Source organism: Mercenaria mercenaria, chromosome 3 (genome assembly GCF_021730395.1).
Source record: "Mercenaria mercenaria strain notata chromosome 3, MADL_Memer_1, whole genome shotgun sequence".
Classification (NCBI taxonomy): Eukaryota; Metazoa; Mollusca; class Bivalvia; order Venerida; family Veneridae; genus Mercenaria; species Mercenaria mercenaria.
In genome coordinates, this window is record NC_069363.1 from 101,932,400 (window position 1) to 102,004,488 (window position 72,089).

General features: G+C 34.3%; 5 protein-coding genes and 1 long non-coding RNA gene across 7 annotated transcripts; all 6 read left to right on the forward strand.

Annotated features, from left to right (window-relative positions):
- Window positions 1-652: 652 nt before the first annotated feature.
- On the forward strand, window positions 653-5,402 carry LOC128556005 (multiple epidermal growth factor-like domains protein 6). Its single transcript, XM_053539886.1, has 3 exons — window positions 653-686; window positions 3,143-4,402; window positions 5,344-5,402. Exons 1-3 carry the CDS (start codon window positions 653-655, stop codon window positions 5,400-5,402), a joined length of 1,353 nt encoding a protein of 450 aa, XP_053395861.1.
- Window positions 5,403-5,490: 88 nt separating this feature from the next.
- Window positions 5,491-7,002, forward strand: LOC128556006 (uncharacterized). Its single transcript, XM_053539887.1, has 4 exons — window positions 5,491-5,626; window positions 5,796-5,887; window positions 6,251-6,421; window positions 6,761-7,002. The coding sequence occupies exons 1-4, from the start codon at window positions 5,559-5,561 to the stop codon at window positions 7,000-7,002; spliced, it is 573 nt and encodes a 190-aa protein (XP_053395862.1). The 5' UTR covers window positions 5,491-5,558.
- Window positions 7,003-10,366: 3,364 nt separating this feature from the next.
- Window positions 10,367-13,970, forward strand: LOC128555827 (uncharacterized). Its single transcript, XR_008370373.1, has 3 exons — window positions 10,367-10,620; window positions 11,443-11,538; window positions 12,053-13,970. It is a non-coding gene; the product is annotated as an uncharacterized LOC128555827 (long non-coding RNA).
- A 10,093-nt stretch (window positions 13,971-24,063) lies between these two features.
- LOC128555828 (multiple epidermal growth factor-like domains protein 10) lies at window positions 24,064-32,361 on the forward strand. Its single transcript, XM_053539519.1, has 4 exons — window positions 24,064-25,405; window positions 28,490-28,592; window positions 28,715-28,806; window positions 30,977-32,361. Exons 1-4 carry the CDS (start codon window positions 24,214-24,216, stop codon window positions 31,702-31,704), a joined length of 2,115 nt encoding a protein of 704 aa, XP_053395494.1. The 5' UTR covers window positions 24,064-24,213; the 3' UTR covers window positions 31,705-32,361.
- Window positions 32,362-43,992: 11,631 nt separating this feature from the next.
- LOC128555829 (protein draper-like) lies at window positions 43,993-50,464 on the forward strand. The gene is made up of 5 exons (XM_053539520.1): window positions 43,993-44,116; window positions 44,753-46,273; window positions 47,436-47,538; window positions 48,225-48,316; window positions 48,876-50,464. Exons 2-5 carry the CDS (start codon window positions 44,935-44,937, stop codon window positions 49,598-49,600), a joined length of 2,259 nt encoding a protein of 752 aa, XP_053395495.1. The 5' UTR covers window positions 43,993-44,116; window positions 44,753-44,934; the 3' UTR covers window positions 49,601-50,464.
- Window positions 50,465-59,677: 9,213 nt separating this feature from the next.
- Window positions 59,678-69,917, forward strand: LOC128555830 (multiple epidermal growth factor-like domains protein 11). 2 transcript variants are annotated; one of them, XM_053539521.1, is made up of 5 exons: window positions 59,678-59,777; window positions 62,186-64,210; window positions 66,289-66,391; window positions 66,586-66,677; window positions 67,179-69,917. In XM_053539521.1, the coding sequence occupies exons 1-5, from the start codon at window positions 59,726-59,728 to the stop codon at window positions 67,907-67,909; spliced, it is 3,003 nt and encodes a 1,000-aa protein (XP_053395496.1). In that variant the 5' UTR covers window positions 59,678-59,725; the 3' UTR covers window positions 67,910-69,917. The 2 variants fall into 2 exon arrangements, with proteins under 2 accessions (XP_053395496.1, XP_053395497.1); XM_053539522.1 differs by having other exon boundaries at window positions 62,186-62,294.
- The last annotated feature ends 2,172 nt before the right edge of the window (window positions 69,918-72,089 follow it).

The following is a 72,089-nucleotide window of genomic DNA, read 5'->3' on the forward strand; positions in this document are numbered from 1 at the left end:
ACCATTTTAGCTCTATTTTCATCAGTCTTCGCTATCTCATTTACAATTTCAGCTCTATTTCATCAGTCTTCGCTATTCCATTTACCATTTCAGCTCTGTTTTCACCAGTCTTCGCTATATCATTTACAATTTGATCTCTATTTTCATCAGTCTTCGCTATGTCATTTACCATTTCGGCTCTATTTTCATTAGTCTTCGCTATGTCATTCACCACTTCAGCTCTATTTCCATCAGTATTCCCTATATCATTTAGTTATGGAAGTTATGTAAGGATCAGCATAAATCTGATTAAATTGCACGTTTTTAGTTGTACACTCTACCCGCTATTTGTGCTTAAATATTTATGCTAGATTGCCACTTGTCGTACGAAGTTTAAATGCATTATCATTTGTGGTGTTTGGGTTGGTATTTGTGCTATATTATGTAGCCCACCTCATGTGTTTAAGGTCTTTGAGAGTGACTGAGTGAGTTTAGTGCTACTGCGAATCGACACAGAAAGGTCATACATCGTCAAGAAAGAATTCTACGGGAAAAGTTCATTAAAAAGCATTAAAAAACATCGACGTAAACATATTAATAGTATAAGAATATAAGTTGTAAACAAAATAAAATCGCAGTAAGTGTGAATAAAAATATTAATTTGTCAGATATTATGATAGACAAACCATTCTATTTCAAAAAGGGAAGTAAGAGGAGAAAATATTAACGATTGATACGTAAAACAATTTCGGTGTAACAGCTGATTTTGTCCTTTATCGTCATTTAGGAACATAAAAGGCATTTTCACGTAACTACCCTTTGTGTTCTATTTTTAGAATATTTGCAGAAGAATATGAGCTCATACGCTAAATGGTAACCCGCTAATGTAAATGTTCTTGAACAGAGATGTGTGAACTAGAAAAAAATATTCAAATATAGCATTCTGTAAATGTTCTTATTGATAAAAGTTTGTCACTGGATTTTCTCACTTATTATCAACAACACCTATATTTATTGTAGAATTTATCCTAAGTTATTCCAGATAAAATTGTTTTTGCTAAAACTTATGGCAATTTTAAAACAATTAGATGAACAATATGTACAATTTCCTTCCTTCACATTCGTCATGTCCGATCTGTAATTCAAGTTTAAAGGTGGATAATCAGATTTTGGCCATGTAACGGATTTGTTCGAAACTTTAGCATTTGATCATTTACACTCATTTATGTTTACTTAACATTTAATACAAATTAGATTTTCACTGGAGGTATTTTTAAAATTTCATTTTCCTATCCTGGTTGCCCAACCAAGATAGAGTTATTTTATCATAAGTATAAATTTGATAAACATACTTTGCCTAAGGAAATGTATAAATATTAGACATATTGTAATATATCTATAAAATATTTGCATTAAAAATTATGTATTTAGATGGAATTCCTTAGACACGCAAGTTTGAAAAATTATTATTACCTCCCTTTGCCTATCTTGGTTGCGCAACCAAGATAGATTGGAAATAAATGAATTCAGAAGTTACACACAGCTTTTAAACTTGCATTTTGGTTCAGATTGTTCAATAGTTGATATGTCTATCAAATGCAAATGTAAAACTAGACATTGTATCGAAATAAAAAGAAATATCCAGATTTTTATATACTTTCATATTAGAGGGGAGTAATTACAAAATTTTATAAAAATAATAAAATGTACATTTCAAATAGGAATCTAACTCTATGTAATGGGTCTTTTTGTTCTCTACCAGAATATACAAAAAGTAAAAAATGTCATTAAATGTTGTTTAAATGTGATTGACCACCTTTAAGGAAATGACACAGTATTTAATTTCATAAACAAATATGTTTTACAGACATGTTGTTAATGTCGGAATTTAATGAAAATGATAATTTTACTATGCTCTTATCTTTTACTTCAAACTGCTGTTGACGCAGGTAAAATATTTGATGTGTTCAGTACAATGATTTTGAGTAGCGTTTAATATTATTTATAAGACAAAAGGCATTACCTCTTATAACGAATGTGTCATAAAAATAAAAACATATATACAAAAGGTTGTACAACTACGATTATCAATGTTTTATAGTGTTGTTATAGATTTACTGATTCATTGGAAGCATTATGCATTTATATGCGTGGCTAGTGATCCATGGTTTACCGACTGGTTTTACATTTTGTTGTGGACCTATTTTGCGATGCATGGCTCTATGTATGTGTTTGGGGTGCTCTGTGCTTCCGGGAAATCTACCCTTACCTTTTATCTTTTATGACGTTTTACAACATTTTGGGGGGTTTAGAAACACATTGATTCAATTTAGGTTATAAAGCAACTTTTCCACTTTTCCTGTTTTTGATGAGAGGAGAGAGAAGGACCCCAGGTACCCTCTGGGCATTGTTTCAGTCATAGACAGAATACTAGGTTGAACTATTGATATTCCGTAAACTTGCTGGATATGCCTTTATACATATGCATTGCTTGTATGTCAACTTATTTAAAATGCATTGCATGGCGGCTTATTTCCGAGTACATAACGTTAGTGTAAATGCGTGCATACGTCATGTTGTCGTACGAGAGACATGCACTAAAACGGTTCCCAAGAAAAAAGTGCATTTTGAATTGCCGTTAAAATATTTGCTGTTTCCATAAATGACCCTTTTGAGATATATGTAAGCAAAATATCGCGGTCTCAGTAACTTTCCATGTGGAATACATTGCTTGCGCCCCATGTGGTTCTGGGACGATCTGTGTATGAAAAGAATTGGAACCACTGCCTTACCATTGCATTATCTTAAGAGGCGACTAATAGGGTCTTAACACTTGGTTTTACTGTAACTCTGTGATTCCAGCAGATTTTGATTCCATACCTCATGTTTTTATTTCGATGTAAATAAGATGTGAAACCAAAATTTGTAGTCCTCTTTGGCGCCATATAACCTATACTGTGTTGGTGCGGTGTAAAACCCAAATAAATAAATAAATAAATACATTACTTGCGTCTAACGTACGTGACATTATGTTTGACCTCCAAACAATTTAAACACACCAATGTTTTTAATTCACTTTAACTAAGTTTTCACTTTTTAGCACTGATAATATCTAAATTAGTTCCAAGAAACGGAAATAGTTGTATACTTTTCATAGTTTAAGGAGAATGTCCAAAACAGTGTCGTCAATCTACTTCAATCGGAGATTCTTGCTGTGAATGTGAAAGTGGCTTGCTAAGACAGCACTGTAGACTTCCATGTTTGGTAAGTAATGACACTTGTTATATTTGCCTGAACAGTTATAGAGAATCACTTACGTATTTCAAATCAAAGTGTTTTGGATGCCATGAATATGAGCATTTTCCTACCGGAGAGTGTAGGTCATGTCCAAAAGGATGTGTTTCTTGTTTCGACGAAACATTTTGCTTTGAATGTAAAAAAGGTCGGTACGGAAGATCATGCAATAAACGTTGTGCGCATTGTGAACCGGACAGTGAAGGCGTTTTGAAATGTGACATTGACTCTGGGACATGTGCTAATCGATGTGAAGATGGCTATTCTGGTCATCGTTGTGATACTATATGTAGACACTGTAAACCCGATAATCATGGCGTGGTAAGATGCGGCAAGTACGATGGAACATGTGCAAATGAATGTGTAGATGGTTATTTCTATCCAATGTGCGATACTGCATGTGGATATTGTTTACCGAATAATGTCAGTGTAGTGAAGTGCGATCTGTACACAGGATTCTGTGCAAAAGGTTGCGTTGATAGCTGCTTCGGTCGTCGTTGTAAAAAGAAATGCGGACATTGCCTACCAGACGATAACGGGACAGTTGCGTGTGATATAAACACCGGAAATTGTTTGAACCCTTGCATTGCAGGTTACTTTGGTCCATCCTGTTTTGACAAATGTAACAGTAACTGTTTTGATTCAAATACAAATACAAACAGATGTGATAGATTGTCGGGAAATTGCATTTATGGCTGTGTGTCTAGATGGTACGGTGGCATGTGTAATAAAACTTGTAGTAACACATGTCAAAATAGATCGTGTCGTCAAAACTCTGGCAACTGCGAAGGAAGATGTTTGTCTGGTTGGTATGGCGATACGTGTAATATAACTTGCAGCAACATGTGTTCAGAAAGATCTTGCAGTCAAAATTCGGGTTACTGTAAAAATGGATGTGTTTCTGGTTGGTATGGTGATACATGCAACGTTTCATGCAGTAGCAACTGTAATGGTACATCTTGTGACCAGAATTTAGGCCAATGTGATGGTGGTTGTATTCCTGGTTTCTTTTGTCACACGTGTAAATTCAACTGTGTTGACACTTGTAAAAACGGTGTTTGTGACAAGGAAACATCGGAGTGTATTCAGGGATGTGTAACAGGATACAAAGGAGCATTCTGCAATACAAGTATGTACAATCATTTCTTTTATTTATGTTCTAGAAATCTTAGTTTCATGCTTAGAACACATTACCGAAATTAGCTTGATAAATGATTAAACACATTGATCTTACGAATTATAAAGTTTAAGATGTCCTGTTTTTTGAATTTTCTTTCTTTTCAATAATAAGAAACATCTATACATGAAACACTAGTTTAGTTAAAATACATTCTTCTTTTTTAATGATTTATGAATGGAAAGGTCGCCTTGCTTTATAGACATAAATAGATTTTAAAACGCAAAACTCGAGCAATCTATATAAAACCTACTTTCAATATATTGAGAAAACATCGCTTCAAAAACCCATCAAGTTGCAACCGGGCACTAGTCGAAACCAAGCAAATGCATTGTCTGGCTCAATTTTACAGCCCAAAGCTCCACTTGATTCAGAAAATAAATATCTGTATAACAAATCGGCCGTGGTGTTTTTTCTACTGACTGTTCCAAGGCGGTACCCTACTGTGTTTCTTCTTCATGTGTGTTTTGAGTGTGATTGTTACTTATTTGTTATTATTGCATTCGTTTGTATTACTGTGTACATGTGCTCAGCCACTGTTTACGTTTATACAGTTTCACGTACCCATATTTCTATACGGAGCACTGTACGGACGGCTGCGTCTTCATGTTCTTCATATGATAAAAAGTCCATAACGCTTTCGCCAATATAATCATCATGAATAATGCCCCATTCTACTTAGAAGTTCTAATTAATGTTTAGATGCACTGTTATAGCGAATTGGATTTGATTCAAACTTAATATCGTAGTTTTACATTACCTGCTCATCGTATGACACAAAGGTTCGTAACTCTGGCACAAATATTTCATGAGTTAAACCCTCATTTTACTTTATGATTAAAATTAAGGTTAAAGTTTTGAAACACCTTTAAACTGTCTCTTTTGTTCCTTAGTGGATCTGATTGATACTTATTTTATTAATTTCACATCACCAAGCACATCAAGAGAATGAATGAGAATCATGATGCTATGAAAAACGAAAATAATAATAAAAAATCGAAGGGAGGGAAATTAGCTCCTAAACCTATTCTTTGGGAAGGCATTTTTATTCCGATAATATCGTTACATTTCAGCAATAGATAAAGGTCAAGATTCTATTTTAGTTGGCATGACGAGCAGTCTGGCTGGAGTTGTAACATCTCTAGTATTTGTCTTTATTGTTTGGTTCATAAGAAGGTATGTATCTTGCATGTCTATTTGTTTACGAGCTCTTATAAAAACAATTTAAACGACCTACTTTAGTTGTATACGGTAATATATGGAACTGCTTTGTAGTAATGTAGTAAAGTATAACATATCATTGCAGTGAGTGAATCATCACAATAAATTCATTTTCTTATTTTAGAAAAATAATCAAAGGGAAGCGTTATAACTGCTTTCAAATGTCAACAAGAGAGAGCGCAGTGCCATTATATGACGATATATTAGATATAAATGGTATGAAAATGTATACATATTTTTGATACAATGTTTTACTATTCCAGTCAGGCTGTAATGTTACCCGATGTGTTGCCATTATGTCTGGTTCTTTAGGATCGTGGAGTCCATTCAAATTCGAATTGTAACGAGGTCCTCTTAAACCAGTGCTAGGGGCATGAGGGATGTTGCAATTTTCATTATCTCACTTGCATACTTTTATTCGTAATTTACTGCTATGATGCATGTTCGAGTCCCACGCGTTCAAAAATCTTCTAAATATAGATTTGTTTGAAACAAAGGTGACCTAATGTCCTACATATATTATTATACCAAAAGTTACTGAAAGTAATACATGTGCACTTATTTTGTATTGAATTGTAGATACACCGATGAAACATTTTTCTGGTAGCGATTTGTACACGGAAGTTGGTACCACTCACACACCGATGGGTACACATGATTCCAGATCCAGTATGAGTACCAGCTGTGTTAATGAAACTGCTGGCAATTGTGCAAATACGACCTTCGAAGTTGATGCAGATGCGGAAACCAGTAATGACACTCGGTCTCTTTGATTCGGCATTTTACACAAGTCCAGACTGCATTCTGAATTCAATGAACACGGAATTATTTATTTCTTGCATATTTCTTTACATCGCAATGGCCGATTTAATATGACCGACCGTGTCTACTTTTATTAATTTGTAGCTTTGACTGAACATGCAGTATTAAAACAGGAGATATTTAATTACTGTGTAATTGATGCTGAAGTGTAAAGTTCATATAAAATTTAATTTAATATAAGAGCCATAGTTAAATTGTAAGTAATGCATATGGTTAAATATGTAAACTGATACTTCATTAAATACTGGCTTGTTTTGTAAATTGTAGATAAAACAGAGAAACACCGTGTTAGTGAGAGCTATTCATACATAGAAATTGATGCCACCCATTCGAGGAGTACACATGAATCTGGATCCAACACGCGTATTATTTATGATAACGATTTTGCTGGTAATTATGCATCAATACTTGCAGTTGTAGTAGCTATTAAAGACACTCGTGTTTGTGCGAACGCTCTCAGATGTCTGCATTGCACTCGAAGGGCAATAAAAACAATAAAGCGATTGTGATGACACTCAAATATCCAGTTACATGTGTTCTGATAATGCTGAGGTTCACAGAAAAATAAAAAATATCAAACCAATCAAGAAAATATTATGAAATACCTCACAAAAACGTGATTAAAATCATAATATCAAAATAAAAATCAACTTTACCAATGATGGCCATGGTATTCTAATGTTAAGGTAGTTCTGCACGTTTGGATCGAAAATGTTTCTACAATCTAGAATTTGATTAAACTCTGATTTTTCAAAACTTAAGAATATATCTAGAAAATTCAGCAAATAAAAAAGATAGGGTCGTGTGCTAGATTTTTTGCTGGACTGATTTGAAAAATAGGGACCTCACGCAATATTTCATAATGGGAGTCTATGGGAAAATCATAAATTTCATAACATTTTCACGAATAGAATTTTTTTTACAATGTAGATTTTGATGAAACTTCACACAGTTGTAAATAAAGACTTGACCTATAATTTGATGAAATAAAATGTATAGGTGCGTGTGCTTAATTTTAAGATATTTTCCATGATTAAAGTGAACCGGACATTCCACGATAATTTTAAGACATTATTTTGAATTATTTAACGTGTCATATGTTTTAATACCATATTTTGACTTTAGAAATATAGCAAAAGTGCCACTGTAATAAATTTACTCACAGGTTGCGATTAATTCATAAAATGATTTTCATTTCCGTACGCCGAATCCGGGCTTTATTCTACGTTTTCCGGAAAAATGACGTTACGCCATCACTTCTGGTTTATTAAACGTGCAAAACTACCTTAAGTGCAAGACCTTGTGTCAGGAATGCCGACTCTCCTGAAGCTAATCTATCCAGATATTATAACAGAATGGCTGACTTAGCTCTCATTTGGTTTTAAAACACTTCTGGCAGAAGATATGGGAATGTGATTTATAAACTTCGTAAGATCTTGTGTCATGGTTATTTTGGTAAAATCATAAAACGTTTTATTAAAAGAAGTTACAATCCAACCGTTTAAAGTTGGACACTACGCTTCCTTTTTGGATTGTGTCTGGCGGAAGAGGGGGAGGACTCTGTGATAAGTAGTTTTTAAATCTCACCAGGACTGAACCGTTTCGAATTTTCGCTACTGGCCTGTTTCGTCGGATACTTAAAGACGATTCTCTTGATGCTCTGTTTTCTGAAAAGGCGTAAAGTACATAGGTTTTTGGTTCTGAAGGTTTGATTTTTATGTAATTACACAGGAGCATTTTTGTATTTTACAAACCATGTCTTTTTGTTTCCATTGCGTGTATTAGAGATTCACCTGACGGGGATTACTTTTATTTAAACTGTTCCGAGAGTGTGGTTGGGTGCGCACCATAAATCGGTCTAAGCTCCCCAGTGGTGTTTTTGCCATTGACCACTTCAGTGGTGCCCCTCTGTGTTCCTTTATTTGCCCGTTTTGTCCTCGTGATTTTGCTCTCTCTCAATTTCTGTGTGTATGTGCTTTTTATGTGTGTGTGTTGGTAGTGTGCACATCTGCATGCTTTAGGGAGGCTGCGTTTTTGGAACATGCAATTTCCTGTTTCATATGTATTTTTATTTTTATTTTAGCTACAAGAGATTCAAATAGAACACTAAACAAAGATTTGATGTACACAAGAAGTAAGGAAATAGATGCCAATAACATTAACCCAACACCACAAAAGTCTGAAGAAGACAAATGCAACACAAATCCGTCTGGATTAAACATGGAAATGCAGTTTAAATCACAGGCGGATGCAATTGAAGGAGACAATGACAGCTTAAATTATATACATCCTGTGCATTAAATTGAAAATATTATTCAAAACAAGAATTACTTTTCCTTTCGAAATGAGTAAAGGAGAAAGAAGTTTAAACATGCACACTTGCAACATGGTTAATTAGGAAAATTTCAATGGACATAAATTAATTTGTTAAAGAATTTTATATTAATATGTGCATCATTTGTTTTTAATTATTCTAATTTTCAAGTACGTGTTACCTGGCATAAAGAGATGCCTGACTTGAAGACGTAATTTTTATTCTGTTACACAGCGCATGTTCGTCGTACAGTTTTCGTTTTACATTAGAGAGCTACGCTTTTCTATTTGATTGATGCTGAAGACTACATGATGGGCACTTCTAAAAAGCCCACTTTGATTGAGCTGTTTTGATATTATTCTTCTTGCCTGTTTCGTTGGGCCCTTAATGATTATTTTCTTGTTGCTCTACTTCTTTCACAATTTTATTTTGCATATTTATTTACACGTTCATTTTGTGTACAAATCATTTTTAACTGGACCATTGAGAAAACATTAAGGCATCAAATACCTGGATGACGTCCGGTTGATTATTCTCTGATGAACGAGGTTCTGTATAATAATTATCAATGGATATTGATGCCTGGACCAATAAGAGACCATAATGACGTCAATTATCAGCATGAGGTCCGGTTCATTATTATTTGATGAATGAAATTATTAATTAATATTGATGCATGCACCAGTGAGAGAGCATCAAATATCAGCATGACATCCGGTTCATTGTTCTCTGAAGAATAGCATAATAATTATCAATGAACATTGATGCACGCACCGGTGAGAGACTATAATGACGCCAAATATCAGCATGATATCCGGTTCATTATTATTTGATAAATGAAGTTCAGCATGATTCTGATCATCATGTTGTAATAAAAATATATCAAAACAATTCTAAAAGTGCCTTTTTTAGTTTATAAGATGTTCATCGGATATACCGAGACGGCGTTCAGTTCTTGCACATCTGTACTGTGCCCCTTGGTAAATTAGACTATAAACAACGGGAAGGCGTTGATTATGTGTTAAACGAGCTAATACGTCAATATTGTTATGACTAACTGTGAAATCTCATAAATGAGTCAATCACACCTTTTATCATAGAATCATAGATGTAAGTAGACATTTCATAAAAATGTCATTAGTCTTTTAAATTATCTTTTAGCAAAAATAATGAGGATATTAGAACAATTCATTCAATAAAAACTTCGTATAATACAAACCTCACGCTCGGCGTCGCTCGGCGTTGCGCGCCTGAACTTCGGGGTCAGAATATTGTTTTTCATGTTTCTCTGCATGTTATTTATGTCCACAGTTGTTTTATGAAAACATTAATTGGTACGGATCCGTTCTAAATCAAAAGTTCCAGAAAAAGTGAAATTATTCGACTTACTTTCAGAGCAAGACTGACTGAATTACAAAATCACCCCCTCCCCTCGGTTTGCAGGTTTACATATGTGACGCACCATGACATTTTCGGTCCAAATTCGGCGTTACGTCATTTGAGAAAACATCAATTAAAGTTACGTCACAAAAAAATGGTGGACGTTACAACGTGTTCGCGGCAATTAATGCATTTCTTGTTTTCAATAATACTCTACCTTGCCACAAGAAAAAAATGAAGTGACATTTATAAACATTTCCGTGTTTTGCAATTCCGTTTCTTTAAAAAATTTAAATGATTGATAATTTATCGCCCTTTGAATCGACACGCCATTTGTAAACATCGAAGGTCGCGGAGAAAATGAAACTACCAAAAACAATTATTTGATGATTTATTTCGATTGTATAAAGAATGACAGTTAGTGAATCTCAAGGTAAGTAAGTATTTAAGCGATATGTAGTGTTAAAAATATTATTTGAGTTCATATCGACAGTTTTGTCCGATATCTTTTCCAAAAATAGCCCGGATTTGACACTAATGGCAGATTCGAGGTAGATTTAGCGCAGTTCACATTTCATTTACAAGTGTCAATATATTGTAGACTATATTTTATTTACTGAATCTGCCATGAATTCAACTTTTTTTAAATCGGTTTTGACTCTTACTCAGTAGAATCTGTATGCAAGACAATTACAAGAAGTATTCAGTAGAATCAGTTTGCAAGACAATTACATGAAGACCTTGTGACTCTGGTGCCAGACAAAATTACAACAGTCAGTCATAATGTTTAGTTACATATTAAAGTTAAAGCCCTGATCATTTTATAAATATAGCCATGCCATGAAAGTGACTGATAAGAATAGTTGAAACACATCTATTGTCAGCTTCAACCACTAATTTCTTACATGTAATGTCAAATCAGTCCATACATAAAACTTCTACAAGGCATAAATATTGTTTTTACTTGGAAAGAGACAGTTTTTTTCCAAAGCTTTTCATGTTAAATTTGCATACTGTTCACTTGGCCATTATTTCTGGATTCCTCACCATTTTGTACTGTTCTTGGCAAGTGACTAAAAACCACTTAGTAAAATAAATAAACTTCAGATACAGTCTGTTTTGAAAGCCTTGCCAGGAATTCAAACCTATTACTCTTTTTATAGAAGTCTTTGTGCTAAATAAGTACTGAGCTAACTGCCCAGGGCATTTTTATCTCACATTTCAGCCTTTTTCAGTATTTTTTTTCATTTTACAGATCAACCACTGAGGATTGTTTGGCTTGATGCAATGACCTTAAACAGTGAAATGATTTTCCAGGAAGGTCTATACACAACAAGCTGGCTTTATGGGGGTTTGTAAATTTCTTCATACATTTTTACACTTACTATACAGCTATTCTAAGAAAGATAAAGACATTAAAGTAGCATAAACATAAATGATCTATTTCATTCATAACATTTTAAGAGAAATGATTTTGATTATAGACCCATTCAACAAATATGTGTAATATATTAAGAAGTGAATAAGTAACGACATACAATAATTGAATATATCATGTATGTATTTTTTCATATTTTCAAAATTATTTTTACAGTATTTGTGTTTACATTAAGTTTGATTGCATGAATTGTATGTCTAGTCTGTAGGAATCTTAGCTAGTTTATGTATTCTTGAAAAGCTACTTTTTCTGCATGAATACTGTAAGATTCTTAGATGAGTTTATACTTATCAAATCTGCTTTCAGTCAGCTTTTAACAAAAAGACTCTCTTAAGCTTAAAAAGATGCTTTACAGTCTTATATTCTGTAACCTTATACTAATCTTATTGAAATGAAGTTCTAATGTTGATGAGTTTTTGTTTTGCAGAGATGAAAGACTTATGAATATGTAAATGGGAATGAAACAGAAGGAATTAATATGTTCTACTGATCATCCAGCTGAAATCATGCCTGTGGAATAGAGTGCATGTCACAAATACTGATATGAGCAAATAACTCCATATTGCACAAATAATGTCATGTTTTCTGCCCTCATGACCTGAAAAAGTTAAAAATTCTAGTTCAAATTACAAATTTGTTTAAAGAAAAAGTAAAACTTAGTCAGTTGTGAGAAATATTGGGTAAAAGTAGTGTTTTGATGTCATGACAGCTCTGAAGTTGTTTGAGAAGCACTATCTTAATTGTTCTAACAATACAGAATTTAACATAAATTTTCCAAAACTGCATGCATGAAAAACTAAGACATGTCTGTTGAATGAATCCTAGTTGTTTCAAAACTACAACATTTGTGACATTAAAGCACAACCTTTGGAGGAAACATTTTTACAATAAAAACTGCCTTGCCAGTGTGAGTGCAGGAAGGATTTTTCCAGAAATGGCAGAAAACTACCAATATAGCAGAACATATTTGTTACTGGCTGAATATAATATATTTTATTTCAAGAATTAATCATGTTAATCCATGGTTATAATTGTGTTAAAAGATATTTTTACATGACATGACCTTTGCAGAAATAGCTATTTTTTGCAAAACATTGTGTGTTGCCATGGTAACACAAATTTGACTTAAATTTAGATTTGTTTGATTATGTAGACAGCATGTGTCTTCTTTATATTCTGCTAATCGGACTATGTTCTGCAAGAAAATATCTTTTATGTGTATCCATCAACAAAACATGTCATAACACAAATCTGTCATAAAATGGCAGAGCTGTAATGCAGGTAGGCATATCAGGAAAATATGTAGTTCTGAAAGACAAGTTATATTACATAAAATGATGTTTGTTTTTTTATAAATGATCATAATTGACCATTTGTGGTGTAAAACAAATGTATACTGAACAGATGCTAAATGAATGTTCTGATTCTTTCTGGAAAATTTACAAAAAAACTACTATTTTAAGAAAATAGTGTATTGTTGCCATGGTAACATTAATTTAACTTTTGAATTATTTTGGATATCATCATATGTAAACAACATCTTTCTTGTTTATATGTTATATATGTTAAGCTGTATTATGTTAGTGAATATATTTTCATATGTAATAATTGCATCAACAAAGCACTATGTTATTACACAAGCCTGCCTTAAAATGGCAATAGTTGTAACTGAGAGAGATGTTTCTGAAAATTATGTATTTCTCAAACCATATTACATTAATTTTCACGGAATGATGTCTACTCTCTTACTTTTAAATAAGAAAACAGACAGCTTTTGATGTAAATATATGGAAAAACACTTCCAATATTCAATTTATTACAAAGAAATTGCCAAAAATGTTAGTATTTTTGTAAGAAAATACCACATTGTTGCCATGGTAATGTTAGTATTCTTGTAAGAAAATACCACATCGTTGTCATGGTAATGATTCACTGATCAGTAATCTAAGTCTTTTGAAATTTTAGCAAACTCACAGTTGATAATAACAGTCTAATAATTATATTTTCTTGCCTGATATTCTTTCTTACTGTTTAATAGATAAGGTGTCTATAATAATAAGATTAATGTCCTAGTTTTTGGGATGTTGTCTAATTTGATATCAAATAAATTCTGTATCTTGTTCAAAAGAATGTCATAAAACAGTTGTCTGTAAACTGTTAGCACACTAGAAAAAGTTAATTGTGTATTTATTTCACATTCTATGTAATTTATTGCCAGATTCATCAAAAGACTGTTAAAAAAGAGGTTAAACAACAGTGTTGCTATAGAAATGATTTTTAGAACATAAATATTTTTATACTACATGAAAGAAAGAGACAAAAAGAAATACATTCCATTAATTGCATGTTGCTTTTGTTATTTTATCATGTATTTTATCTTGATACTATTTAAATATGGTGTCATTATTAAGATATACTGCCTCAATTTTGATACAGTTAGACAAAAACATGGTGTCCGAAAAGTGGTAATATCGCCATGACAACGACTGATTTTTGTTTTCAAATTGAAGATTTTTACTCAGAACGGGTCAGTCTGTCAGATTAGCCCAAAACCCCATTTTTGACCAAAATTGCATTTGGACCCAAAATCTCATGCTCTGTCACATATGTGTAATTTGCAACTCGCAAAACTCATTTTTGTTTAATTTCGGCTAAAATCATACATAAAATGACAAAAATACACACAAGATTTGACAAGATGCCTGTCCATATCATTCATTTAGAAAGAAGTTCATTTAGTTTTGATATTTCATCCGAATTAGCAGATTGGTGAAATTAGTTCCTTTGAAAACAATTTTGTAATTTCTAGTTTTGACGAACTATAACTTTAAAAAAAGAGAACATTAATATGTTATGATAATTCAAAGTATTTATATTTAGAAATTTGTATGTAGAACTATTGAATATAAAATGCATTTTCGGTGAGTAAACATTTTCTTTACTATTATTTGGCACCGCCGCCTATAAGTACAGACTTTAGCTTCGTTTCCCGTTTCAGACAGGGATACTGTTGGGTAATGTTGAGATGCAATTTGCAGAATTTGAAAAAGTTCTATTATCAAACATTGAAATGATACAGACTGCACTACTAGCAAGTATTAAGACTTTGTTCAATGTCAAATAGAATGTCAAGGCAAGTTTGCGTAAATTATTTCCCTATATATCAGATGCAAAAGTAACTACAAAACTTTCCAGCATATTCTTTCGTTGAAGTGACAGACCACCTCTCGTGCTACAATAATGGGTGTGCGAGAATCAAATCCATTATAAAAGGAGGACAGTATTATTTTGGTTCCTCTCCGATATTGAAAGATACATTAGAATATATGCAATTATATGAGGTATAAAACGATATAAAACTTTGGGATGTCAAACAAAGCTAAAGGTTTAAACAATATGAAATTTTAAAATAGTTCATCATTGAAATCTTTAGTATCGCAAAAGATAAAGAGTGTAAGAAATTTTTACAACAACGAACCAAACTTTTGCGTTCGTCTTTCAACCGTTAGAAGTGACTTTCCTCTATCTTTGTAACACTGCTATTAAAGAGACAATAGACTTATTTCAATTGTGTAATCTTCTAAAATTAAAAACTAATATTAGAATATAACTTTATAATTTAATCACTAAAAATTCCTCTGAAGTCAAAATAAATTTTCTTTTTGACATGAAAGGCAGATTGAAATAAGAACTTCTTTGTTCAAAACTTTTCTCGTGGAAAGGATGATGCATACCTTTGATGTTACATGACTGATGTAGCATTTTGACTTTATTAATTTCCGATATATTCTTAATATTTATTGATTTCCTTTTGTTGACTCTGTATAAAAAGGAAATAAACGAACTAAAGTAATATAATTAAATTCTCAATTGATATAAAGGGGTATAATAATTGCTCAATACATGTTACTTAAAAGCTCTTGAGAAGTGACAAAAATCACCCAGACCTCCAGGGGAATGACTATATTTCAATATTACACTGACATTTGAACAACATTTTATTGTCATGGGCGTCACAGGTCATAAAACGCGGGACTTCCCAACAACCGATTTGCATATGTTATTCCTTATATTGGTATAATTGTTGATTTTTTCTACTTAAAAACGCCTGACAAATAGCAAAAATACACAAATTCCAAAGAATAACAATATACTGAAATCTGAATAATTTCTAACGACGAGGAACGTCATAGGTAATAAAACCACTGGGCTACCTCATACCAGTTTCGCCTATTTTTGGAAGTATATATGAGTGATACATAGGTGACATAATGAAGGTTCTCAAAGGTATTTGACATCACTTTCAGGGGTAGCATAAAACATAGTGCTTTTCCACGTATAAATTGCCTTTTTACAATCTTGCACTCCAGAAAATGAATTATTTTACCGTCAACAGCATTCTTTCGTAATGAGCCCGCGCGCCCATGCTATTAAGAAAAAAGTGCAACGTGTAGGATGCAATAAGAAAATGATGTTTCCTCTAAAATATCGGACAAAATCACCATTATTATAAGTTCCGCATGCTTACACTACATTGTACAGAAGGTAAATTAATAATTATTTACAAGTCTGCGTAACATAATTATACATTATATCTGCATATAATGCGATGTCACAAAGTTACGAGGCTGTAAAAGGTACTAAATTAAACGTACTGTTAAGAATCTTGGGAAAATCTTGGAAAAATAAAACTTAAGCCTATTGAAATACTTGAAGCATGAAACTTGTATAGGTAACAAAAAGATTTAGGTCTAAAACATGTTCTAAACAAAAAGTCATGCGCCTTTTAAAGCAGGAGTTTCGTGATCAATGTTCTAAGTATGTTCTACTTGAAAGTTGCAGGGGCTCCAAGTTAGTTGCAAAAGGATTCCTTTGTGTATTCGCACTTCCATTAGGTCATCTGTTTCTTTTGGCAAAGGTTTGATACGGCGAAAAATTATCCCTTTGGGGAGACCTATTCGCTTTAATAAGCAAGCGCGCTACCATTACGCCACCGAGGCTCACAAAAGTGGTACGTATTTATAAGAGGGTGCGTAATTCGGCCTCAACCGAGCTAGTTTTTAAGATGCGTTGTTATGCCATCACAATTCGAATAATAGAGTGTCTTAAGGTGGCTTGCCAGACTTCTTTGACATCGGTCGACGTAATAATGGATGAAAAGTAAAGATACCGTATTGCCCTGATATTTGGTATTGATATACAAGGAGAACTCTCCTTCATATTGTACGATTCAGATCTTTTATATTCCTTTTTTTGTTTAGCAAAGGGCTGCTTCGTACAATTAATGAAACATTGAAGTATCTGGAGTATAAATGGCTTATGTTTTTCGTTGGATTAATTTCAAAAACAACGTTCGGATGCTCTTGACAAGGGAAACAGAATGATATGTCAGTGTTGTCAATCGGAAATTTCATAAAATGTCACTATGATGGGCGTTAAATGTTCTTAAAAATGTACGATTCTTTTGATCTTAGAGTAGCAACATACGAGCTTCGGTGGACGATTTGGTCGACAGAAAACGATTCAATTTACTAATGATTTTCGCAGTCTTTTTGCTATGAAAATTCCAAACTAGTTTATGAAATAAAAAAGGAGCTCTTTCCGTGAAATATTTCACAAAATGCGGTAGAAGCATATATTTGCATCGCGTGTATCACTGAAGTAGACTAAACATCATCCGAGGTAACACAAGTTTCAACGTTACAACATCTTAATGTTATTGCTGTTTGTGAAAAAAATCACGGTAACACCCTTATTTTCTATTTCATAAATTTGTTTATATCCATATTATTCATATTCAGTTTAACGCCCTCTTTTAGATAGCCAGAACTGGCTAGTTTTACGGCGGCTTGGATTTTTTAGTATTGTAAATTTTCCCCATTTGGATGGGGATGTACCTCAGGCTACATCTTATGGGGTATATATTTCTCAATTAATTCGGTTTGCCAGAGCGTGTAGTCATGTCAAGCATTTCAATGAACGTAATCAATATATTACAAGTAAACTTCTTCAGCAAGGCTACCGTTATTACAAATTGCGTAAATATTTTACTAAATTTTATTATCGTAATTCTGATTTAATTTTAAAATTCAATAGTAATTTAAAGACACTTCTGCGAGAAGGTATTTCTAAACCCGTTTTTTATGGGGATGTTGTTTACAAACTTCGTAAGATCTTGGGTCATGGTAATTTTCCAAATGTATTTGAAAAGATTATCAAACGTTTTATTAAAAGAGGTTACGACCCAACTGTTTTGAGACATACCGCATGTTTAGTGTTCAACCCGTTTACAGTTGGACACTACGCTTCCCTCTTTGATTGCGTCTGACGGAAGAGGGGGAGGACTCTATGATGAGCAGTTTTTATATCCTACCAGGACTGAACTGTTTTGATATTTGTCTTCTGGCCTGTTTCGTCGGGCCCTTAAGGGTGTTTCTCTTGTTGCTCTGTCTTCTGAAAAGGCATTGAGTACATACGTTTTTGGTTCTTAAGGTTTGCTTTTTATATATTTATACACGAGCATTTTTGTGTTTTACATGCCATGTTTTTTGTTTCCATTACGTGTGTTAGAGATTCACCTGGAGGGGATTACTTTTATTTACACTGTCCCATGTCTTTGGAACATGGTGGGGGTAAGAGTGAGGTTGGGTGCGCACCATAAACCGGTTTAAGCTCCCCAGTGGTGTTTTTGCCACTGACCGTTCGTCTTGTCCTTATGTGTTGGCTTTGAGTGTGTGTGTGTGTGTGTTGTTCGTTTTGTCCTGATGTGTAAGCTTTGAGTGTGTGTGTGTGGTGCACGCGTTTGCGTGCTGGGGGTTCGTTTTGAGGAGGCTGCGCTTTTGGTGCGTGGCATTCCCTGTTTGATATTTTTCTTTGTTTGGTTGCCTGGGTTTTAATCCAGTAACGCTGGGTTGCTTACCAGAACTCCTCTAGTTGAGTGGGAAACATGTGTTTCATAATTTCCAGCTTTTACCGCCCGGGAATAAAACCCGGGCCGCTGGATTAGGAGTCACCGACCTTAACCACTCGGCACCTCTAACCAAATACTTAAGCAAAATCATTGTAAGTAACAAGTGGTTTGAATTAGTTTCCGTAGGCCAAATCTCTCATTAAAGTTTGTATGGTGAGGATTTTGCTTTATTTCTTAAGGATGATCTCAATTGCTATCAAGAAAACATGACCCGAATCATTTCAGATGACTAATAAAAGATGATAATACACTGTTTGTAAACAAAACCAAATTATCCTCCAGCCTTAACATCGATTCTCTCTATTTCTATAGTAACCTTACAAATGATTTTGGTATATCTTCTATTATTGTAATATTTCTCTTTATGTACAACAATGATAATTCAAATGAAAACCCTTTTAAATTTCATTTTTCAATATTTCTTAGCGGGGCCTCTAAGATATTCTGCTGTTGTGTCAGCAGTAGACGCAGAAGCAGCAGCAGAAACAACAACAACAACAAATATAAGCAATAGAAATACGACAGTGACTTAAAATGATAAAGAGTATGTCAGTAATAGGCTAGGTGGTGGTGGTGGGGGGGGGGGGGTCAATATTTTATAAGGGGAGTCAGTATTTTATAGAAAAGGGGTCATTATTCTATATAAAATAATGACCGGAGGGTCATTATTCTATGGGGGTCAGTTTACAACGTTACACCGGCTACAATGTATCTCCATTTTTTATGTATTCCGCGAATTAAAAGGATAATACCGTTGCCAATAAAGAGGAAGAGTGTTGCCAAACCGAAGAAAAATGTATCCAAATTCACTGGTAAATCACTGGTTAAAGTACAATTTGGAGTATTCATTTATTAAGTCCCTTGTACACATTTAACAAAGAAATTCCGATCCCATATATGATATGGGAATCAACTCCTAAAATTAGTGTCATTATGACTATGTAACAAAAATGGAATTTTGGTGTTTCATTTTGTACGACAAAATCACGCTTTAAAACTCTTACAACTGTCAATGCAGAAATATAAAAAAACTAATGTGTGAGAGAAACACATATATTTTGCAGCCATATTATTCATGCTCGTACCTTTTAGATCTAGACCGAAAACATGAAATGCATGCTATAATTGAATAGAAAAGAATACTACTTGGCACGCATGAGTTTTTGTATATTTAATAATCTTAGCAACAGACACGTAACCTTTACTGAAAGGGACTATTTGAATCTGATTGCAACATTACTGCGGAAACAAATTCTGATATCCGGTGGAATAAAAGATGACAAGAAATAAAATGTATAAGATGACCTTAGGAAGCATAGAAGGCAAAGCAAACTCGATTTGATAAGAGATAATGAAATATTCAATATACTCCACAGATCCCAGTAAGTCAAATTATCATTGATTTAAAAGTTTTTTTTTTATTATTTTAAAAGCTAACCATTTTGACGCCGCCTTGTTCACATGTATACCCCGGAATCCTTTTCTACAAAACTATATTATAAGCACCGAACAGGTAAGCTATCAGAAACCATTTTTGAAATAGCTTGCAGTTCACCAACCGGTAATTTCAGAACAACTATTCTTACAATCGGAACTCAGCAAAGATCCAGTTGATGAAACGTTTCAATTGCACTCCAAAAGGTTATACCACAGTTTCATTGCTGAACGACTAAAACTAGTGTCTGTTAATGAGTAAGATATTTTCGCAGCCATATGTCAGATATATATTTTATTTTATCTAATACAGACTTGACTCAATTAAAGTGACTCAGGAGGAGAAATATATGTATATGTAATACAATATAAATATCTATGCCTTTCAAAGATATTTCGTTTTATTTTCCTGTCCGATTAGCAAGCCATTGTAATTAAGTTCTAAAGAAATGACAAAACATTGTATACTTATACCAGAAGTTATACCAGAAGTGACCAATTAGTGTGACATCAATTGTAAGATAAAGTGAAGATGATTATCATATTTAGTTCATGGTTCTTAATGCAGGTAAAATAATTATATTTGTTTTGCACATTTTTTAAAGGTTTAGCTGGTGCTTTTGTTAAAGATAAAAAGTGGGGGTAGATTTCCCGGAAGCACAGAGAACCCCAAACACAGCCATAGAGCCATGCATCGCAAAGTAGGCTTAAAGTCATAAAGTAATTTCACTTTTATTTTTGAGAGAATCTAAAAAACAGCTGTACAGGGTCCACATTTATTAGTATTATATCTATATATATATATATATATATATATATATATATATATATATATATTGCTCCTACTAGTCTGCACGGATGTTATGATTTCAAAGTTTTAACACCGCTTGCATATCGACTGTGAAGTAGTTTTTGTGTCCATCGGGCAGCTATTTTTATCTTCACAATAGAGCAATGTAATTGATTAGAATAAATATTAAAAAGACGACCGTATTAAAAAGAATCAAACATTAATTTTTTAAACTCCTCTGGTACATAAAATATGGATTACAAAGGATTTTAACAGATTTTAATGACTATCATAATAGAGTTTTTAAGTGCCTGTGGCGGCTGTAAAAAGACTCACAGTATTTGGATTCAGTTTAATTATATCTTCTGGTACTTTGGGATCATAGAGAACATTCTATTACATAGTAGTAAAATCCCGATTAAGCCGGGGCTAGCGGGCGTGAAGGGGTTGCACATTTAATTTAATTAACTACCTCTCATGAACAGATTCAATCAAACCGAGTCTGCTATTATGTTGCTTGGTTGCATTCTTTGCTTCCAAAGTATCTTTTCACAGATTTTATTCTAATATGACTTCACACATTTCTGTCTTAATATAAGTCTCGGTAATTGAGAATAGAAACTTTACTGCATATAAGATGAATAATGAACAAATCAAATAAACAAGAAGATACTTTGGAAACATGGAACAATAGCTGACTCAGTTTTATGCACTCTTTTCATAAAAAGTAACGGCCATCACACTTCACACAAAAACAAGGACAGAAGTCCAACAGAAAAATTCACATTCAAAGAGCGTAGTCGCTCATACAACACTTCACATAGAAATATAAGTATGTGAAACTGTAAACACGTACACAGTGGTTCAGCATATGTATATGGTAACACAAATGAATACAGTAATAACAAAGACGTAACAAACATTTACAAAAGATAATAGGTAAGGGTAGATTTTCTCGAAAGCACAAAGCACCAAAAAAAAACAGCCCCAGAGCCACACATTTACATAGTAGGCCCAAAACAAAAAGAAGCTGTAATGGAAAGATATTTCAGACGGGTTGCTTCAAACATCCAACAAGTACATATTAATATAAGCTAAATATTGATAAAGGGGAAGGAATTGGTAATAGGCGATCTGGGGTCGGGGTGGGAGATGAAGGGGAAAGTTGAACAAAGGCGAATATACAAAGGAATGCCATGTTCTTTAAAAATAAGTCGCACTACAACGTAAACCGCAATAGCGCAGACACTCGTGTACCAAAGATAAACACACAACGACGATCAACTGAATAACAGAAAAACGAACAAGCAACACATAAGAAAACAGTAGGGCACGGTTATAGATTAGGAGGCTTACAAACGCACCCACGCAAGTAGGGAAAAACAATCAAGTACCGTCAAAACATGCATAAAGAAGGAACACAGTTGAGTATCGCCTTGGAACGGTGGCAAAAATATCACTGAGGAGTTTAAATAAGTTTACTGGCGCCAAATCTTACTCAAGATTGCCGTTATGACAGTTCATCAGATCCATTAGATGATACATTGGGAGCATAGAACGCTGTTGTTATGGACATCTCTTCAGATCTAGATCATTCTATACATTCTATAGAAATGGTGTCACACTGGTCGGTGCATGGAAGTTTCAGAATCATCGGATCATAACAATGTGCTCACCTATCTTCAGCGCGAAATAACAGACGATGTATCTTAAGGCCAAAGACAGACATTTGACCGTAGTAAAAACCGTTTATATGTATATATGTATGTCAAGTTTAATTGCATGCCTAACGTCATTGTCTGTTAATACCAACCGGATGTAAGACATATAAATGTTTTTTGTTTTAACGGAATGCATACTTATTCAGTGAAAAGAATATGATAAAACCGATATAAAATAATATCAATTAGAAATATTTAGTTTATTCTTTTCCAGTCCGATTTGCAAGTCATTATGATTAAGTTATATGGAAATGACTAATAATTGTATTTTAAATAACAGAAGTGACCTACAAAAATGTGTCATTAATCGTTAGATAACGTAAAGATGGCTATCCTGTTATTTTCTTGTTTTTTAGTTCAAAATGCTCTTACTGTAGGTAAAGTCATTTTATATGTTTTATACATTTATGTTAACACAACAAATGCTTTACGAAACATAAAATCGTTTTATTTTTTATTTTGAATTAATTTTAAAAAGTACTTGTATGTTAACGTCAGTTTCTGTAGGTTCATTAAATTAATGAAATTTTATTTTTAGTCTGTATTTTCAATTAATTATATCACAAACAGATGTGATAAGCAAAATGTAGTTTGATTCTAGATATGGCTTATTCGGGATGTCACGATTTCAAAGTTTTAACACCAGTGGCTTCCGGCCGCGGAGAAGGGCAACAGACTTGAAGATGTCCACAATAAAGCTAAGAACATAATCAGAATAAATAAGACGTCATTTAAAAAGAATACAATTCATTTAAACTCTTCTAAAGGAAATAATTCTACGGCTTAACACGACATCACACATTTCTGTTTGGTTTGCTTATTTCCAAATAATTTTCTCACTACCGGCAGTGTTACTAATAGTGATTACTCAAACAGAATTATAAAACAAATCAGATCCATAAAAAGATATTTTGGAAGCATAAAGCTGACTCACTGTTATTCACTCATATTGACGAAAAGTAGTAAAGTTATCGCCATCATACGAAACACAAGACTGTCTTAATGCAACAAAATCATTTGTATGTTACAGTTATGACGCCACAGCATCAAACGTCAAAGCAGCGAGATAAAAAAGTAATATATTTGGTGGGCATTTTCAAGGATGTAGATAATATACCTGATCACGTGGTAGAATCGAAATGATAAGTGATTTGATCTTGAATGAAGTGATTATTCGTGGTCCAGATGTGCATTATTATATTACTCGGGCTGCGCCCACGTAATATACTTCTTTCGCGTGTGAACTATAAACAACGATTTTATTCAACGACAAATCTCAAGTTTAGAATATAATATTCTTTTTAAGTCTCACGTCTGATTTGATTCTGTTATGTTCTTGACTAGAACGGTTTAAGTTGTTTTAATTTCTATCTTGAGAAGTGGGAAGACATATTCAAAACTTAGTTTAAAAAAAGACGATAAGTGTATCAGATATAATAAACTTTTCAGTCTTTGCGTTAAAACAATTATAGCACTTAAAATTTGTTTTCATAATATTGAAATATGTACGCATTTTACTTACTTTAGGAGACTGCCGAAACCACTGCCATATCGCTACGACCATTAAATCTACCTGTTGCACGTGCGAATCTGACTTGCTGCCAACTGAATGTGTACGCAAATGTATAGAAGAGGGAAAATATGATTGTAATAGCTGCGTTTTGTACGATGATATGAAATACCTCTGTTCTGGATGCAATGAATATGTTAATCAAACTACTGGTGAATGTAAATCTTGTCCTGATGGATGTGTTTCTTGTTTCGACGATACATTTTGTTACGTCTGTATAAACGGCTTGTATGGTAAAATCTGTAATAAAAAATGTGGTAACTGTGTAACTGATTCGCGAGGCAATATGGATTGTGAAGTGACCGGCATATGTACTCGTGGGTGTGCAGATGGTTATTACGGTCTCCATTGCGATCGTGTATGTGGACATTGTTTACCGGACGATTTCAATGTAGTAAAATGTCTTCTTTACACTGGATACTGTGCTAAAGGTTGCGTTGATGGCTATTACGGTCGACGCTGTGACAAGAAATGTGGAAAGTGCCTACCTGATGATAATGGGGCAGTTAAATGTGACATAGACACAGGAATTTGTTTCAATGGTTGCATCGCAGGTTACTTTGGAAAGACCTGTGATCGAAAATGTAACAGTAACTGTCTTCATTCAGCCACAAATATAAATGTATGCAACGTGTTATCGGGAAAATGCATTTATGGTTGTGTGTCAGGCTGGTATGGTGATGTGTGCAATAAAACTGCAATATGCAGCGGGACGTGTTCTAAAAGATCCTGCAGTCGAACATCGGGTTTCTGTGACAAAGGATGTGTTCAAGGTTGGTATGGTAACACATGCAATAAAACTTGCAGCGACATCTGTCTTCTAAGCTCCTGCAATCAACATTCGGGCTTATGTGAAAAAGGATGCGTTTCTGGTTGGTATGGTGATACATGCAATAAAACGTGCAGCGATACATGTACTTCTAGCTTATGCAATCAAAAATCGGGCTTTTGTGAAAAAGGATGTGTTTCTGGTTGGTATGGTGACAAGTGCAATGAAACGTGCAGCGATACATGTTTATTTAGCTCCTGCAATCAAAAATCGGGCTTCTGTGAAAAAGGATGTGTTTCTGGTTGGTATGGGGACTTGTGCAAAGAATCATGCAGTAGCACCTGTTATGACAAGACATGTGACCAATATTCAGGTCACTGTTACAATGGGTGTGCGTCCGCATACTATGGAGACATGTGTGAATTCAACAGCGTTGACACTTGTAAAGAGCGCATTTGCGACAGGGAAACATCACAATGTTTGCGGGGATGTGTAGCAGGATATCAAGGAGCATTCTGTAATATGAGTATGCAATAATGAATTAGTATTCTTTTGTTTCAGTTAAAAATCAGTTTCCCTGTAAAAAATCAGCACTCCTTTCTGTATCGTTAAAGTTCAGTCGATCTTTTGTGTGTTAAAAGGAAGCATTTCTATACTCAATATTGCTTTTGGGATATTTATATAGTTCGTAGGGTTGGCCTATTTTTTTTCTGATGTGAAATTTCACTTGCAATAAAACACGTAAAATGATAAAGTATTTCTGTGTAAAACTCAATTTATGTGTTTAAACAATTTGTGCAGCCGATAATAGGCGGAGTCTATGTAGAAGTTTTGTTTAGTACATGTATTTTGAAGAAGATGAATAAATGTTGCATAGAAATGCTTGATCATTTTGTGGGTAAAGTCTTTAATTCCATTCATTGAACTAAATAATAAGAGACATTTTTTGTTTGACTTATTTAATCTCGAGTGAATCCACTGCATATTATGTTTACTCACAGCTTAACATCATTTAGATCTTTAAATCTAAGCAGCTTAAATATCCGAATTATTCACTAATTTTGAATCTCTTTCGGGGGCATTTTGTATTTCTGAAGATTTACGTATCTTGAATGAGGGGCTCGAAAAGATATATTTGTTAAACGGTAAACTGTACGTCAGGGCATATGTAAATAAATTGTCACCGTACAATGAAGATTGTAGCCATTGTGTAGCAAACTGCTTGTAGATGTAGCGATATGTTGTACAGATCAAAATAGTTGTGTTACTGCTACCTGTGTAATGTCGAATAGTCATACTTTATTGCCGAAATGTTATAAGTTATTTTTTTAGTAAAGAAGTAGACATGATCACCTAACTGAGTGACACAACGGCAAGTCATACACAGATGAATATTTGAAGAGCATTAATAACAGGTGTTTCTTAATTATTAACAGTCGACTGATAAGTTCTGAATTTCGACTTAGTAATTCAAAATTTTGAGATATGCTACAAGAAATTTGGAGCAGATAAAATAGAGAAAAGTTGAAAACTTCACAGGTCGCTCAACACAACAAAAACGAAAATGTTGCAGGCTCGGTTTGATTGAGCCTGTTCATGGACGGTAGTGGAAATGCATGCTACCGTCTACGCCCTCTAGCCCCGGGTTGAGCAGAACTCAACATTTACACATGCTAAAAGTACAAAAAGCAATATAGAGACATCCGCAGATGTAATCAAACGGCGGTGAACATGAAACCTTCAATTATACACGTGTTGAGTCGTGTAATTCCATGAAGAGCGGCGTTTGGTCCCCAGATAAAGGAAAAGGTTTGCCCCAAACGAGTAAACAATGGCCAGAACTAAACCAACTGAAATTTAGAAAGGGGATCTGAGGTTATGGAGCCTGCGTATCACAGCAAGTCAAAAGACAAAATTAAAAAGCAGGCACCATATCCAATGGGGTGATTAAACAATACCCAAGGCTATGAAAGCGGGAGTATTGGAACCACCCAGGCCGAAATGGTCGAAATCCAAGTCGAAAGTTGAAATCCAAGTAACGTAAGTCGGAATTTCGAGATGATAAGTAGGAATTTTGACTTAGTATCTCAGTATCTTCATAATTTGAACGTTTGGAACTTGAATATATACAAGAATACATCAATATATGATCTAACTTAGCCTCTTGAGCAACCCCAAGTTTTAAACTGTACCTATATTTACATGGTGGTAGTGGAGTCGAACCAGAACGAACACCGTCCAAATGGTGCAAATAGTGAAATATTCCGATTAACAACACTACCCGATCACCTACTTTGACCTCTCCTTAAATTTAGATTTACTCATGCACCAGATCTTGGTCTCAAAGGGTAGCCATGACCCATTACTTTACGTTCGTTTCTGTATTTCCTTGACATATGATAGGCTCAAATTAGTTATATTATTACCTTTACCGCGATAAAAATAATGCGTCTAAATCGGTTTTCATTTTCTGTACAATGATAACAGTGCAAGGAAAATGAGTTAATACATGCTTGTAAGTACTTCAAATATAGTTAAAAAGATTTTCGAGGGCTAAGGCAGCATATGTTGTAAATGAAAATGTATTTTGTTTTAAAGTAGAGATGGTACCTAAAAATTCAAATTGCATCTGATACTACTTTCTGTTGAAAAATTAATACCGGAGTGCCTCAATTATATAATGGTTTAACTTTTAGAATTCATTTTTCATGCTTAAAGGCAAAATGTAGTCCGAAAAATTTGGTCCTACTTTAAAAAGTAAAAATAACTCTTCTAGGACTATTAAGTTCTCTGAACAAAGTATACATAGATTCGGATGTGTTCCCCAAAAACATAGTTTTCTTCAAGATCTATGAATAAATTTTCAAACAAAAAAAATGAACATTATCTTTTATTTTCAAACGAATTTATTCAAAGAAAATTTATTTTATTTATTTCTGCCGATATTTTACAGGTATGGTATGATCAAACGAAAGAAAACATTATTCGTGAGAAAAATATAAATAGACATATGGAATTTACGTCATCGAATTCCTCCACAATTTACAAAATTCGTTTGCTAAGAAAAACCAAGGCCTAAAAATGTATGAGTTCAAAAATAGAGCGATATAAAAATGTATATTCTATCTGATGGTCACATCAAAACCATACTAAAAACTGTTCCAAAAGAAGTTATTTCACTTTTATGACACGCACCTTGTGTTTACAAATGTACCTAATTTGCATATTGACCGGGGCGTGCGGAATCACATTTACCTTGCGGAATCTACCGTTATAGAAACTTCTGTTAATATAATGCAGACGTTCTTTAGTATAAATAAAATGGTTGTGTTAGTTCGAAAGAAATGACAATCACCTTTGTTTAGTTAATCCACCAATACAACGAAGCCTATTCGAGGTCAAAAGTTCCCGTAATTACTGCACGGTGCTGTGTTAAAATATTGCTAGCGTGAGATAAGCGATTTGCACTTAAGTTTTGCACTTGATTTGTTGTTGTTGTCGTTGAATACTTTGCCTTAGGTACCATCTCTATTTAAAGTTTATAATTAGTTAATAGGTATTTGACATCTTTAGCACGCATTCTGATACTGACATTATTGTTTAATTTCAGCAATGGAAACTGGAGCTGATTCTGTTTTAGTAAGCATTACGGGCAGTCTGGCTGGAGTTATAATAATACTTGTATTTGGCTTGATTCTTTGGCTGTTAAGAAGGTATGTAGCTGACATGGTTCCATATACTTGCTGAAATGACTTACACGATACGCATATTTCAGTACTGCATAACAACTGTGGAGATGAATAAATGCCATATATATTATTTTTTATAATTATAGAGTAGTCCTCAAAGGCAAGCGTTATGGCAGCCTTCAGATGTTTACCAGTAACACAACTGGGTCAATATATGACGAGATAAGAGATACAAATGGTGGGTATATAATTATTCAGTATATAATATCACTGTCAAGTCAGTCCACAGTTCTACAATATTATTTCTGGTCCTTATTGACCATGTATTCCATTCAGGATTATTTTACTCCAGCCATTCTCGAAGGGTCAGTATTACGATAGTAACAAAAAAGGCCAAAGCCTTTGAATCCCAGGCTTCTTTACCTTGCTTTCTGTGCGAGCAATCGCAAATTGATTGGTAAGCTGAGAACCAGTTTGCAATATAAACCCAATAGACTCTTTCTAAACAAAAGTTTCCTTTTCGCGCAACCGATGACATATCACTATAAGTACGTCACAGTTCTTTAGTCTTGCTCTACATTAGCATAATAAACGGGCATTTTACTTGCTTTTACAAAACGCTAAAATCTTCACTTAAAAACATACCAGAGGGCGTGATCAAAAATAGTTTGCTGGTCCTTTGGGGTCATTCCGCTCACGTCGATGTTTTGGGGGAGAGGGGGCGTGAGAGGTTTTGCGGATTTTATTACCTCTATTGATTAGAGTCAATAAAATCGATACCGCTAATATAATTCTTGGTTGCACTATATACTTTAAATGTTCAATGATCATCTTATAAATTTTATTGCAGAATATTTCTTTACATCCCAATGACAGATTTAATAAGACAGACCGTGTCTGCTATAATTATGTTTGATTGATTTCTGAGCTTCCAAAATATCTTCTTATGGCTTTGAATGATAATGCAGTCTTAAAACCTGAAATTTTTAGATACTGTATAGTTTTTGCAAAAGTACCAAGTTCATATAATATTAGGTTATTTAACATTGTTCAGTACAATACGGAGATATATTTGGACGAGTACCCAGCTGAGAAAACCATATTGGACGAGCCGCTAGGCGAGTTCAATATGGTTTTCTCAGCTGGGTACGAGTCCAAATATATCTCGTATTGTACAGTACAATGTTAAATAACCTTTTTATTCTATATCTATTTTATCTTACTATAATAATAGTTTAAATTAAAAATGTTTCACTGAATATTGTATTCCTGCCTTTTCTAGTTTTTCCCAGCTTGGTATGAGTGCAAATATATATTATACAGAACAACGTTAGACCTTAAATAACCTTTTTATTCTATATTTATTTCACTTCATACGTAATATACGTAATTCATTGAATGTTGTTTTTTTCTGCGTATCATCATTAAAAAGGTATTGGTGCAACCTCCCTACAACAGCCATTTGGCGATTTGGGTGGTAATAATACTTGGCTGAGATATTATATGCCAACAAACATTGTCAGCAAGTTTGGTGAAAATCGGATGAAAACTATTCGACTTAAAAGAGCGGACAAGGCTAAATTCCCAGTTTTTTTGAGTAATTCAAGGACTATAATCAAAGAGTGCCTGGTACAATTTGGCTGGTTATCGAAATTGGCCGAGATGTAATGCCCACAAACATTGTCAGCAAGTTTGGTGAAGATTCGACCAAAACTGAATTATAGAGTAGACATGTTTTGGATGCTGACCGCCCGTCCGTTGCCATTCATAATCTTCTCCATTTTGTTTCTTAACCGTTAAATAAAAATTGCTGAGGTAGCTATTCAGACAGTCAGGGCTGATACCAATTTCTAGGTTTCGTCCGGAAAGGCTTCTTTAAGCGACTTTTCAAATATTCCAACATCTGATCATCCTTTTTACTGTATTTTTAAATTTTTGATTATTAACGAACGTTTTAATATCTAAATCAGATAGCATTGTTATCCCTTGAATCGTTTTTGTCTGTTGTAAACAAAAAAAAACTCAAATTAAATCCAGATTTCAAGACGCATAATCAAACCCTGTACATAGAGCGCCTACTTCATCCGATTACATTCGGAACATTTTCACGCGTTTCGGGCTTTATCGTATGTTTAACATGGGACTGTTGAACCGTCCAAATACAGAAAATACAGGATTTTTTGTACGCGCGTGCGTCCAAATACAGAAAATACAGGATTTTTGTACGCACGTGCATCCAAATACCGTAATATATTGTACGGTCACGTGTTGCAAATGAACGTTCGCGATTGGATAGATAAAATAGGTATAGAATAAAAGATAATATAAAAGCCACAATTAGATTGTAAGTAATTTATATGATTAAACACTGATACCTATTTAATACTGTCCTCTTTTGTTAATGTTAGACAAAACAGAGGAACGCTGTGTTAATGAGAGCCATTCATACATGGAAATTGATGGTGCCCTTCCATGGAGTATTAATGAATCTAGGTCCAACGTGCGCAACTCTTTAAATGATGATTTAGCTGATAGTTCTGCATCAACTCTTGCAACTGTAGAAAACATTAAAGGCACTCCGCTGTTTTGTGCGAACGCTCTCAACATGTCTGCGTTGCACTCGGAAGACAATCAAGATAATATAAGCATCGGCGATGAAACTCAGATATCCAGTTTCATTTCTTCTGATGAGGATCATAGAAAAGGATCAAACCGATCAAGAAAATATTATGAAATACCTGAAAATATACCTGGTGAAAATCATAAAGTTGAAAGTAACCATACCATTGAAGGCTATGAAATTCCTATATCAAGTGCAAGTAGTAGTGTTCGGAAAGCCAAAGCTCTTGAAGCAGGCGATGCAAATCTATCAAGACAATGTAACAGAAAGACTGACGTAGCTACAAGCCAAACGATAGATTCAAAGAAAACACAGAACAAACAATTGATGTCCAAAAGAAATAAGGCAAAAGATGCAAATGACATTAACCAAGCACCTCAAAAGTCTAAAGAAGATACATGCAACACAAATCCTTCTAGATTTAATATGGAAATGCAGTTTGAAACACATCAAACGCAGGAGGAGATACCTGAAGGAGACAGTGACAGCTTAAATTATATACATCCAGTGAATTGAAAAAATAATAGAATTCAAAACAAGAATTACCTTCCCTTTCGAAATAAGACAAGGGAGAAATAAGTTTCAGAAGTATCTAGATACACCCTTGCATTAGGGTTAATTAGGAAAATTTCAATGGAAACCAAATGATTTGATAAAGTATTCTATATCAATATATATATCATCAAAAAAGAATTCTAATATTTAAATACGTGCTACCTGGCATAAAGAGGTGTCAGACTTGAAGACGTAATTTGTATTCTGAGATACAGCGCATGTTCGTCGTACAATGTTTTTACAGTTGGAAGTTACGTTTCTCTATTAAATTGATGCAGAAGACACTTCTAAAAAGCCCACTTGGATTGAGCTGTTTAGATATTTGTCTTCTTGCTTCTTGTTTTTTTCCTTATTTCTCTGCTTTCTTCAAAGTGCTTTTTTGCACATGTATTAAAACGTCCGGTTCATTATTCTCTGATAAATGAAGTTCAGCATTATTCTGATTTTCAAGTTTTAACACTTACTCTGCTAAGTTTCTGTAATAAACTTGTCCATATTTGTTTGGGACAGTACGATTAACTGTTAAAAGGGGTGCATACCAAAACATACTGACTGAATGGTGAACAGAGTAGATCATGCAAAGGCAGAATCAATCGTGTCCAGCATGATAAGGGTAAATGACTACAGTTGAATATCGTTACCTCGATATCGGTTAGCTCGATACTCCGGTTAGCACGATGTGTTTGAGTCGGTCCCGATTTTTCCCTATTTATCTTAATGTAATTATTTATCGTTACCTCGATATGATTAGCTCGATATTTTGTTTAGCTCGATGAGATTTTTTCAGTCCCGTCAACTTACCTGTACTGTTTCTACACCTGGTTTCGTCGATATCACAGCTTGTCAAAAAATATCCATGTTTTTTGTAAGTTGTGAAAACGAACCTTTTGTTGTCCGGCGATGTATTAATCATATTCAAGTTGGTTTGTGTCTTTGCTTTGTTTGTTATTTAATCTTTAATCCAATTTAAATGTCAGGAAGTTTGCACTTAATTCCCAATAATTAGTGTTATAAAACACCGTGCAAGCATGAAAGCTGTTTTCAAATATAACAACTAATTTGGATGAAATATTTTCTGTTTGACGGAGTAAAAATCTGCCATTTAGGATTGAGTAACAATACGCGTATTTAAAAGGCAAATTTTCGTTATTGAAGCACAGTCAAAATGACTACTCAACAAGGAACGTTACCGCTGCATTCAGACTTGTTTAGGGAAGGAATAAAAATGCTAATGCTAATTAAGATATTTTATTTGTAAATAAAATTAAAATCGTATTTACGTTTTATATTATTTCTTCCCCCTTTCAAACCCTCTGGGAAAAAAGCATTGGATATAATGACAATATAGACGTCCAACACAAGTACAAAAAAGTCCTAGATAGTTGATATCGTTACGTCGAACTTCGGATACGTCGTTGCAATTTTTACAGTCCCTTGAATATCGAGGTAACGGTATTCGACTGTATATATATTGAAACGATTCTAAACATTGCCTTTTTAAGATTTATCGTTTGATTTACAGTGGTCATCGCCGCTGAAATGATTGGATATACTAAGACGGCGTTAAATTCTTGCGCATCTGTACTGTGCCCCGTGGAAAATTGGATGATTAACAACGGGAAGGCTTTGATCATTTGTTGAACGAGCTAACACAGTATTCTTATGACCAAGTGTGAGATCTCATAAATTACACCTTATAACAATTTACTTTTTTAGTTCGTTTTATCATAGTTATAAACAAACATTTCATGAAAATGTCACAAGCCTTATAAAGAACCTTATAACAAAAATAATGCAGATATCAAAATAAATAGAGGATATTTGTTTGTTTCAGTGAAATATCAATTTTATTTCACAAGTGAGCATCAAAAACTGATATTTTCACGAGTGGCGAAACCACGAGTGAAAATGACTTCTTTTGGTGCTCACGAGTGAAATAAAATCGATATTTCACTACAACAAACACATTTTCTTTTTATTTCATGTGTAAAACTCTATTTTTGTTGCGTAATTTATAAAAATGTCGAAAATCGCGGGAAAGATCAACAGAAAGCATAACACAAATGATGTCATTTTAACGACGTTATCGTCATTCTGGTCCCCGGTATTCATAACGCCCGGTATACAATTTGACTTCAGTTGCGACGGAGGACCGGAACAAGTTCGGCAAAAACAGTGAACATAAAAATGATAATCTACTGTTTCAAAACTGTGGATTATCACTTTTATTTCACTGAGAAAACCCTATAATTCAGTGGAAAACATAAAATAAATGGTAATATATTATTAACCAGAATAAACGCTTAATATTATACAGACGTCGCGCTCGAAGTGACGCCTTATATACGGGGTCTTATTATTTCTTGTTTCTTTGCATGTCATTTATGTACAAATTTGTTTTAATAAAAATTGTTCTTTAGAGCAAGACTGACTAAATTACAGAATCCCCCGATTTACAGAAGTGTAATTTACAACTCGCCAAACTCTGTTTTGTTTGCTTTGCAATAATATCAAATATAAAATGCCAAAAATAAAGAGCAAGACTTGAGATGAGATACATGTCCACATCATTGAAAACAGTTATTGAATTTTACTATTTTTTCCGAGGTTATTTTGAAAAAAATATGTAATTTCTAGTTTTACTGAACGATAACATTTGAAGAAATAAGAAAACTGATATGTTCTTGCTAATACAGAGTATTTATTTATAAGTAATCAGAAGTTCCTTTAAAGTGCTATTGATTAAACAAAACACAGTGTTGTTTTTTTGTCATACTACTTCTCTGCTAAAATTATATGTATACATGACGTGTTTAAGAGAAGGAGGGTACATGTATTTTAAATGTCATGCAAAGTTTTGACATCTATGTATAAGCACAGTGTAACGTATACATTCGTTGTTGTACTTGGACCCAGTGTTTGGCAGTTTATTGGGTCGAGTACCTGTACGAAACCTGTAAAATATTTACCGAGGTAATACTGTACTGACTGCCTACAGTGTTAGTTTCATCTATCTGACTAGTCTATAGAACTTTTTGATTTAAATAGTGTTTGGCAGTTTCTTAACGATAAATGTTCTGTAAAGTGTCAATTACTATTATAGCCATATGAATCCTGTCTAAAGGTCTGTTTCGTACGCATTGTGAAAAATCAATTTTTAACTTCCTTAGTTGATCATCGTTAGTAAATAGGGAAATTAAAGAAATGATTCACTCATTTGTTTTTCCAGATAGAATTGCTGATTAATATATATGTCAGTACAGTCATTTCTTACTGTATAGATATGTTTGTAACAAAACAGGTTTAAGTCGCTCAGATCCTACTGTAAATAATTTGTAAGAGTTTTATGATGTTAGATCAAATATTGAAGACTAACAAGTATACTAATACCAACTTTGCGATACATGACACAACTGTTTTGTATACATTCGTAACAGAATGTCTTTTTGGATACTCAATATTTCATTCTTTCTTATCTCTATTTTTAAATATCACTTTTTTAAAAATCGTAAATAATGTTAGATTTTAGTTCTTAAAAAATACATCTGTGAAATTAGTCTAAAGTATCAATAGCAGTGCTACAAAGATAGAGGAACGCCACTTCTAATAGTGGAAAAATGAATGTAAAAGTCTGGTCTGACTGTTTTTGATTTCTTGCGATACTAAAGATTTCAATGGTGAACTATTTTAGTGTCAGGATACTGGTTATATGACCCATGGAAGTGCCTACACCTTTAGTATCTTGAACAATGGTTTGGGTCCAGTCGCTAAGGTGACTTTGTCTTAGACTAGCTGACAAACGATGTAGAATGTCCTTTGTTAAAACGTAAAGCTGGTGGGACCAAATATCTCAGATATAGAATTTTTCTCTGGCTACCTTGCCTAAATGATTCGTGTACCAATGATTCGTAAATGATTTCTATTATGAGCTAGACAATTTCAGGGATCAGGCAAATCACTAAATGTTTCAAACTAACAATTTTCAATTAAAAAAGCTCAAACTCCTATAGGCTCGAGACTCTATACTTGACTGGTCTTTTTGTTGAAGTTCCCGTCAGACAATGTCTTTGAATCAACAACATACGATATAAAATCTGTAAAAAGATCCTTCGGAAGCATAGAATGCAACCAAGAAGAATAATAGCGGACTCGGTTTGATTGAGTCTGTTCATGAGAGGTAATGAAATGGGCAACACCTCTCACGCCCACTAGCACCGGCTTAAGCGGAACTCTATTATTCATATGTTATGAGTCCTTTCGCATAGATGCTCGGCTTCTGTTCCCTCAAACTCTACATAATTGCCTGACTCCTATATGCTCAGCGCCTATATGCTATCATATATAGCATTCACCTACCATACAGGTATATCCCCGATGCCTTGGCTGTACTTCGCCAGTAATGCTGAACCGTCTATAAGCTGGAACTCTCTTACTATCTCAGTAGATTACCAAACTCTGGGTCTCTGTCTCAGCTTCACGATGCTCAGCCTATATATGCTATCGTCTATAGCATTCAATTACCTTTAAGGTAATATTCCTATGCGCTGGCCCTATAGCTCGAGACCTTATCGAAATTCTGATACTCTTCTTTAGTCCAAAAAACTTCCTAAGTCTTCTTTTTAATAATTTATCCGCCCTAACAGGGTAACTTCAGTAGTCTCCTTACCAAGGTACTGGGGTTAATTATTAGTTGAATCCTCGATGTGTCTTCTTCAACCGCTGGATACTGAATGAGCTCTCTGTCATCCATCTACCTATTTATACCCCAGCAGACGTGCTATTTTTAAAACTTGTTTCTGATTGGTCCAAATTTAAACAAAACGTTTTACAACGAGTACGTGCTCTATCAAATATCTGGTTCCCTTTAACTTTTGTATATGACATAATGTGCGAAGCTGGGACCCAGCCATCTCCATAATGAACCCAAATCAGCCACCAATGACCCAAATTCTATTATATACAGCAATTTAACAATAATTGGAGCAATGACAACATGAAAAGGGAGTCAATCACTATCTGTGTTTATATGTTACGTTATCAATATATCAGATGTACAAATTATTCTGACATTTAGTTTATACTAATTCATTTTAAGCCGATTGTGAAATATGTTCTACAACTTATATTAATCACTTTCGACACCTCATTCCTGATGGTATTTTCCGTGGACATGACAGAAGAGGGTAGTTTCCCTTTTAATGCTGAGTGCCAAGCAAGGGAGCTACTGGTACCATTTTGTCTTTGGTATGATGCGGCATTACATTGTGTCATATTTTAGACGATTTTGATGGTCGACTTTACACCAATCAATCTCAAATAAGTTTGGATCTGTTCCAAGTTTACTAATTTATTTTACGTCGATTGCGAAGAAGTTCCACAACTTACATTAATAATTATCGCTACCGCATTCCTGATGGTATCAATGAGAGAAGAGAAACCAGTCTACCTTTTAATGCTGAGCGCCAATCAAGGAAGCTACTGGTACCATTTTATATGTCTTTGCTATAACGTGGCCGAGGATCGAACCCACGACCTCCCGCACTCGAAGGGACGCTCTATCATAATGTTATCGAGGCGTTTAATATTTAAGTTATTTTGATGGATTCTCAGGCTGTGGTAACACGTTTTTCCCTTTACAAATATCCCTAGAATTTGTAGTCACCTTAACTTTGGTTCTAATGGTTATACTTCGGGAATTTCTGTCTTTATTAGGGGAATTAAATTTTGCCACTTTTTACGTTCCCGGTTCGCGCTTTCTTGTGTCATATAGAATGCGCTACCATATTTCAATGTCGTGCTATTTCATACAGATTTTTCAAGAGGTTTTATTTTAAAGCATGCATTTTAAAGCATGCATAGGTTTTATAGCATGCAGGTTTAGCATGGAGGTTTTATAGGATGCATGGGCGGTAGCATGCATTTCCACTGCCGTCCATGAACAGGCTCAATCAAACCGAGCTTGCAACATTTCGGTTTTTGTCGTGTTGAGCGACCTGTGAAGTTTCCACTTTTTTCTATTTTATATGTTTCTTAATAATAACTTGATCTCTTCTAAGTAAAAACGCAGTGTCAATCACTGGTTTAGTTGCAGTTTTCGGATCTGAATGGGTTACAGAGAGATGGCCATGAAATTTTCAGTCATTTAATATCAGCATACAGAACTTCTCCCGATTGCGATTCCTGTCGAGCTGTGGGATCACAAAATGGTGGAACACAAACTTTCTTTTGTATTTTGACAATCTAGGTGTACAATAAGTGCAATAAATAAATTCTTAGGGCTCAGTTATAAAGAAATTTGTCAGACGTATCGTCTTATTATTTATGCTATCATATTAGGTAGAGAATGGCAACAAGGTTGCTGACTATATTTCATAAAGTACGCTAGAGGGTCCTATTCAGTGTCGCACGCTGCTCGGTGTCCCAGATCGCTTACATTTGATTTAAAGTGACATATCAAATGAACTTTGTGAGAGAACCAAGATAATTATTTTATGTACCGATATTTCCGTCAGACAGTTCCCCACTAGTGCCAATGATAAAGCCGTAAAACAAGTTTAATCCTTTACTATTTATGATAATTTGCTTGGGAAAAGTTTCTTGGCTCTAACACAGTCAGTGGTTTCTTACATAGCAAGTTATTTTCTACAATGTGCATGTTGGCCTTTAAGGTTTCTTACGCTAAAGCGAACTATGCTATAAAATCATCTGACAATTATTGATTCAGTAAGGAACCCCTTGGATACGGGAATGTTAACTCAGCGAAAGGGAGGCTATTCTATTCATACCAGTCAACATACGTGATCTGGTTGTGCGTCCTGTAACTACTATTCGTATACATTCTGATGGACCATTATTTCATTTACCCAAAGGTTAAGCCGTTTCCTACGCATTCTCTAGTTTACACGTCAAAATGCTATCAAATTTCTTTGTTTTGTTTTAGCTTGTTATAATTTAGGGCAGCAACTCCAATGATGCTATACAAAAAGGATGGGCTGTTGGAAGGTAACGCTTTGCAAAATATTAGCTTGACACAATTGAAGTTAGCAATGTCGAATTAGACTATTGCTGTGACACGACAGTTGATCTGTTTGAGAACGGACTGGTATAGACCACAATATATGTACAGAAAAGTAGTTAGGTCAGACAGGTTGTTTCATTGAGTATTTGCAAATGGCTTCTTTTTGACGCAGTAGTTATTAAGGAAACAAAGTTACAATGAAGGCACATAAATGTCAGTAAGGATAGAAGTTTAAAACAAGACTCCCATACACTCAATCAGGGATGTTATATTTCGACCCACTCAGATCGTTCAATACGACGTTTATGCCGTGTTATTGGTACTGTTTAATTTCTCAACATGACCGTTTCGACCTGGGTGGTTCCAATACTCCCGCTTTCATAGCCTTTTGGTGTTGTGTTCACCCCGTAGATATGCTGCCTGCTGTTTAATTTTGTCTTTTGACAGTTCCTGTGATATGCAGGCCATAACCTCTGATCCACTTTCTAAATTCCAGTTTGTTTAGTTCAGCCTCTTGTTTTCTCGTTTCGGGCAAACCATTTACTTTATCTGGGGACCAAACACCGCTCTTCATGGAATTACACGCCTAAATACATGTATCATTGATGATTCCATGTTCACCGCCGTTTGAATACATCTGCGGATGTCTCTAAATTGCTTTTTTTTACTTTTAGCATGTGTAAATATGGAGTTTAGCTCAACCCGGGGTTAGAGGGTGTGTACGGTAGCATGTATTTCCACTACCGTCTATGAACAGGCTCAATGAAACCGAGCCTGCAACATTTTCTTTTTTGTCGTGTTGGGCGACCTGTGAAGTTTCCACTTTTCTCTATTCTTTTAAATAATGCCTTTCCATTTTGTGTCTTAGAAACTTGATTTAACATAAACTGTATAGTGATATTTTATCGGACCATCAACATATAAGCAAGTTTTGTGTAAATGTTACTTTAAACTTGGTTTATAATGAATCAACAGATACGTAATTAAGTTGATAGAAGTAAAGCATGCAATTTTCTTTCCATTATTTTATGTCAAAGCAATTTGTGTTGCGGTTTGAGTTAATCTCCTAGTTTACCATATAAACGGCTGTATTTCAGCTTTTATTTTCATCAGTCTTGGCTATATTATATAGTAATACATGTTCAAGATAGGGCTACTTGCATATTCTGTTCTTGCTAAATGTGTGTAAAATTTTCCATTCAGATTACAAGTATGTATGCACTTGTAATTCAGACATGTAAGTTCAGCATTAGTCTGCTTATTTTTCACGCGATTAGTTGTACATTCGACCTGCTATTTTTGCTTAATTATATGTCATGATAGAATGCTACTGTTTAGGATCTCCAAGATTGACTGAGTGAGTTAGATTCTACTGTGTATCGATACTGAAAGGTCATATAGCGCCAAAGAACAATTCTACTTGAAAAGGTAATTGAATTAGCATTTCTTAAACATCGAAGTAAGCATATTAATAGTAAAAATAGTAGTTTTATACGAAATAGAATTGCAGTAAGTGTGAATAAAAATATTAATTATTGACAGGGCAAACAATTTCTCTGTAACAGCTGATTTTGTCTTTATTGTCATTTTGTTTTTTGTGTTTTACATGCCATGATTTTTGTTTTCATTGCGTGTATTAGAGATTTACCTAGCGGGAACTACTTTTATTTACACTGGCCCATGTCTTTGAAACATGATAGAGGTAAAAAGGAGGTTGAGTGCGCACCATAAACCGGTCCACTAGTCCGTAGTATTTTTTTGTGATACGTAAATGAAACCTAGCAACGTATCAAGATTCTCTCAAGGTTAAGTAGAATTTTAACGAAAACAAAGACAGCAGTCACAGTATTTTTCTGCATAGGTTTTCGTTTAAGTGAAAGAAATGGTCTCTTGCTACATTGTAGTTCATGTCTCCATAGTACCGTACTACAATTATGGTTGGCGTTAATAAATTCCATCCAAGACTAAGGACTGTATTTTGTCAAAAGTTTACTTAACAGGTTCACCCGTATCAACATTTTTTCTGATAATAACATTTTTAAGACTGCGTACCGGTCAAAAATGTGAGTCGTTAGATCTGAATAGCATTCATTACATAATTAAACAATAAACGAATAAAAACATAAACAAATAAATATTTTTAACTGTCTTTGGATTTCAGTTATCATAATTTTGCTCAAAAGATGTTACGATTACCGGTAGCATCATTGTGCGCCACGTCAAGATATTCTTTAAATCATTTTTGTTCTTGTATAAGGTCATATGTAAAAATGATATACAGTTATATATTTCTATATAAGAGCATGTGCTCTTGAAAGTATTAATACATGCTCTGCTTTTCAGTATTGGCGGTAATAAAATATATTCAACAAATTACATTTAGAACGATCAAAAGAGCTTTGTCTGATATATGATTTTCAAGTAAGGAGATTTTATATATCATATTTTACTACAATGAATTTATTCATTTGTAAACATCTTGCAGCTCTTAGATATTTCAGTTTGAACAAGTTTTAAAGCTGTTATTTTGCCTTTAAGGTGGCGCATTACGCTTTATTTTATTTTAGTAACTGCTAACATAATCAGATCTTTTATATCGTTTTGTACCTTAATCATACAAAATGTAGATAAACTGGAACGATCTTTTAAATTTCTAAACAGCTCAAACAAAACTCACATCGCGTGTACAGATTTTTACCATCATCAAGGATGGAACAAGTAAATAGATAGCCATAGCTAACACGCTACGCCAAAACATTTATCCAACTAAATACACTTGTCTCTGTTTGAGATAACCTTATTGTACAATTACTTTCAAATTTATGGCTTTTATTTGGTAAAGTGGGCACTTCAAATATAAGGGCTAAAATTGAACTTGAACACGGATAGTACAATTCTGTAATACGTTTCCTTTAAACTTGGAGTACTGTTTAAAACACAGTAAACCTTTCGGGGATAGAGCGTTACCCCTAGTAGTAAATATAATCTGAAAAGGAGATCCCTCGGAAGCACCGAGAACAATGCAAACAGTGAAAATTGCAGACTCGGTTTGATTGAGTCTGTTCATGAGCAGTAATGGAAAATGCAACACTGCCCACGCCCTCTAGCACCGGCGTAAGCAGTATTCAATCTTCAAATCTAAATGAGTTGAAATCAATGATCCCGAAGGACCAGCTATTTATAACAACACTGAGATGAAGTTGGGGCGACTTTTTACGGCCACCACAAAGCACTTTACACCCGCTGTTGAGAAATAAATATAATCTCAAAAAGGAGATCCCTCGGAAGCACCGAGAACAATGCAAACAGTGAAAATTGCAGAATCGGTTTGATTGAGTCTGTTCATGAGCAGTAATGGAAAATGCAACACTGCCCACGCCCCCTAGCACCGGCTTAAGCGGTATTCAATCTTCAAATCTAAATGATTAAGCCTTGCTCAAAACTTTATTTGTAGTAAAAAGTCTGTGCTCTGTTTTATGTTATATAGTTCCAAAATGTAAAATATTCTGTCCAAATAAAATAAAAAAACAAGTTCAAAATATATTATTGGTATATGTTTTAATTGTCAAATTGATATTTAATATAAACGGTTTTTAAATTACTTACTTGTTCCAAAATATATATACAGGTGTTTTCTCAACCAGATAAGTACGAAACTAGTTTTTTACTGTAAGATTTTAACATTACATCTGCGTATAAGCCAAATGTAACATGATTTTAGTGTGTGTGTATATATATATGTGCGTGTTCGTTTGTACTGCTAGGCGCTTTGCCGTAATTGGTCTGGTATATTGTGGTGGTGATTTAGTTCGTATAAATTCTCTCTACTATATAATAATTTATAATGCGAACTTGTATCCTAGCGGATCTCACGTATGGTAAAGTCAACTGTTCTGAATATAATTATATCCCTTAACTGTCAGGGACAGAAAATATAGTTTCTCTGGTCCCAATCAGTTAAAAAGACTATAATGTCACTACTGATTTGTGAGACATGAAAACAGAGATTGAGTATAAATATGCAAATGTTGAACCAGTACGAATGTGTAGTACAATTCGGGCTCGTATATAAAGCAGCATCGAATCTAATCTTATTTGGTTAGTGGATTTGCTGTGGCATGTGCGTGTTCGTTTGTACTGTTAGGCGCTTTGCCGTAACTGGTCTGGTATATTTTGGTGGTGATTTAGTTCGTACAAATTCTCTCTACTATATCATAAGTTATGATGCGAACTTGTGATATTTATCCATATTCAGTGGCATTGTACATATTAATAATAATAATGACAATAAGAAAATTAATAATGACAATTATAATAATAAGAATAAAAAATAGTAACAGTCTTATTTTAATAATAATAATAATAATAATAATAATAATAACAGTCTTATTTTAACAAAGAGCCATGACCGCACCATTCTCCTTGAGGCTTTTTTACCCTTACTATGGATGCCCGTGCTTAAAGCCCTGCTCCGCGGCTATTCAAATTCTTTTGTGTGTATGCAACCCATGATTACAATAGGTAACAGTTAACGGTCACGTGCCACATTTTAGCATGCAAAACCACAGATATTTCATATAGATTTTTATATAAAATAGACTCTATTTTGACAGGCGTCACTGTTCATAGTCAGGATTTTCATGTTTTTTAGCGGCAATTCAGGTTAAAAGGTAGGACGGGAGCAGGGCTTTAAAGCCAGACGGCGTGTGCATACAGGTTCTAACCCCCTGGTTAATTGTGCCATCACATACTATTTAAAAAAGAAACACTACACACTATCCCTAACCATAGAGCCTGTACAAACTGTACTTTAACAAACCTCGGAAATGTAAATGTTATAATGTAAAATGTTTTACAAAAAATTTAATACCCATCACCTGTTTTGCGTAGTTCTGACAGCAGTTCTTTACAATGTTTGGATCAACAGTACAGAAACTTGTACCATTGAATGTTTTGCAAATGTTGTGAATGTTTAGCACTTGTTGGTCAAACAATAAATCAGAAAAAAATAATATACTTTTTAGTAAAATTATTATCAGAGAAACAGCACAAAGTTCGACAACAAAAGTCACCATACTGCCCATTTGGTTGACAATGACAGACGTGCGGAATGAAAGACATATATTTTATATGACCATATATAGCATTAGGTTTTAACTTCCTGTTGACAGCATTTGACATAGACGGATAGCAATGTAAATGTCTTTAACATATATGTATTTTTTTCGTCCGAGTAACAATTTATTTATTTATTTATGCGGAAATTGACAATAATTATGTGATTATTCTTAAAAAATCTGAAGATGTTTTTCTTATTTTGTTCATGGTTTTTACTTCGAATTGCTCTAAATGCAGGTAAAACAATTTTATGTGTATTATATATTTTTTCCAATGTACAGTTACTACTTTTTGAGTTACTAACTTAATTTCTTTTCATTTCTTAATGCCATAGTTTAGAATGTTTGATTTCTCTTGATTCGTGAAGTACATGTATAACTTTTTAGTTAAGTTGAAAATAGAAATATGTAGAACTAGTGTGGTAACTAAAAACACTAAGTGCCTGCTGCTTAGCCGGGATTTCAAGATTAAAATGATCGAATTTAATTGAGAAAACGACTACGAAGAAGAACCAAGAAATTTCCACTAGGCTTCTATCTTTACAATCAAGGCAGTTGAAAAGAATTCACTGTTAACGTTCTATATGACATGTGTTTTATTCGGAATTTCAAAACTATAGGTAAAGTTTTGAGATCTATCATTGGAAGTTGAAAAAACTAGCATATAAGTTCAAAGAAAATAAAATTAAAGAGTCGAAACTTTACAGGTCGCTAAACACGACAAAAATGAAAATGTTGCAAGCCAGATTTTATTGAACTGATAATTTTAGAAGCCCTGGAGGTTCGGAAATAAATTGTCACTTCAGGGCTTCCATAAATAATAACTTAATTAAGCACAAGATATCGAAATATTAACACATGTTACCTGTTTCAGGAGAATGCCCAAGAAACTGTCGTGACTCGACAATAAGCGGAAATTCTTGTTGTATATGCGAAGTATTCTTTGGTTGTGGAGTTACTAGGTGCAGTGAAATAGCAGTACAATTATGGTCAGCTAACAGTTTTGTGAACTGATTGGGATGCAACGACTATGAACATTTCCCTACCTTTAAATGTATGTCTTGTCCTGTTGGATGTGTTGGATGTTTCGACAATACACTTTGTCTCGGATGTGTGAATGGTATGCATGGCAAAATATGTAATAAAACATGTGGTAAATGCAGACCGGATAATCAAGGCGTAGTGAAATGTGACACTGGATCCGGTATATGTACTAATGGATGTGTAGATGGCTATTATAGTCCCCGTTGTGATCAAGAGTGTGAACATTGTAAACCGGGCAATCAAAGCGTGGTAAAATGTGACTCTAACTTCGGGATATGTACCAATGGATGTGTAGATGGTTATTACAGTCCTCGTTGTGATCAAGTATGTGAACATTGTAAACCGGGCAATCAAAGTGTGGTGAAATGTGACTCTAACTCCGGGATATGTACCAATGGATGTGTAGATGGTTATTACAGTCCTCGATGTAATCGTGTTTGTGGAAATTGTAAACCGGACAATCTAGACGTGGTGAAATGTGACTATATCTCCGGGACATGCACTAATGGATGTGTAGATGGCTATTACAGACGTCGCTGTGATCGTGTATGTGGACAATGTAAGCCGGGCAATCAAGGCGTGGTGAAATGTGACTTTATCTCCGGGATATGTACTAACGGATGTGTAGATGGCTTTTACAGTTCCCGTTGTGATCATATATGCAGCGGCACTTGTTCTAAAAGAGCCTGTAGTCAACAGTCGGGCTACTGCGACAATGGATGTGTTTCTGGTTGGTATGGTGATACATGCAATGATTCTTGCAGCGATACCTGTTCTCTAAGCTCCTGCTACCAAAAATCGGGCTTCTGTGACAATGGATGTGTTTCTGGTTGGTATGGTGAATCGTGCTGCAAATCGTGCAGTAACACCTGTTATAATAAGTCCTGTGATCAATTGTCAGGATACTGTGTCAATGGATGTGTTTCAGGTTGGTATGGAGGCACGTGCAATGAAACGTGCAGTGATACGTGTTCTTTAAGCTTCTGCAATCAAAAGTCGGGCTTCTGTGAAAAAGGATGTGTTTCTGGTTGGCATGGTGGCACGTGCGAAGAATCGTGCAGTGATACATGTTCTTTAAGCTCCTGCAATCAAACGTCGGGCTTCTGTGAAAAAGGATGTGTTTCTGGTTGGCATGGTGACACGTGCAGAGAATCGTGCAGTAGTACATGTTATAATAAGTCCTGTGATCAATTTTCAGGCCGCTGTTACAACGGATGTTCGTCTGCATACTATGGAGAAACCTGCGAATTAAACTGCTTGGACACTTGTAAAGAACGCGTTTGTGACAGGGAAACATCGCGGTGTTTGTGGGGATGTGTAGCAGGATATCAAGGAGCATTCTGTAATATGAGTATGCAATAATGTGTTTGTAGTCTTATGTTTCAGTTGAATTCAGCTTTCTTATAAATAATTTAGCACTCATTTCTTTAACGTTAAATATCGGTGAAGCAAAACATGATATGCTTTCTACATAAAATATTTTGACAAACATAAATGTTTCAAAAAGGTTTTTGCGGTTTTAATGTCAGAATTGCAGTAATAGAACTTAATTTGTTTTTGTTACATTGATATATAAAATGCTATATATTTAATTAGGAGATAATGTTTAAATCAAAGGAAACATTTCAATGCAATTTTAGATGTAAAATATAGCCCAAAACGTAGTAGTAAATATTTGAATGTATCTTTCACTTTCATTAGAATATCAAAATATAGATATTATATATATTTTGCAGCGAGTTTACTCCGTGAAATATGTAAAAATTGATTCATCGATTAAAAAAACTTTAAGTCAAGGTTCTTACAAGAATACAAAGGTATGTACCTTTCAAATTAAAATGTAAAAAGAATTTACATAGAAATACTTAATGGCTTTGTGCGTTATGTTATAGTGGTAAATTCTTTACATCCATTGATAAAATTAAACAAGAGTTGTTTTACATAACACATAGAAGATGTCGTATTTATGAATGGTAGATCTGTACACGATAATGATACTTTTGGGATAAAATTCTATTTGTTAAAATATATTATTTCATTTTTGTTCATGTACTGATAAAACAGTGTGATTAAAATGAAAACTCTTTCCAGCAATCTGATGCAATACTCAACATTTTGCCGTGATAAAAGCTGACAATGCCTGTAAACAATATTCGATATACTACTTCAGGAAATTATAGCGCGAAATGTAATTTTTTCAATTGACGAGAAGTATAAAAAAAACTTACTAATACAAAAATCAATAGCGAATTTAACAGATGAGTTCGTAGCATTGTATAGCTCTGTTTAGACTATTATAACAAATATATTATACACAATGGGCCGCTGAAAAATACTACGAAACGTAGAATATAGCGCTTTCTGACATTAAAACTAGTGGCCCAAGGAGATTAGCCGCATTCTATAAAAGGCCGACTTGTTGTAATAGAAAATACCTTCTTTTTTCAAAAGTTTGTAATCAATAGTTATTTGATAGAGCACATTCTGATTCTTGCAATATTGTTGAATTTCAGCTATGAACATCGGTCCTGATTTTGTTTTAGTTGGCTTAGCAAGCAGTCTGGCTGGAGTTATAATATCACTTGTATTCACCTTAATTATCTGGTTTATAAGAAGGTATGTAGTTGACATGTTAACGTATAATTCAAACCTGTGAACAAAGACCACTGTTCGGAACAAGCAAAAGTGGTCTTTGTTCACAGGTGGTCTTTATTTGGGGGTGGGGGTGGGGGGAGGGTCACTTCTCAGTTAGCCATTATCATGCTGATAAAAAGTATCTTTACAGCGTCTTGCGCTCTTTATGTTCTATGTATTAATGCGGCCGCTGCAAACTTGCAAATTTTCAATCAAGCAGTAATTATTATGTTTGCTATAATGCGAAAGTCGTGAAATTTCTGCGGATTTCTAATATTTTCTTGCCGGAATAGTCAAGCTTGGACGTTATTTGGGGGCAAATATGACACTTTGGAATGAATTAGGCCGGTCGCTGGTCGCGGTCGCCAGGTGACCGCTATTCACGGCCTTTTTATGAGAATATTTCTACGGGGGACCAGAGACCGGTCGTTGTCGACAGGTGGTCGCTATTCACGGGTTGTCGCTAGCACAAGTTTGACTGAAACGCGAAATGCGAACTTAATACTCTACAAACAGCACACTCTTGTTATATTTGAAACATTTATGAAGTGTATGTATCGTATATATTGTAAGTAATGCGGATAGATACAAGGATAAATTCTTTTATTTCCTCCAATTTCGAAGAGTAAAGCATGCAGATGAAAAATAAATTCGCTTTATTATTTAAGAAGAGTTCTCAGAGGCAAGCAATATTACAACATTCAAGTGTCTACCAGAGACACCTTAGCGCCAACATATGACGAAGTATCAGATATCGATGGTATGTATATATATTCTGAATAAAATTTACTCTCCATTTGGTCGGCAGTTTCACTGAATGAACTGAGTTTGACTCAGTGTTGTTATTATTTCTTGGTCCTTTAGGATCACAGAGTCTATTCAAAACAACTCTCCTGTGATAGATGACGTGATCAGTGTTGGTATCTTCTATGATCCTTTTTGATCAAGGGACCATGAAATAAACTATAAACAGAATTCCGTGTAAGCCGATGCAAGGGGCGTGAGGGGTGTTGCACATTTCATTACCACAATGAAATCGAATATTTTTTTTTTATAATTTAACGTCTTTAAACAGGAGATACTTTATCATTATTTTGTTGATGCAAAAGTGTCAAAATGTTAAAATAGAGAAAAGTGGAAACTTCACAGGTCGCTCAACACGACAAAAACGAAAATGTTGCAGGCTCGGTTTGATTGAGCCTGTTCATGGACGGTAGTGGAAATGCATGCTACCGTCCACGACCTCTAGCCATCTATCTGATTAGATATGTGGTTTTACTGATATTGCGAATAATATTGACTTGTTTTGTAAATTTTAGATACAATAGAGGAACAACGTATTAGTGGTAGCCATTTATACATGGACATTGGTACCTCCCAGATATCTAGGAGTATACATGAATCTGTACCCAACACACAAAACAGTTGTGATAACGAAATCGCTGGTAATTGCGCAACAACACTCGCAGTTGAAGAAACCATTAATAACACTCTGTTTGTATATGCAAACGCTCATAACCTTTCTTCATTGCACTCTGAAGCCAATAAAAGCAATAATGGTGAATCCGGTGAAATTCTTACAACCAGTTTCATTTCTTTAGATAATGCCGATGTTCACAGAAATAATTCAAACCTATCAAGAAAATATCATGAAATATCTAACATAATACCTGATTATGATCATAATATTGAAATTGAAAGGAATCATACCAGTGACGGCTATGAAATTCCTATATCCGGTACATGTTCTGCTGCTCAGAATGCCGGAGCAAGCGGAGCATGTCTATCCGGACAATGTAACAGAATGACTGACTTAGCTACAAGTCCAACAAGAGATTCAAAGAGAACACAGAACAAAAACGTGGTTTCCACAAGACACCAGCACATAGATGTTAATGACATCAACCAGACACTACAAAATGCTAGAGAAGATAAACGCAATTCAAGTTCGTCTGGGTTCGATATTGTCATACCGCTGGAAACACAAGAGAAGGTAAAAGAAGAAGACAGTGACAGCTTGAATTATATACATCCAGTGAACTAAAATTGTACTAACATTCAAAACAAACATTACTTTCCTTTCGAATTAGCATTAATGTATAAACTTAAATGCGTCGAACATTAACCGAGCTAAATGCGGCATTGTTATATCGACATTGATTGAGTTCTTAACTTTACAGTGCATTATCATCACCCAAAGTTGCATATGAAAAAAAAGTATTATTGTAGTGGCATTTGCTGACGTTAAAGAACATAAAATGAAAAATGTCGTGCATTTTCTGAGGTAATGCGGTATTGAAGCATTTATACAATTAGTCAGATAGTGCATATGCTTTCCACATCTTTAATTAACCTTAACTGTAGTTTATACGATCAACGACGGAATTGTATTACAATAAAGGGCAACGATGATACATTGTTCTGTAATTAGGCATTGTGATTTATCAGAATTTAAAGGTACACGTGACAAGCTTTGTTTGAATATTGTAGTTTCAAATATAAAAGTTTCTAAATGACTAGTCTGTAGAGCTCTTTCTTGATGTTAAATAGTCCTGAGTAGTTTTATAACGTTATAATTGTTCTGTAAAAAGTAGTATCAAGTACATATTTTAACCGTTTGAATCATGTCTCTACGGAAATAATTTCTGAAGCAATGTCTCTTTAGTATACATTGCTAAAGACAATAATTATTGTTTCTTTTTCTGAACTTTCAACTTCCTTAGTTAATCATCGTTAGTATATACGGAAATTAAAAAAAATAACCCACTAAAGAATTACTTCAGAATAAATTCGTTTGCTAAACTACATGGCAGTACAGTCATTTGCGAGTGTGTGGATATGTTTCTAAAATAACAGGTTTGAGTCACTCAGATCCTGCAGTAAATAATTTGTAAAAGTTTCATCATATTAGAGCAAACTTTAAAAACATAATATCGACTCTGAATTTGATATATATAGCACAACTATTTTGTATATATTAATAACAAAATGCCTTTTCTAAATCACACTACCCCACTGTTTCGTATATTTCACTCTTATTAATACAATAATAAGATATTTAATCTTAATTTTAAAAGAGTACATGCAATAATTCTACAATTGTCTTTTATAGCAGTCTAGCTAGATGAAGTTCTCTTCTAACGTTGGGAGGACGAATGCAAAAGCTGTTGTACAAAATAAAAGTACTCCACGCTAGGAAAATTCCTTACACATACAACTGTATCCACATAAACACAATTTTAAACACAAATATGCTGCATAAGATTTACCCTTGTAATTCAAAATACACGGACATGGGACAATTATCGAACCAGTCCGGGGCTAGGGTTGGATTTAAGAAATAATGGCCATGGATTTCCCCCACCGTCCCGTCATCACACTTTCAGACAGGAAACTAAAGTGGCAAACTGTTATTATAGGAATTATTTATGTTAAGTAATATTATAATGTGGGTGACGGACATGACAAAAACCTAGTGATATTTTACCTCCGAGTGTGACGTTGATCTTTAGGATAACGCTCCCGGTGATGTGCATAACACGTTGTCTCAATATCACTTTGGAAAAATGTTTATGCCAAGTAATGATAAAATCCTTAAATGCTTGATAAAGGCGTGTACATTACATAATATAATCACTGCATAACAGTCTTTGTTCATGTATAAGGAACAACACCATTTTCATTCACGAAACCCGCTCTCTGACGACATTGTTTAGTTTTTCATGGCCAGTAATTGATTAAAACGACTTTATTGTTGCTTCGAACGTATATTGTATATTTTAAAACCGCGTGTTTTACGTACATGTTGCCTGGAATATGAAACGGACATATGCCAGTGTGAGAGGATACCTACAAGGCCACGGATACATGGAATACCGGCCTAGCAATACAAGAAAACCGGGGGCACATATTGTAAACATTGAGTTGATTCTAGCAGTTTGTGTCTTATCAAATAATTTGCAGTTCATTCGTCAGGCTTTGTCACGGATGACGTTAGATATTTTTGACGGAACCGAGACCTTATATAGATTCCTAGTTTGCTGCCTAAATTTACATAACCGTATACAGTAAACTCCGGTTATAGCGAACCTCCAAGAACAAGGATAATATGTTCGTGATATTATTATTATTATACCAGATTTATATAGTGCCCTTTTTATGATAAACACTTTCAAAGGCGCTTTACATATAGCAAACGCAGCCACACAGGGCGCGAAATTCATCCTCTACTAGTACTGACACAGAGCGATCTGACTAGATGGACAGTGTAAGATAAAGCCCCCAGAACAGAGAGAATGTTTTAGATACAGACGTGTTCGGCTAACTTAGCCTAGCTCTTTGCGAATAGACTATCTGGTTCTTTAACGTGCCCGGTGTATAGCACCGATACACGCGAAGCCGTCTTTCCTTTGAAGAACAAGTACATGCCTCTAGTTAGGTGGGAGACACTCAAGAGCATCTCAGAAATTTCCAGTGCCTGGACCAGGATATAGCCATAGTTTATTTTATAAACATAGCCATTAAATTCCTAATATGCATTAATTGTGAAGCAAACTGATTTATGTATAGTTAGTTGATTAAAGGAGCATTGAAATTCACCAGATGTCTTTTAAAAGCTACATTTTTGCAGTTTACATCATTATCTTAATTTATGATTGTTTATTTTACAATTATCCTCGACATGTGAAAGGCTTCTACGCTAGTGGTTATAAAAGGCAAATTTCTATATTCGGGATACGGAAAAGGTACATTTTTAAGCCTGAAAATAAAATCCAATTAAACTCTAAAAATTACACCAAATTAAATCCTAAGAGTAATGCACAGGTATGACACCGGTACAAGGTCATATAATATACGAATATGATTATCTGGAAATCCTAGTAACCATGAACAAAATAAGATTTACTTAGGTATTGTATTCTAAATGTAGATATATATATAACCATTTGGCGTTCGGTTTGGCGGTGCTTGACTGTTAATTGATCTATACATATGCTCAGAATGGACGCTAATGGCATAATAATACACACGTATTTCACATATCTATAAACATTAGCGGAATTTTGTAATATAGTTTTACACGTTTTGATAAAAAGAGCACTAGGATCCTAATACTAGTACGCAATACAAATAACAGTGTCTATAAGTATCAGAACAACAGATCCATCAAAATTTCCATGAATGCCCATTTGACTTCTTAAATTTCAGTGATACACACAGTGAAGTTCTAACCTCCAACAACAGCGTGTTGAAGAGGTCTTGCATCGATTCTGAAATTAGAATAAAAAAAATATCCCAGCGACTGTTTCGAGAATTTGTGATTAATAATATGACTATACGGAAGTGGATGACTGGGTTTAACAGCAATCTTAAGTGCCGTGTGGCGGCTGTAAAATGTCTGCCCGTACTTGACTTCAGTGTTTAAATATTTTCTGGTCCTTTGGTATCATGAAGTACGGTTATTTGTACTGTAATATATATCCGCATAAGCCGGTGCTAGGGGCCGTGAGGGGAGTTGCACCTTACGTTACCTCTCATGAACAGACTCAGTCAAACCGAGTCTGCTATTATTTTGCTTGGTTGCATTCTGTGCTTCCAAAGGATCTCCTTACATATCTTATTGAATTATTCTAAGCGTTTTAAATATGTGACATTTTCCTTTGAAAACCAATGCAGAAAGGAAGATCTCGTGTGTTTTCCTGATGACGTATACAATGATGTCTTTAAACTAGCGTTGTCGGCCGGTGGAGTTGTCTCACGTATAACTATAATAAGTAACCGGATGAAGTCCACTATTTGAAGGCAAACATGAAAAAAACTTATCTGGAGAACTTAAGTAAACTTAAGTAAACTTAAACAAATAACATATAGTTTTTCTTCGGTATTGTATTCTAAATATGGATATATAATCACTTGTTATTTGATTTGGCTATAGAATGGAAGTGAATGACAAAATATATCAATACATGTACACATTTATTTCAAATATCTATACACATTAACGGATGAGGTAATATAGTTTACACTTTTAGATTAAATAAGCATTAGAATCTCGAGCAGAAGGTTATCCAGGTTGCGACAGCAAGGGTCGAGACCTGCCAAGGGCTATAGCGATTTTATCAGAAGAAAAGAAAATTTTGTAGTTCATATAGCTTTCCAACAAATCATGAGCCCCCTCGAATAATTGCCTTATTGTGGTATGATTTTAAAAATGTTCGCATGTTGATAGTATTACAACTGGATATCGGTTAGCTTTGACCTCAGGATTTCGGACAGTAGGTAACCCCGAATACAGAGAGCTGGATCGGACGTCTGTCTCTGCTGTGCTTTATGATGGCCGAGGAAAAAGTTATGACTTATTTTTACCAAAGTCAGAACATCAAAGCAATCAAATCGTCTGATTTTTCGAGGGAATTATACTAATACTGACACTTTAGAACGCGCATAATGGTTAAGACGAAATGGAGATATGTTGCTTACCATTTTTAGATATTTCGTTATTTGATGAAATGGTTAGAAGACACGAGTTTTAACTACATACGCGAGTTAACGGGTTTGACTCCAGTCGTATCTACCAACCTCTAAAGAAAAGCTAGAGTAAATATATACAGGTTGTAATCTGTTTTCAGGAAAGTATGTTACAATGTTACTTATAATGGCATTCAAACCATTCAATATGTCATTTCCTGCTTAAGACAGATGTACATTTATCTCTTTTCAAAATGTAGTATTAAAGCATCCAAGGGACTTGTTTAGTTTCATATCATTAATTTCCTTACGGTAGACCAATCGCTTGCAGTGTATAGATAGCTAACAAATCTGTGTCATCTAAAGGCTTCCAATGTCATTTCCACCATAGTGAACAACAAGGTAATTAAGAACCATGAGCATACCTAGCAAACTATTGACTTTATGTAATAAGTGAATGAATGAATGCCACAGTAACTATCAATTCCTGATAGTTGATAAACCATATTTCGTATATAATAGAAGCGTCTCGGATGATCAAAGTGCTCACTATCCAGACTATGATGTTACCTGTAAAATGATTGATTTATTACGTCTATATGTTGTAACTCATAAGAATTGACCCCTTACGTCAAAAGTTTGGTCTGGTACGGAATAAATGAGTGCAGCCCCAATGCGAAAAGAGTGTTTTTGAATATAATTGTTTTAGTGACCAAAACCTTGGAGTGCTTTGTTGTCTAAATGGTCCGCCATATGAATGACATTAAAATGACCTTCATAACTTTGGCCTACTACAGTGTACTGATTAAGAGTTTTCTTATAAGCACAACGGAATGGTAGGGGAAAATTTGTTTTCCATCGCTGAACATGTCGCTTAAGACAACTGAATACAGTTTTTGAATATGATAATGTTTTTCTTGGCGAATTCACATACCCTTAGCAATCAAAAAATGCAAGTTGAAATACTGTCTCGAATAGAAGAGCTTCGTAATCTGCTGTACAAACAAAGTGCAGTTAATTTCAAGCCAATTTTTTCTGCGTTTTATAAAAACTGCGTGGTATCTATAAGGCAATTTAAATTACATGTAAAAGCGATGACAGCTATATGACAACTTGCCTTTCTGCATGAATGTCACTTGATGATTTTTTGATGTTTGTAAATTTTGCGATTTTATCATTTATCGTTAATTTTATTGTTAGTGTAAATGTTTCGATGCTATGTGAATTTGTTTTGGCAGGCTGTGTTCCTATTGAATCCTTGTTCTAGTTTAATATATACTTATAAAATAGAGCAAAAACTCCAACATTCATTTTTGTTTATTCACCAAACACTACATGTTCACTCTGTTGGCGATTTTAGAGATTTTTTAAGAAGATAGAGAGAAGAATGATGAATGGCGGCATAAAATACTCAATGAGATAACTCAGTGATTCTTAGGATCAACAGGTCTTCTGTAAGATAATTTAGAACGGGACGTATCAAAGTCAAATGATAACAGATTTGATCTGACTGAGTTTCGTGGTGGTCAATTTTTAACAAAAAAGTTAATTCTTAGAAACTGTAACTGTTACAGAATCAAGACAATGATTTACTAAGAAAAGTCAATGAATAGAAAAAGATTTTAGGATTGCTTTTTTTGCACGTTTTGCTAGCTTTCCACTCTGAATCTTTAAGACATCACAAATGATCATGAGCTAGATTTTGGTGTAGAATAAAACGAGTAGAATTTAATGAACTTTGAAAAATTGTCTTGGTCATGGCATTAATCCCACTGTACTTAAATTAAAATTAAAATTATAAAACGTTTTATTAAAATATGTCACGATCTACCTGTTTTGAGACACACTACTTGATCGATTCTACAACCCTTTTAAAGTTTGATGCTACATGTGTCTGATGGAACAAGTGGAAGATTCCGTGATATGCAGTTCTTAAAGCCCTAAAGGGGCAGAGTTGCTGTGATATTTGTCCTCTGGCTTTTCTCAACCTGCTGTTTTTCTTGTTCTGAAGTTTTGAGTACGTATGTTTATGGTTATTTAGAAAATACATGCATGATTAGTTAAATAAGCATATTTTAACAATACGAGGGATGTGAATTCACTTGACGCGAATAAGGATCCAAAGGATCTTGATGTAGATTGTATCATTCAAACAGACTGGTAACATGGTTGAAATATGGTGAGAGTTAAGACACTGATACCAGACCAAAAAGTGAAATATGCAATACCCCTCGCACTTCAGGAAGTCACTTATATTTCGTCATCCCTATTAAAAGAGCCAGCTATTTTGGTGTTGCATTGTGCACATATTTTTCCTAAAATCCTATCATGAAAACTATCAGAAACCATTCTTTTAATAGCTCAGGGTTCACCAACTGTTCACTTAGGCTCGATCCGACTAAAGTTCCGAACTAAGCGAAAGTCTAATCAGTTTGATTAACATTGTACCATAACCGATGAAATGTTTCAATTGCATCTCCGAAACCAATTACATGACTAACCTCATTGTCTGTTAATAACAGCCGGTTGTGAGAGTTGTACTTTATTTTACCATATTCAGCTTAAAAGTTATAATCCTACGCTAAAGGAAGTGGCTAATCGTACGGTCCGGTGTGAATAGTGAAATAACCAGCAGGTGGCTATTCGTACGGCAGTTTTGTGTTACATTGTACTGAACTTATTCAACTGATATATTTTCAACCGATTTCTTTACTTTTCTTTAATTTTCAGTCGCACATATACAGGAAGTTATTTCGAATATAGAAAACATTTTATGTCTTGTCATCGTATGATATATGCAATAAATCAATGATTGTAAATGTGAATAATAAAAATGTCATCTATAGAAGTTCACATCATGGTTTGAATATCATGTAATACGCTTACTTTTTCCTTTATATTTCGGCTGATAAAACTGGTACTAATCATTGACAATATTCAGAGAGTGTCTATCTATCTATCTATCTATCTATCTATTTATCTTATGTATGATCTTACTTCATTATTCATGCGGTAGAACCGTATTCAATATCCATATATCATTACAGTATCTGTATCTTACGTATGGAGTTCAATCCGCATAAGTGTGAGGTATTGAGGATTACTCGAAAGAAAAAAAATATCATCTACAATTATACACTCCATTATAAATATATATAGTATTAAAAACTAGTAACGCTGCTAAATACCCGGGCGTCACACTTAGTAAAGATCTCAGTTGGTCAAAACATATTGATAACATCACATCAAAAGTATATAATTCACTTAGGTTCATCAGAAGGAATATTAAAAAAAACAACGGGAAAGTTAAAGAAACAGCTTAGAACACCAATGTCCGCCCACAGCTTAAATACTGCTCCTCTATAAAATGGGACTAAAATTTACATGTCTTCACTTGGTACTGGCAGTGTTCAACAAGTTTGGAGGACGGCTATCTTTGCCCCTATATACCAAAAGGGCCCACGAAGCAAAGCCAGCAATAACAGACCTATTCCCTACTTTCATTGCTTCAAAATGCTGGAACATGTTTTAGTATCAAATATTATGAATCATCTAGATAATGAAATTGCCTTAATTCCTTCTAACATGGCTTCTGCTCAAAACACAGTTGTGAATCTCAGTTAATTAATTTTAGTAAAAAATGTTTTGATAACCTTGAAGCTAGTAAATATACAGACCTAATAGTAATGGCAGCGTAAGACTCTTTGCTGATGATACAGTAGTTTATCTCACTATAAATATCATGCATGATTGTGAGACTCTCCAGTAGGACCTCCATAAATTAGAACTTTGGAAAAAGACCTGGTCAGTGGAATTTAATTCTTATAATGCGAAGTGATTAGGACATGAAAAAAAGAAATAATAAAACATTGCTTTCCAATCAGTTTGATATGTTCAAATCAACTATGACTGTGTATTCAACATCATAATAAATATGCCATCGTTATTTTTGTGATACAGAACTACGGCAAGTCATTCGTCGCTGGCGAAGATCTCTTAACTGTACAATTCATCATGTAATTAACAAAATTGACAATTCATCTTTTATTTCATCATGTCACATTTTAAGTGTTACGACGTTCTATGTGTTTTTTTGTGTGTGCAAGACTTGAGTTTCTATCTAATATAGTATATGATGGCACCATTAACTGGGGGGTTGAACCTCTATATGCAGCTCATCTGGGCGTACCAGGTGCTTAAAGCACTGGTATTGGCAATAGGGGTAAATCGACCTCAAGGGGAGGGGTGAGGTCATGGCTGTTTGTTACAATAAGGCTGTAAATATTATCATTGTTCATTGATGATATTGTTGTAATAACTATTATTTTTATTATTATGTACAACGACGTTGAATGTGTCATTTGTGAAAGAGGCGTTTGGTCGGATTGTTCAGTTTCAGTTTTGTGATTGCATATGTCATGTTTTGTTAGTTTTCTATATATCTGCGATATGTCACATGTTTAATTGTAAAGCGCCTTTGAACGTATATTCCATATGAAAAGGGCGCTCAACAAATCTGGTGTAATATTAATCACAGAAATGTTAACTGTACTGAAATGGCAAACGTTAGAAACAAGGAGAAATTTCACATCCCTAATTATTTTAAATAAAATCCATCATTCCATTGTTGTTGTAGATCACCAGTACCTACTAGAATATAGGGACCTTGACTTTCATATTCCCTCATCTTGCACCCATTATCACATGAACTCATTTTTAAAACTATTACACTATGGAACAACCTACAACATCAAGTAAAATTCAGCGCTTCTCTTAACGAGTTCAGGAGTGGCCTAGATTACTGATGTTCTAACCTGAAATATATGTTTTATTTCATCGTTTAACTGTAACTTGTAATATAATAGTACTGATTTTAATGTTGCACACTAATTTGTGTTTTCAATACCAGACAGTCGCCTCCCAGTCATAGTCTGTAGGGACTACCGTGCAGATGTGGATGAATTGATTATTCGTTCGGGACCATACACAGAGCCACGCTAAATGATTGTTCGTACGGGACTGCACAAAGAGTCACGCTAAATCTATCTTCAGAAACACAACAACATGTCTAGCACACTCGTATTGCATTTTCTGGTAAACTGCCTTTCCTTTTATTGAACAACAGGCTGAATTTGATAACATAAATGTATTTTTGTAGAACTGGCAGAGAAAACCAAAATATTTGTAAATTTCTACATTTGTCCGCCGTCTTTACACAAATTCCTATCACGGCAATTCAGCTATTGTAGTTTTCGACGTATTTATATTTTTGTCACGTGACAATGTCTTCGTTGATTTACGGAAATCTGCGAAGCAAGGCGAGTTAATTAGGAACCTGCGGGTCATAAAATATTTTATGATTTTATATCCATTCGTATGTCAACAATATTTGGCCATCCAAGTCTAACTAACGAGCGAATTGTTCATTAGACAATTTTCTACAAATCTGCAAACTTATTTGCTTTCTTTTAACAATGAATTTGAACAGGATTATAATTTAAGTTTTAAACTTCCTGTAAACGGCATGTACACTCATTCAAGTGATGAATGTATAATCAAAACAATGTTGATATCTATGTTGTTCAGAAATACTTTTTTCTGTCCGATTAGCAAGGCATTGTCATTAGTTATAAGGAAATGACAAAACATTGTACATGTATTTCAATAACAACAGTGTCATAAAACGTAAGATAAATTAAAGATGATTCTCCTGTTTTGTTCATGGTTTTTAGTTCAAATTGCTCTAAATGCAGGTAAAAACATTATAATTTTTGATATTTTATAATTTGTTTCGACGTAGAGCTGGTGCTTTTTAAGTAACAAAATAATTTTACTTTTAATTATGAAATAGTCTTAAAACAGCTGTATAGAGTAACTATTTATTAGTATTCAATTTTCTAAAAGTTAACTTAGACATGTCAAGTTTATGAAATTATATATTTAGTTTGCATTTCCAACTATCTGTATGAAACATACATCCAATGATTAAATTTATACTTTGTTCCTGCTGGTCTACGGGGTTGTCATGATTTTAAAGTTTGAACACCAATGGCATTTGGATTGCAAAGCAGATTTAGTGTCACCAGGGCAGCGGACCAGACGATGTTTCAGTTCAGTCTTACCAATAAAGCTATGAACGTAATTACAATTAACAAGTCAATTTAAACATCCAACATTAAAGTATTTAAACTCCTTAAGATCTTTTCACATATTTTATTAACTATAAATACAGCGGTCTTTATGTGCTGTAATCTATAAGATGATACAGTGGAAGCATATAACCAAGACAAATCTCTACAAATAATGACAATCGCATGCTTTTACAGAAATTTGACACTAAAATTAATAAAGTTTTATTCAAAACTATCGTACCGGTTTGAAGATGTTAAGTTTTGTATCAGTTGTAGTCGTATACATTAAGCAAAATACATGTAGCTATGAAAATACGTAATAAGTAACCTTTCAGCCAACTATATTCCAAATGACATTGGTTACCAGCATCCATTTTCTTACATTCCGCATTACATTTCAATATAACTATATAAAAGACGCAAAATATTGATTTTTATTCAGAGCAAACGACTCATAAAAAATATCTATCTCAGCAAATAGTGGCTGTTTGAAAATAGTTCAAATAAAGAAAATGCACAGAATAACGTGATTTTGAAATAAAAGCTATAAATTTTGCGCGGTAACTGACCCGTTCCGTCATGACGTCGATGAAGTCATTTTAAGGTAACATTGTTTTGAAGCGTTTCGGCGGCAATTTATTCATTATTTCTGCATTATTAAACCATAAAGCATCAGATCGGGTACAGGTTCATGATTTGTTTTCAGAAGAATGGATATACAAAGACATTTAGTTTGTCGTAAACGTCGTCGTAAATCGTCACGTTAACTTCCGGTTAGACATGCGCACATACAAATTAAGGTAACCTACCTCCTTAACGGTCACCAGTCGATCCATGATCCTGTCACATTGGCAGAGCACCATGTATATAACAGAACTGCTTACAGAGTATGTTCCTAGTAGACAAGGTTTGAGATCGTCAGAAAATTCTGAATGTCTTTCCATACAAAAAGTGAAAAAGATTCAATGATAAAGGTTTCTGTACTATTGGTACAAAACTGGAAAGAACTGCCGTTATCATTACACAGAAGAGAAACACATTCAAACAATATCTTAAGACACTGTATTTTAGAGACTTTATGGCATTTGTTTTGATAATTGTTTTAAATGCGATAACGGCAGGTGTTAGTTTTTAAACTTTTGTGGGGGTTTTACAATTCATCATTCATATCTTTAAGGCTTGTTAAATTAAATGTACAATGCCACTGAATATATCATTTTATAGAAATAAGCGTTCAATCAAATTAATAAGTTTCCGTTTCATGACAACGCTGCGGTTCACAAAAGTGCCATTCGTTCAAAGGTTTCGTACAAATCAGTCATACCGTTTATTCACCAGATCTAAGTCCTTGTGAGTTTTTCTCTTTCCAAGGTTAAAAGAGATGCTGGCTGGGTGCAAATATTTATTGAATAAAGCACTTGAGAGTGGTAATTTTCAGTAACTTAGGACTATACGAACTGATTACACTGCAGCGTTCACCTCTAAGATTTCTCGACAGCAGAAGTTCATGGAAGTCATGGACGAACAACTTGGAGGAATAAAATGAATTTGAAGACTGTGTACCATATTACAGCACAATAATAATTAATTTTAGAATGGTCCTCGTAGTAAACTCGGGATTACTTAAGTATATAATATTTAAAAATTGATGTCAGTTTGGTAAGTTCTTGACTTAAATGGTGTAGATTGTTTAATCTCTATCTTGGAAACTGAGAAGGCCTATTGTAAACCAAACCAAAAACGGTCTGACAATAACGTTATCAAATAAAGTTAAAATTGCACTTTGAATTAATGAACTAATGATTCTTTACATTTATTCCTTTGTACTAATATCTTGACATATTTTACTTGTTTTATTAGAGAAAGTTCCAGACGTTGCTGTTGCTATACATTCAGCGAACACACTTGTTATTAATGTTGACATGGCTCGATCAGATGACACTGCATGCACGAATGTCCATGGAAGAAAAACACAATTATTCATACTGCCTTTAACAATTCAAGAACATTTTTCAAATATTTACTTTCAGATTGTTTGGATTGCCATCACTATAAAGAAGTACTTGAATATGAGTCTTGTTCTCTCAGATGTGTCTCTTGTTTCGACATTGAACTTTGCTTCAGATGTTATAATGGCAGGTATAGTAATATTTGTGATGAAATATGTCGCAATTTCAGTCCAGAATTTAATGGCGTGGCGGATTGTGAAACCCGATTCGGGATATGTGTTAACGGGTGTATAGATGGCTATTTCGGCCACCGTTGTGGCGATGTATGCATACATTGTAAACAGGATACACCAGGTGTTTCGAATTGTAACGTTTACACTGGATTTTGTACAAATGGATGTGTAGATGGCTATTACAGTCCCCGTTGTGATCATGTATGTGGACATTGTAAACCGGACAATCAAGGCGTGGTGAAATGTGACTCTGACACCGGGACATGTTCTAATGGATGTGTAGATGGCTATTACAGTCCCCGCTGTGATCTTTTATGTAAACTTTGTAAACCGGATAATCAAGGCGTGGTAAAATGTGACTCTGACTCAGGGACATGTACCAGTGGATGTGTAGATGGCTATTACAGTTCCCGGTGTGATCGTGTATGCAAACATTGTAAACTGGATAAAATAGGCGTGGTGAAATGTGACTTTGACTCCGGGATATGTGCTAATGGATGTGTAGGAGGCTATTATAGTCCCCGTTGTGATCGTGTATGTGAAAATTGTAAACCGGATAATGAAGGCGTGGTGGAATGTGACTCTGCCTCTGGGGCATGTGCTAATGGATGTGTAGATGGCTATTACAGACCCCGCTGTGATCGTGCATGTGGACATTGTTTACCGGACGATTTTAATGTTTTAAAATGTGACCATTACACTGGTTATTGTGCTAAGAGTTGTGTTAATAACTATTTTGGTCGTCGTTGTGACAGGAAATGTGGAAACTGTCTACCCGACGATAAGGGGGCAATTACGTGTGACATATACACAGGGAATTGTCCTAACGTTTGCATCAAAGGTTACTCTGGTAAAACCTGTGATACAAAATGCAACAGTAACTGTCTGGATTCAAACCCAAATACAAATGTATGCGACATATCATCGGCAAAATGTATTTATGGCTGTGTACCAGGCTATTATGGTGACACATGCAATGAAACTTGCAGCGGCACGTGTTCGAAAAATGCATGTAGTCAAGGGTCGGGCTTCTGTGAAAATGGATGTTTTTCTGGTTGGTATGGTAACATATGCAATGATTCTTGCAGCGATACCTGTTCTCTAAGTTCCTGCAATCAAAACTCGGGCTTGTGTGACAATGGATGTGTTTCTGGTTGGCTTGGGGAAACGTGTGGAGAATTGTGCAGTAACACTTGTTATAACAAGTCCTGTGGTCAATATTCAGGATATTGTGTCAATGGATGTATTTCTGGTTGGTATGGAGACACGTGTAATCAAACGTGCAGCGATAAATGTTCTTTGAGTTCCTGCAATCAAAAGTCTGGCTTCTGTGGTAATGGATGTGTTTCAGGTTGGTATGGTGACACATGCAATAAAACTTGCATCGGCACGTGTTCTAAAAGAGCCTGTAGGCAAAAGTCGGGCTTCTGTGACAATGGATGTATTTCAGGTTGGTATGGTGACACATGCAATAAAACTTGCAGCGACACGTGTTCTAAAAGGGCCTGTAGTCAAAATTCGGGCTTCTGTAACAATGGATGTGTTTCTGGTTGGTATGGTGACACATGCAATAAAACTTGCAGCGACACGTGTTCTCTTAGCTTATGCAATCAAACATCTGGTTTCTGTGAAATAGGATGTGTTTCAGGCTGGTATGGGGACAGTTGCCGAGGGTCATGCAGTAGCACCTGTTATAATAAGTCCTGTGGTCAACATTCGGGCCACTGTGACAACGGATTTGCGTTGTCATACTATGGAGACACGTGTAAATTCAACTGCGCTGACACTTGTAAAGAACGCGTTTGCGACAGGGAAACATCACAGTGTTTGCGGGGATGTGTAGCAGGGTATCAAGGAGCATTTTGTAATATGAGTATGCAATAATAAATTTGTATTCTTTTGTTACAGTTTAATTCTGTTTCCATGAAAAAACAACAACAAATATTAGCACTCATTACTATAACGTAAATATCAGTCAAGCTAAACGTATACGTATTTTCTATTTAAAATATTTCAACAGGCATAGATGATTTAAAAAGATTTATGTGGTTTTAATTTCATAGTTACAATAATCAAACTTTATTTTGTTACATTTATAAATGGCTATACATAATATAAATAATGTTTAAAATCAGCTGAAACTATTCAGTGCACTTTTGTTAGTAATGGCTTAAAACGTTATAAAATACATTTGAATTTATCTGTTGCTTTCATCAGAACAACAAAATGTAGATATTATCCTGACAAACACAGTTTTGCAGCGAGTGTACAGCGTGAAATATGTCAATAATGCTTCATTGACTAGAATACTTTTAAGTCAATATTGTTAAGATAATAAAAATGCATGTACCTTTCATATCAAAATGTAAACAAAATTTACATAGAAATACTATGGCTTTGTGTGTGATGTTGTAATAGTAAATTCTTTAAATCCATCGATAAAATGAAACAAGACGCTTTAACGCATGGTATGCCGCATTTATAAATGATATACACATTAATGATAAGGGATAATAATTTTTTTGTTAAGAGATATTGTCTCATTGTTGTCATGTATTGATAAATTGTTATGCAGTACTTAAAGCAGACAAGAATAATTCCATTAAGCAGCCTTTTTAACAGCAATGTGATGTAGTGCTCAAAATTTACCACGTCTTGATAAAAGCTGACTATGTCTGTCAACAATTTTCTACTTCAGCAAATCATAATGCGAAATTAAGGTATTGGACCCGTAATAGAGTACCTCCTTTTTGAAGAGTATTCAGTTCCTACCATAAACCTACTTTGACTGCAATTTTCAGGGGGGCGTAGGTTCAAGCCCCACTGGGACCAAACTTTTTTTTCTCCATATTTTCCTTTTTTCTAGTAAGTTTTTACTTCTTTCAAGACTTATTATAGATGTATTGTACAAAAGAGGGAAATTTTCATTTTATAAGCGATTTCTTGCTGTTCAAAGTGAATTTACCTCTGAATCAGGAGGGGTAGAGTTAGACATCTTTAAAAATACTGAGTTACATGCGGTAAAAGTTCTCTATTTTGCCTTCATTCTTTAGATTACATATTGTGGAAGAAATACAGCTAGGTTTTATTTCTGCCCCAATGTTATTTTTGAATGAAGTGAGCAAAATTCAAAACAGACCCACAAGATCAGACCTTAATTTTTCAATGTATGAGTTAGAATTCTGTCTCATTAAATCTGTTTACTTGAGGTACCGTAGAAAAATTGATAATTACAGTTTTATTTTGTGTTTTATAATTGTTTAACAATAGTCTGATGTTTCTTTTGTCAAAATTAATGCTGTAATGAATTCTCTGCAAATTTTTAGATAGTGGCCATCACATTGAAATTTGTCTCTACTTGAGCTTGAGGAAATACCATAAATTATACAAAATTTTCAAAAAACGGCACGGTAAAAGTTGTTTAAAATTTGCAACACAGTGTGAAACATGGTCAACATTAAGAATATACCAAGCAAAGGCCATTTTTTAAACATTACTATTAGGGGTCCAATACCTTAAGCTGATTTTCTCCATATATATATCTCAACATACATTTGAATGAGATAATATCGTCAGAATATTTATACTATATGTACTGTCAAATTGAAATAAGTAAAAAATGATAAAAAAACAATCATTGCACATTGTAAATTCATAATTCTCCAAAACATTAGTGAATATAACATATGAGTTCGTAGCATTGTATTAGCTTTTTTTTTAAACTTTTATACCGACTATATGATAGAAAATGGACCCAGTAATGCTACAAAACCACGTACAATATAGCCGTTTCTGATCTTAAAACTATTGGCTTAGGCAGACTAGCCACATTCTATCAAAAGCTGACTTAGATTTATTGTAACTGAAAATACCTTCCCTTTTTAAAACAATTGTAGTCAATACTTATTTGATAGCAAAAATTTTGATTCTTCCAATACTATTGAATTTCAGCAATGAACATCGGTCATGATTCTGTTTTAGTTGGCTTTACAAGCAGTCTGGCTGGAGTTATAGTATTACTTGTAATCACCTTAATTACCAGGTTTATAAGAAGGTATGTAGCTTACATGTTTATGTATATTTACTAATATAATACGGTATGCGTATACTAATACTCTACAACCATCATATTCTTGTTATTTGATACTTTAATGAAGTGTATGTGTGGTATATATTGCAGCGAGTAAGACGGATAGATGCGTAGACAAATTCTTTTAGTATATCTATAAATTCACTTTATTGTTTTAGAGTAGTCGTCAGAGGCAAGCATTATGGCAACCTTCAAATTTCTACCAGAGACACATCAGCGCCAATATATGACGAGATACCAGACAATGATGGTGTGTGTATATATATATATATATATATATATATTCAGAATAAACATTACTATCCAGTCGGTCCACAGTTTTACTAAATGAACTGAGTTTGATTTAGTGTCGTTATTATTTCTGGTCCTTCAGGATCACAGAGTCTATTCAAACAATGCGCTTAAACCGGTGCTAGGTCGCATCATCAGCTGTTATATCCTATGGTTCTTTGGGATCAAGGAAGCCATGAAAAATATGTTGACCAGAATTCCGCGTAAGCCGATGCTAGTGGGCGCGAGCGGTGTTACACATTTCATTACCTCAATGAAATCGAATCGGCTATTATTTTTCTTGTTTACATTCTATGCTTCTAAATTATCTTGAGCTCTGAGCTTCCAAAATACGTCTTAAAACTGGAGAAATTTAATTAATGAACTGATGATGCAAACGTGTCAAAATTGTACGTTATATATATAGTTAAAAATGTACACTTATAATGCTTTTGATATTGACTTGTGTTGTAAATTATAGATACAACAGAGGAACGCCATGTAAGTGGTAGCCATTTATACATGGAAGTTGGAACCGCCCAGATATCTAAGATTATACATGAATCTGGACCCAGATCGCATAACAGATGTGATAACGAAATTGCTGGTAATTGTGCAACAACACTCTCAGTTGTAGAAACCATTTATAACACACCGCTTGTTTGTTCGAGCGCTCTTAACCTGCCTGCATTACACTTTGAAGTCAATAAAAGCAATAATGGTGAGTCCGGTGAAATTCATACATCCAGTTTCATTTCTTTAGATAATGTCGATCTTCACAGAAAAAGTTCAAACCTATCAAGAAAATATTATGAAATACCTGACATATTACCTGACCATGATCATAATATTGAAATTGAAAGGAACGGTAGCAATGAAGGCTATGAAACTCTCATATCCGGTCCAACTTCTACTGACCAGTATGCCGAAGCAAATGGTGCAAATCTATCCGGACAATGTAACAGAATGGCTGACTTTGCTACAAGTTCAACTAGAGATTCAAAAAGAACACCAAGCAAAGAATTGATGTCCACAAGAAATCAGCAAATAGATGTTAATGACATCAACCTGACTCTACAAAAGGCTAAAGGTAAACGCAATTCCAGTTCGTCTGGATACGATTTCGACATACCGTTGGAATCACATCAAACACAAGAGAAGGTAACTGAAGGAGACGGTGACAGCTTAAATTATATACATCCAGTGAACTAAAATTATAATAACATTCAAACAAAAATTACTTTCCTTTCGAAATGAGAAAGAAGTTTCAGAAGAATCAAGATTGATCCTTTAATAAGGGATCTTTAGCAAAATTTCCATGGAAACCAACTGATTTGTTGAAGTGTTGTATATTGATATATGTAATAGTTTCTTACACTTGAGTTGAATACATGTTACTGGCATGAGAAAATGCCTGATCAGGGTATTTGATGACGCAATGTCTATTTCGAGACATAGCGTATGTTTGTTGTACGGTTACCTGCGTTTTTCTCGTTGGTTGTGTCTGTATGAACGAGTCAAAGACTCCATAATAGGCACGTCTAAAATGCCCGCTTTGACTGAACTGTTTATAATTTTGTTGTTAAATTGAAACACGTCAGGCTTTTACCGATGTAATGCAGTGTTGAAAGACCGACACAGAGCTCTCGACTTCATTCCACCTCTTCAGTTTATCTTTACAACAAAATAAAGGATAAAATGTCCTGCAAAAATTGACAAATACTTAATTATGGCTTAAGTACAGAAATCGCTTCTGAAACAATGCCTTTTAGATCGCATTGTAAAAAGACAATTATTGTTGTTTTTTTCTGAAGTTTCAATTTGCTAAGTGAATCATTATTAGCACATATTGAAATTTTAAATAGGACAATACAGCCATTTGCGATTATATGAATATGTTTGTATAAAGTAGGTTTGAGTTACTCAGATCTTGTCGGTCGTAAATAAACGGTTTTATAAAGTAAGAAAATGACAAGGATAAATGTTCAATAGATAAGACACATTCTAAAACACTGCCCATAGCATGCGGACCAGCACACGCAGAAAAAAAACAAATGCACAGAAAAAGAGAAATCAACCAAATATGAACAAAACAAACAAGCAAAGCAACGCAGTGGGACATCACTTTGTAACAGTCAGTGTCAAAACCATCCATCTCTAGGGAGCTTTAAACCGGTTTAAGTTGCTTCTATCCTCACTCTTATCCCCACCATCTTCCAGAATCACAATCGCCAGATGCATCCCTTTCATATACGGTGGCAAGTGAAAGCAAGTTTAATAAAACACAATAATGCTCTTGTAATTTTATACAAAAAGCAAATCTTAGGAACGAAATCGCACTCAAAGTTTTTGCAGAGAAAAGATATAAAAGAACGTCCTCTACCTGTTTCGTCAAAATCCATTAAAGGGGGAAGCGTAGCGTCAAACTGGAAAAGGGCGGAAGGCTCTATATACGGTGTGTCTCAAAACAGGTGGGTCATCATGTTTTATATATACACATTTACCAAACTGGAAAATTGTCATGACTCAAAATCGCATTGTAAACAATATCCCCATACATCTTTAAAAGATTTGTACATGCAATCCGCCGTGCTACTACCAGCAGTTTATACATGGAGGTTGATACCAGTGAATATAGTTCTAATTCCAATGATGATAACAAAATTACCGGAAAATTGTAGAGTAATCGGAGTTGAAGCAGTTGTGTAAACGATTAATAACACCCCGCCGCTTGTATGCGCTTTAAACATGTTCAATAATTCTGATGTTGACACAACTCCTGCCGACAGGTACAACTCAGATTCATAGACAAAGTTCAAACCTTGCAAGATATAATTATGAAATTCCTGACAAATCATACAAAATATACTGTAATCCAAAACACTAAAAATGAGAAATGACACCATTGATGACTATGAAATTCCTATATACGGTGAACCCACTTTAGGTCATAATTTCAAAACTCTTAAAGCAAGTAATGCAAATCTATCAAAACTACAAAACGGCTGACAAAGTTACAAGTCCGACAAGCAATCCATATAGAACACAACACAAAACTTTGAGGTCCCCAGGAAATAAAAAGTATATGCCCGTGAAAATAAAATAAACCTCTTTCATTTTGATAAATTAAAGCAAAAGTTGATACATGAGAAAAAAGATGAAAACAACAAAAGACAACCATGATATAGAAAATAACCAAACGCCATAAAATCCCGAAGAACAGAGATGAAATTAAAATCCAGATGTTAAACACTGAATACGGTAATTCAAAGAGATAGAGAAAGCGTAATTATTTACATCCAGTGAGTTAAATAATAATGTGAAGAAAAAGTCTTACAAAGAAAATAATATATAAGTTTACTAGTAATGGGAGAATTATAACGGAATATAATTAATCTACTTCTTGATAAAGTATTTTGATCTCCACATAGAGATGGTACATAAAAAATCAAATCTGACTTGTTTTGTTTTTGCTTAGTGCTTACTAAATGTGTATATATTTTTCATTATCTCTTTATAATAGCAGAAGTACTGGATATTTAAAATGACTATCTTAATATATCTGATGCAAAATGGATATCACTTGCATTTAAAGTTGTTTCGGATTTCATCAATTACAGTCGATATTAAAAATCTCCACTGGTAAATAAATTCAGTAAAATACTGTTTAACGTCAGTGTTCTTTTCAACACTTTGAAAGAGGCTATAGAGATATTCCTTTTGTCTTTTAGTACATTCAACTTGCCAAGAATTTCGAACACATAAAAAGCCTGTGCGAAAGAGACTTATATTCTCGTTAAAATGAGCTTGCCAAATCCATAACAAAACTCAGCATGAAAGAAGGTATTAAGTAATAGTTATTGTTCAAAGAATAGGTGTGTTTGGTGTTTTAAATAATGATCTATCTGAAATTCCACTTTATTTCCCAATTTCAATCCGAATCATATTACAAATAGTTTGACCACACATGCCACCTATATCAATTAATTTGACTTACCTATACCATACTGTCAAACTTAACAGACTATCAAATGCTGACAGATGTTTTGTTTGTTTATTTTTCTGTGTGGCCCTCCACAAATATATTATATTTTACTATTTTATTTAAAAAAAAAATGATATCAAGGTATTTCATCATGCCTGATATAAATTATACTTCGATAAAGTAGATCGTTGGAAACCAATTTATAGATGTAGATTTTGTTTAGTGAGTATAATCATTGTTGTAGTGAATATTTTCTTTACTTAAATACACATAAATATAACTGTTTATATAAAGAGCCTCGATTATAAAATGTTATATGTTTTACCTCATGTTTTCATGTATGCCATGAATTGAGAGAATAAAAGAGTTTGAGTTTGAGTATAGACCTGTGAGCGCTTTGTAAAAGGAACGTGCGAAACTAAACGAAGAAGTTTATTACAATATGTTTGTATAGCAAACTGATTTATATAATTAGTTTATTTAACTAGCACTGAAAGACAACTTATTTCATTATCCTACTGCTTGATTGCCTATTTTGCAAGTTAATACAGTTACAATGCGCCATCAAAAATTGTTAAAATGTTTGTTGAGAAAATCAGCAAAGATTTTGTCCGAGCTTAAAAGCTTCTGAATAGAACATAAAGTGTCTCGAATAAAAAGCATTGAGTTAATTTCAGATATCATAGATATATGGCATATATGGCATCATTCTCGAAAAATGAAACAATAATAAAATCCAGTTGAAATCAAATACTTACACCAAAACAAATCCAAGTGTGACACCGGTACAAAGTCATACGATAAACGAGTATATGAAAACAAATTCACAGTGAGAAAATTATATTCTTTCTTGATAACTGGCGATTATAAATTTTTCAGTTGCAATATAGGTAACTGAATTACAATCATAATATTTCAGAAGACCTTAAACAACATCTTAAAAGATTTGCTATAGCTGTAAACATAAAGTTTCCTGTTTAGCTTGGGTAGCCGAACCCACGGCAGGTATCATATTTACCTCCCCAGTATCGAATCTAGACCAATTAAGCTTGAATTCACAGACACTTGGAGGTCAAGCACCTCACCCCGCCTCCCCCGTCCGCCCCTGCAAAATATCAGCCAATGTCTTTCAGTCTTTTTTAAAACACACTGAGAAGTCTCAAACATTGAATATGTTTAGTTACAAAATCAACATGTTTTAAAAATTACCATTTACTATCAAAGCAATAAAAAAACGTTTTGAACTTGTTTTAAAAGACTAAAAATATTGGCTGATATTTTGCAGGGGCGGAGAGGGGATATGGCTTGATCTCTAATCGTCTGTGCTGAAAACAGGGCAAACTTAAGTCAGTCTCCCAGCACTGAACACTAGTCGGGATATCAAACACAACTGAAAATTGAGCCCGG

What these genes read in the sequence shown, in the direction of transcription:
- LOC128556005 (XM_053539886.1), top strand. Translation starts at nt 653, where the DNA reads ATGATAGACAAACCATTCTATTTCAAAAAGGGAA. An exon ending in ATTCTATTTCAAAAAGGGAA is followed by an intron (nt 687 to 3,142) that starts GTAAGAGGAGAA and finishes TCATAGTTTAAG; the next exon opens with GAGAATGTCCAAAACAGTGT. An exon ending in AGGAGCATTCTGCAATACAA is followed by an intron (nt 4,403 to 5,343) that starts GTATGTACAATC and finishes TTTGTTCCTTAG; the next exon opens with TGGATCTGATTGATACTTAT.
- LOC128556006 (XM_053539887.1), top strand. Translation starts at nt 5,559, where the DNA reads ATGACGAGCAGTCTGGCTGGAGTTGTAACATCTCTAGTATTTGTCTTT. An exon ending in ATTGTTTGGTTCATAAGAAG is followed by an intron (nt 5,627 to 5,795) that starts GTATGTATCTTG and finishes TTCTTATTTTAG; the next exon opens with AAAAATAATCAAAGGGAAGC. An exon ending in TGATGCAGATGCGGAAACCA is followed by an intron (nt 6,422 to 6,760) that starts GTAATGACACTC and finishes TGTAAATTGTAG; the next exon opens with ATAAAACAGAGAAACACCGT.
- LOC128555828 (XM_053539519.1), top strand. Translation starts at nt 24,214, where the DNA reads ATGAAATACCTCTGTTCTGGATGCAATGAATATGTTAATCAAACTACT. An exon ending in ATTCTTTGGCTGTTAAGAAG is followed by an intron (nt 28,593 to 28,714) that starts GTATGTAGCTGA and finishes TTATAATTATAG; the next exon opens with AGTAGTCCTCAAAGGCAAGC. An exon ending in CGAGATAAGAGATACAAATG is followed by an intron (nt 28,807 to 30,976) that starts GTGGGTATATAA and finishes TGTTAATGTTAG; the next exon opens with ACAAAACAGAGGAACGCTGT.
- LOC128555829 (XM_053539520.1), top strand. Translation starts at nt 44,935, where the DNA reads ATGTCTTGTCCTGTTGGATGTGTTGGATGTTTCGACAATACACTTTGT. An exon ending in ATTATCTGGTTTATAAGAAG is followed by an intron (nt 47,539 to 48,224) that starts GTATGTAGTTGA and finishes TTATTATTTAAG; the next exon opens with AAGAGTTCTCAGAGGCAAGC. An exon ending in CGAAGTATCAGATATCGATG is followed by an intron (nt 48,317 to 48,875) that starts GTATGTATATAT and finishes TGTAAATTTTAG; the next exon opens with ATACAATAGAGGAACAACGT.
- LOC128555830 (XM_053539521.1), top strand. Translation starts at nt 59,726, where the DNA reads ATGATTCTCCTGTTTTGTTCATGGTTTTTAGTTCAAATTGCTCTAAAT. An exon ending in ATTACCAGGTTTATAAGAAG is followed by an intron (nt 66,392 to 66,585) that starts GTATGTAGCTTA and finishes TTATTGTTTTAG; the next exon opens with AGTAGTCGTCAGAGGCAAGC. An exon ending in CGAGATACCAGACAATGATG is followed by an intron (nt 66,678 to 67,178) that starts GTGTGTGTATAT and finishes TGTAAATTATAG; the next exon opens with ATACAACAGAGGAACGCCAT.